This window comes from Bos taurus, chromosome 9 (genome assembly GCF_002263795.3).
Source record: "Bos taurus isolate L1 Dominette 01449 registration number 42190680 breed Hereford chromosome 9, ARS-UCD2.0, whole genome shotgun sequence".
Classification (NCBI taxonomy): Eukaryota; Metazoa; Chordata; class Mammalia; order Artiodactyla; family Bovidae; genus Bos; species Bos taurus.
In genome coordinates, this window is record NC_037336.1 from 64,204,778 (window position 1) to 64,276,866 (window position 72,089).

The window sequence follows — 72,089 nt, forward strand, 5'->3', positions numbered from 1 at the left end:
GGCATTGAAACATGTAAAATATCATGTATGAAACGAGATGCCAGTCCAGGTTCGATGCATGATATTGGACGCTTGCAGCTAGTGCACTGGGACGACCCAGAGGGATGGTATGGGGAGGGAGGAGAGAGGAGGGTTCAGGATGGGGAACACATGTATACCTGTGGTGGATTCATTTTGATATTTGGCAAAACTAATACAATTATGTAAAGTTTAAAAATTAAAATTTAAAAAAAAAAGCAAGAGAATTCCAGAAAAACATCTGTTTCTGCTTTATTAACTATACCAAAGCCTTTGACTGTGTGGGTCACAAAAAAACTGGAAAATTCTTAAAGAGATGGGACTATCAGACCACCTGACCTGCCTCCTGAGAAATCTGTGCAGGTCAAGAAGCAACAGTTAGAACTGAATATGAAACAACAGACTGGTTTCATTTCGGGAAAGGAATACGTCAAGGCTGTATATTGTCACCCTGCTTATTTAACCTATACGCAGACTGCATCATGAGAAATACTGGACTGAATGAAGCACAAGTTGGAATCAAGATTTCTGGGAGATATATCAATAACCTCGGATATGCAGATGACATCACCCTTATGGCCAAAAGCAAAAAGGAACTAAAAGCCTCTTGATGAAAGTGAAAGAGGAGAGTGAAAAAGTTGGCTTAAAACTCAACATTCAGAAAGCTAAGATCATGGCATCTGGTCCCATCACTTCATGGCACATAGATAGGGAAACAATGGAAACAGTGAGAGACTTTATTTTGGAGGGCTCCAAAATCACTGCAGATGGTGACTGCAGCCATGAAATTAAAAGACGCTTTCTCCTTGGAAGAAAACTTATGACCAACCTAGACAGCATGTTAAAAAGCAGAGATATTACTTTGCCAACAAAGGTCCGTCTAGTCAAGGCTCTGGCTTTTCCAGTAGTCATGTATGGATGGGAGAGTTGGACTATAAAGAAAGCTGAGTGCCAAAGAATTGATGCTTTTGAACTGTGGTGTTGAAGATTCTTGAGAATCCCTTGGACTGCAAGGAGATCCATCCAGTCCATACTAAAGGAGATCAGTCCTGAATATTCATTGGAAGGACTGATGTTGAAGCTGAAACTTCAATATTTTGGCCACCTGATGCGAAGAGCTGACTCATTGGAAAAGACCCTGATGCTGGGAAAGATTGAAGGCAGGAGGAGAAAGGGACGACAGAGGATGAGATGGTTGGATGGCATCACTGACTCAGTGGACATGAGTTTGAGTAAAGTCTGGGAGTTGGTGATGGACAGGGAGGCCTGGCGTGCAGCAGTCCATGGGGTCACAAAGAGTTGGACATGACTGAGGGACTAAACTGAACTGATAAAGGAGAAAAGGGAATAAAATAAAGGTGTTAGAGAAAGAAAGGAAGGATAGAGTGGTGGGAAGAGTGAGAAAGAAGACCAAAGAACAGATTGTGGGTCGGTTAGTAATCATACTTGCTGGCATTTTTTTTTTTTTCTTTTTGAGTTTCTTGTTATTGGTCACTAAGTTCATTTGATGTATTAACTTATTTTGTCTTCATCACAACACTTTGAGGTAGTTACCAGCATCACACTCATTTTATTCTTTTGGAATCAGAGGCAGAGACGTCTGAGGACCTGCCTAGGGCTTCAAGCCAGAGGTGAGATGCAAACCTAGATGTGCGGTCACCACAGTCCAAACTGCTCACCGTGAGTTTTGCTGCCACTGCCATTGGTGTTGGGCAGCTCAGTGGCTTCCTTGCCCTGCATTAATTCACTGTATACATGATAGCAATATTGATATCGTGCTCTCCTGGGGCTGGGGCTGGGCTTAAAAGTCAGGGCCTCTAAACTCTTTGAAACAAAATGTAGGGTGGTGGCTCCCAGGGAGAGGAGAGGGCAAAAGGAGTCTTAATGAGTGAAGAGTTTCAGTTTTGCACAATGAAGATGTTCTAGAGAGCTGTTGCACAAAATGTACAGTCAACACTATTATACTGTAGACTTAAAAAAATGCTTAAGATGGTGTATGTTTACCATAGTTAAAAGTCAGAGACTCTAGCAAATTTCTGTGGTTTGTATTTCAGTATGAATGTTCTTTTTAAAAACTGAGTACACTGAACTGAGTCATATTTATCTTGAGCCCCTTTTTAATAAAAAAAAAAACTTATTGTAGTATAGTTGATTTACAATGTTGTGTTAGTTTCAGGTGTACAGCACAGTGAATCAGTTATATATATACATATATTCAGTCTTTTTTAGATTATTTTCCAATCACAGAATATTGACTAGAGTTCCCAGTAGGTCCTCATTAGTTATCTATTTTATATATAGAAGTGTGTGTATGTCAATCCCAATCTCCCAGTTTATCCCTCCCCCCACTTAGCCCTGTGATCATAAGTTTACTGATCTTAAGGTCGCCTTGAACTCAAACTCTCAGACACATCTGACTGATTCTCTATCCAAAATTCTCTTTCTCTGTCTCTTCTCTCCTACCTTTCTTTCTGAGGAGTCTGTAGAAGTATCCCTTCTATAGACTTTTAAAATGAGTGCATTTTAATGGTGAGGAACTTGTCACCAGGTTCCTAACGTAAAGATTACTTAGCTGGATTTGTTCGTCTTTAAGAACTTTCCTTCATGGTGGGTCTGGAAAGATTTAGAATTTATCTCCAAGATGAGAAATATTATCCTGCATGGTCTTGCTCAAAGCTTGTCCTCAAAACCAGAGAATTGGCAAAGGCTTACATTTGGTTTCTGTGCAAAGAGAACTGGATTGATTGCCGCTTCTGTTCACAGTGTGTGTCTGAAGGAGGTCCTCCACATTGCTCTTTCAACACTTTGTTGGATCCCTGTGTTTACGTGCTGACTTGGGGGGAGGCAGAGCTGCTCTGTGAACATCAGAGCATCCACATCGAGTGGGGATGGGGGGCACTTCGAGGTGGGCTGAATTGAATGCTGTGAGCAGGAGCAGATGTCGGCTTCCTTCCCAGCAGCCTCCAGCCTACCCCTTTCCCTAAACTCTTTATTTATTTGCTGCCAGCGATATATCTCCATGGTGCATGTCTAAACAGAACACACAAGTGCCACTGAAGCTCCAGAAAGTCTTAGAAAAGAAAGAGAGACCACAGAAAAATGTGACTCAACATTCTTCTTCTGAACATTTAGAAAATTAAGAGCACTGCCTGCCAAAAAGAGAAAGAAAATAGAGACTCCGTAAAGGGACACATGCCCGTAGCAAAAGTGATCTTCATCGGGCTGCTTGTGCGGTTGGAATGTTGCCTTGTATCTTCATGGTGCTTCCCTCCTGGTGGACTCTTGCTTTCTGATCACTTCAGGGCAGAGGAGAGGGGCAGGACTTGGTGGGCATGTGGTTTTGTGCTGGTGAGTTGTGGGGTGGGTGGGCTGGGATGGATTCTCCAGCTGAAAACAATAAAATCCACCTCAGAAGAATTCTTCATGAAGTCAGATGATGGTTTGACAGTCCCAGAGTACTCACACAATCTCTGCAGCTGTGCAGTTCTTAAAAAAAAAAAAAAGCTTAATGGAAAAGAAAGGAGACAATGGTCCTGAATTCCTGTTCGTATACCCATGTCTATCTCTAGGCACACGATCATAAGAACTCACTTTGAATTGATGTCAATTCACTAATCATTGCAAACACCCCTGTTCAGACATTTCTAAAGCTGGTCACAACATTTCTTTATTCTTGGTAAAGTGTGATCAGTTTCAATTTTATTGATTTTGTCTGAGTGGAGAACCTAAAATGCCTGTTAGGTGTGTTTGGACACTGCTGGAAGCCTCAGGAGTTTTCCAGTTTGATATGTGGCTTAGAAAACATTCAGAGTTTCTGTTTTATTGGGTCTGGCTCATCTTTCAAGTTGCTTCCCTGGTGGCTCAAACGGTAAAGAATCTGCCTGCAATGCAGGAGATCTGGGTTCGATCCCTGGGTCAGGAAGATTCCCTGGAGAACAACCCACTTCAGTATTCTTGCCTAGAGAATTCCATGGTCAGAGGGGCCTGGTGGGCTACAGTCCATGGGGTCGCAAAGAGTTGAACATGACTGAGTGACTAACACAATCTTTCAAGTTAACACTTCTGCACACCTTGGAACCTGTAGAGGAATGGGTGCTGAAATGCTACCTTAAACATGTTTTCCCACTTCTTATGAGGGTTGCAAAAATAGGTGATTTCGCTTCTCAGATTCTTGTACGTGAATGTTTGTATTACCCAAAAGGTAAAAAAAAAAAAAAAAAGTACAACCCAAGTATCCATCAGTGGAGGAACAGATGAACAAAAGGCAATATTTATGTAAGATGAAATGTTATTCAGGCATACAAAGGATTAAAGATCTGAGACATAGTACCATTTAAATGAACCTCAAAAGCACTATGCCAAGTGAAAGGGGCCAGACACAAAAAGTCACATATTGGATTTTTATATGATAAATCCACACATTTTTATATGATAAATCCAGAATAGGCAGATCTATAGAGTCAGAGAGCAGATGGGGGAGGGGAGAATGGCTCGGGTGTTCTGGGGTAATGAAAACATTTTGAAAGTAGAAAGAGATGGTGGTTGCATCACATTGTGAATGTACTAAATGCCACAGAACTGTACATGTTATATGGTTGATTGTATGTTATGTGAATTTCACCTCAGTTAAAAGAAGGAGTATGTATAGCAAAGGAAACCACAAACAAAACAAAAAGACAACCTACGGAATGGGAGAAAATGTTTTTAAATGATGCAACTGATAAGGGCTTAATTTCCAAAATATACAAACAGTTCATACAACTCAACAATAACAAAACAAATACCCAATTGAAAAATGGGCAGAAGACCTAAATAGACCTTTATCCAGACAAGACATACAGATTTCAATAGGCATATGAAAAGATGCTCAATGTCACTGGTTATTAGAGAAATACGTATCAAAACCACAATGAAGTGCCACCTCAATCCCTTTGATGGCCATTATTAAAAACTCCACAAGTAACAAATGCTGGAGAAGGTGTGGAGAAAAGGGAACTCTCTTGCGCTGTCAATGGAAATGTAAATTAGTGCAACCACTATGGAAAATAGTATGAGGGTTCCTTAGAAAACTAAAAATAGAATTACGGTATGATCCAGCAACCCAACTCCTGGGAGTATATCTGGACAAAACTATAATGCAAAAAGATACAGGAGCCCCTTCATTCATAGCAGCACTATTTACAACAGCCAAGACATGGAAACAACCTAAATGTCCATCAATAGATGAATGGATGAAGATGTAGTGTGTGTATGTATATATATATATATATATATGTTTATGTATATGTATATGGAATGTGTGTGGTATGTGTATGTATATATACACACAATGGAATATTACTCAACCATACAATGAATGAAATAATGCCATTTATGGCAACGTGGATGGACTTAGAGATTATCATACTAAGTAAGTCAAAGACAAAGACAAATACGATATATCACTTATGTGTGGAATCTCAAATACAACAGAAATGGACATATCTATGGCTAAAACCAAAAATAGTTTTAGTTGAAACAGAAATAAACTCAGAGACCTAGATAGAGACTTGTGGTTGTCAATGGGGATGGGGGAGGGAAGGATTAGGAATTTGGGATTAATAGATGCAAACTTTTACATACAGAATGGATGGACAAGGTCCTACTTTATAGCAGAGGGAACTATATTCAATGACCTGGGATTAACCATAATGGAAAAGAGTATAAAAAAGACTATATGTTTATGTATAACTGAGTCACTTGGCTGTACAGCAGAAATTAACACAACATTGTAAATTAACTACACTTCAATTAAAAAAAGGAGTGCATAATATGTTTCACTTTTAGAGATGTAATATTTCTTTTTAATTAATTAATTTTTTAATTGAAGGATAATTGCTTTATAGTGTTGTGTTGGTTTCTTCCAAACATCAACATGAAGGAGCCAGCTGTCCCCTCCCTCTTAAACCTCCCTCTAGAGATGGGATATTTCTGTTCGGATGCTTGCCTCTTTTTCTATGGCATCCCAGAGACGCTCATTCTTCACATTCTAGCCAAAGTCCTCAGACTAGAGACAGTTACTATTTAACTCATCTTCTTATCTTTCTCCCAGAAATTTTTACATTCATAGTATCTCCCAATTTGCCTCATTTTCTTAGTGGCAAATGCATTCTTTTTAAGAACTCTTTTTAAGTGTCAGTGTGTCTGTGTTCAGGGTTATCCCTGATTGCAAGTGAAGGAAACTCTGGAAAATTGGTAGAATCTCTGAAACTGGCAACTTGAGATGGATAATATGTTAGCTTTTCAAACCCTTGTGGGTCAGAGTGCAAGTGCATGAAAACAAACAAACAAACTAAACCTCTCCTTTGCTTCTGTTCTTCTATTCAATTTCCTTGGCTGGTTTCCTCAGTGGAATATTTTAATAAAGGAAATAGTTTTCCTCCTGCCTAGTTCTCTATTGGAGTCTCAATGTCATGGGCGATGCTAAAGTGAGCCTGTTTGTAAAAGTAGAACCCTACAAATCCTGCTGTCGCTGGGCAATGGTAATTTATATTCTGGAATGAGAGTACTTCATTTGGAGGAGAACATGACTGGGAGGAGGCTGAAGAGGAGGATGGGGAGAATGAATAGAAGACAAGTAGAGGACTGAACTGGAACCCATTAGTAGCAGAGGAAAAGGAACACAAGTGAACTCTTAGAGTACTGTGGACTTTGAATGCATTGTGACACAAGACTTAGAATTACCCCCTTAACCACCTCCTGCCTTAATGCTACAAGAACTTCTGGATAGAATTATATCTCCGGTAGGTGGTCTTTTTCTTTCACATCTCTTAGTGGAGAATGCAATGGCACCCTACTCCAGTACTCTTGTCTGGAAAATCCCATGGACGGAAGAGCCTGGTAGGCTGCAGTCCATGGGGTCACTAAGAGTTGGACACGACTGAGCGACTTCACTTTCACTTTTCACTTTTATGCATTAGAGAAGGAAATCACAACCCACTCCATTGTTCTTGCCTGGAGAATCCCAGGGACGGAGGAGCTTGGTGGGCTGCTGTCTATGGGGTCGCACAGAGTCGGACACGACTGAAGCGATTTAGCAGCAGCTATAGAAGAGGGAGGCATTTTCCTCCTAAAACCAAGGGAAGTCATTTTATGTAGTCACTAAGTTTTATCTGACTCTTTTGTGACCACATGGACTGTAGCCTGCCAGGCTCCTCTGTCCATGGGATTTCCCAGGCAAGAATACTGGAGTGGGTTGTCATTTCCTTCTCTAGGGGATCTTCCTGATCCAGGAATAGAACCTGGGTCTCCTGCTTGGCAGGCAGATTCTTTATTGCTGAGCCACCAAGGAAGCCCCAAACCATGGGAAACCTAATGTGAATAAGCTTAGTGTTGAATCACTTGGAGGCCAGGTTGACCAACCACGTTCAAGCTGAGGCACTCTGGATTCAATTCTATGTTCAGTTCAGTTCAGTCGCTCAGTCCTGTCCTACTCTGCGACCCCATGAATCGCAGCACGCCAGGCCTCTCTGTCCATCACCAACTCCCAGAGTTCATCCAAACTCATGTCCATAGAGTCAGTGATGCCATCCAGCCATTTCACCCTTTGTCATCCCCTTCTCTTCCTGCCCCCAATCCCTCCCAGCATCAGAGTCTTTTCCAATGAGTCAACTCTTCGCATGAGGTGGCCAAAGTATTGGAGTTTCAGCTTCAGCATCAGTCCTTTCAATGAGCACCCAGGACTGATCTCCTTTAGGATGGACTGGTTGGATCTCCTTGCAGTCCAAGGGACTCTCAAGAGTCTTCTCCAACACCACAGTTCAATTCTATGTACCTAGGATGAAAGTCAGTCTCCTTGCTCATAGAGAATGAGTCCGTGGCAGCTTTTAAGAAAAACTGTCTGAACTTCAGATAACTTAGTCAACGTTTAGATGAGCTAAGTGAAATTTAATCAGAAACACATTGAAATTTATCTTGAAGCACATGGACCTTAAAATGACAGAGATTAATCAGCATAAAAGTTTGAGAAATTCCAGCAACATGCTTCTTATATTGAGTTTGTAGACATAGAATTTCTTAGATAAGAACTCAGATTATCCAGAAGATTCTGAAACCAGACCAGATTACTCATTGTTTGTAAGTATTTATTCTTGGCATTTCAGTAGGGGGTTCTTTCATATTTCAAAATGAAGTCAAGAGGGACAATTCTTAAAAGAATAAGATTTTCAATTAAGAACATTATTGTTGTGGAGTAAAATATAAAATTAAGGCAATGGAAGATCCATTTTTACCTACCTTGTATGAGAATTTCATCATTTCTCCCAAATACACTCTGAGAGTGTCAAAAAGGAGTACTGGTAACCACAACTGATTGGATCACGCATGGGCATGTGACTCAAGATGAACCAATCAGATTTTATCACCTGGAAGAATGTGGAACTGGTTCATGGAGACTGTGTCGGTTCACTCTGAGTATCTGGGGAGTCACGTTGAATTGGAGGATGAAGTTGCTATTGATTAGTGGATAATTACATTGATAAGCTGGCCAGAGGATAGAAGAGAATTAAATATATGTGCAGAGAGACACAGGAATAAGGAAATACTTGGTCTCAAAGAGTGGGAGGGGAAAGGTCCTGGTATCTTTCCAGTTTTCCTAACTCCCAGCTCTATATCTTTATTTGGCCTCCTTGAGTTTCCCTTGTACTCTCATGTTTCTTAGATGAGTTTTGGTTTCTCACAACCCCCCAAATGATCCCTGAATAATTCAAACCTTTGGCTGCTCCCCAGAGCCAGCCCTTCTAGGGCAAATAATGATTTTCTTCATTTAATAAAGCTTTTCAGAGATGGGGATTCCAACTCTCATAAAAGCCTACTGCAATATTTAGACGTCTTTAATTAAAATCTCCCTTATCCCACACCAAACTTTTACAGAAATGAGAGCTCATTTTTTTGCTGTTGTTCTTTGTTCAAAAATTTGTTCAATGGGACAGGTAACTTTTATTTCTTATTCAAAGTAGACTTCAGATCCTTCATTAGTATTTCCCAAACCTGCTTCATCATAAGAATCACCCAAGAGATGCATGTTAAAAATTCAAATTAGTGTGCTTCTCTGGATCTGATTCAAGAGGTCTAGGGTGGAGCTAGGAATCTGTATTTTAACAAGCATCCCTAGTGATTCCTATAATCAGAGAAGTTAAGAAACATTGTATTTAAAGATAGTTAGTAAGTTACCTCTTATGATTTATTGTGTTCAAAAAATTTCCTCACCTCTAATTGCCTCCCCACCTACCTCTGCAAGTTCAAACTCTTCATTGTCTTCAAGGCTTAGAACAAAACCCAGTGTCTTTGTAATACCACAGCTGGTGGAATCTCTTCCTTCATTTCAAGTGTAGGAAGACAATTCCTGAGCAGTGCTTGGTGAAGGACAATTTACCCTTAACGTTTATTTGTGGCTCCTTCATGGAATTAAATGACAATCCACTCCAGTACTTTGCCTAGAAAATTCCATGGATGAACCTGGTGGGCTACAGTCCATGGGGTCACAAAGAGTCAGACATGACTGAGCGACTTCACTTTATGGAATTGGTTCTATTTTACCATTAAGGTTGTTCAGCTACTTGTTGAATATCTCCTCTGAGACTGTATTCCCATTCACTCTGGTATTCTTTGCAGCACCCAGCAGAGGGCTCTGTAGGAAGTAGATTTCATATGCTTCCTTAATACCTCAGTTGGTAAAGAATCTGCCTGTAATGCAGGAGACCCTGGTTCGATTCCTGGGTTGGGAAGATCTGCTGGAGAAGGGATAGGCTACCCACCCCAGTATTCTTGGGCTTCCCTTATGGATCAGCTGGTAAAGAATCTGCCTGCAATGTGGGAGACCTGGGTTCAATCCCTGGGTTGGGAAGATCCCCTGGAGAAGGGAAAGGCTTCCCACTCCAATATTCTGGCTTAGAGAATTCCATGGACTATACAGTCCATTGGGTCACAAAGAGTCGGACACGGCTGAGCAACTTTCACTTTCACATGTGTAGGGATTGATGGAGGTCTTCTTCCCTGGAAGCCATCCAGCAGTAGCTCAGGGCTTACTGTGGAGCCCCTCCTTTGGAAATATTCACTAAATTCTATAAGTCCAACTCCCAAGAGGGCTCACTTCTGAACTGAGTTTCTTCCATCCTACCCCACTGAGAGAGGCTCAAGTTTCCAGTTATTTATCAAGAAAGAGTGTAAGCAGGGATTTCCCTGGAAGTCCAGTGGTTAAGACCCCATGCTTCCACTGCAGAGGACATGGGTTCAATTTCTGATCAGGGAACTAACATCCCACACATCACATGGCCAAAAAGGAATAAATAAATAGGGTCAAGATATTTTTAAAGATACTATTACAAAGAGAAAAAGTATAATCTGGTGAGTGGGAAAGGAGTCGATTTGGGGGAATACAGAATTTGCCACATGGTATCTTCCCCCTTTCTTTGCCTTGTGGAAGAGATAGCATTTGATTTGTTCCTTCAACTGCCTGTGAGACTGAGGTGCTCAGACTGTTCTTCTCTCCACACTGAGAAATGGGTGATAGTCTGTTCTCTGAACGTTGGTGGGCTCCTAAACCCCAAACCCTCAGAATGTGTGACATTGCTTGTGAGGAAATGGAGCAGGGGAGAGATGGCAGAAGTGTGGACGAGCGCTAGGTTGGGGTGGGGTCAGTGTGCCGTCTCATGGTTGAACTTGACAAGGAGATATGGCAGTTCCCTGGGGTCAAATGGAGACCTCAGGTGGAGCCTGGGCTGAAGTAGGCATCATCTTGGTAGGAGCCTCTATGAGTCTTTTTGGCTGAGGGTATTTAGGCCACAAAAGGATATGGACTAGGTCACCCAATTTGGTGGATGAGGGCAGGGAGCAAGAGACAGGGCCTCAGAGCCTCAGCAGATTTCTTCTCTGGGGGGGGCACTTGGCAGGGAGAGGTCACTGAGTGCCCTCTGAAGCTCAACAAGTGTGCCCCATGAGACAGTGGGCATTTGGGTGCCTGCCATGGGGACAGAAGCAGTGACAAAGAACAGGAAAAGAAACAGTGTACTACTGGCCATCTATGACTTATGGTCACTGAAACCAAGAATGTAAAGTCGCACCCAAATCCTCCAGCTTTTGTAGTGAGCACAGGCCAGAGGGGTGAAAACGGAGGAAAAAGGGAGGGGGGAGAAAAAAGTGGGTGAGCAAACCACTTCTCACCTCCTCAACCCAAGCAACAAGAACTGGAGAAAACAGAAAGTTTCACACAGGACATGAGATGGTTTTAATTGCCAAACATGAGGGTAAAATAATGGAATCGAAACTGACATCTTGTTAAGGAAGGTGGCTACTCAGCAGAAAGGGGATTTTAACAGGGTGAAACTAGTAGCCATTATTTAAAAAATTTAAATCATTCCATGCTTATGCTTCTTAGTCCAGCCAATTACATATACAGTGAATACATTTCCTCTTGCATTTCATTCTATCAGTTTTCAAATAAGAACCCCAGATCAACCTCTGTACTTGAATAAGGATATGACCAGTACAATGAAAAGATTATCTGCCAGCTCTTGCACTACAATACCATGTAGCTTTTCTGACATTAATCTTATAAAGATGATGTATAGATACACAGAGTTATCCATTATCATGACGGTTCTCTTCTTTCTTCATTGGAATTTTCTCCTTAACTTTTATTTTATGTGTGTGTGTTTATAGTTTTATTGGAGTATAACCAACATATAATAAATTTTGTATATCAAATATGTACAGTTTTATGTTTCAACACATGTATATCACAGTGAAACCGTCAAGACAATCAAGATAAGGAACCTATTCCTCACTCCTGGAAGTTTCCTTCTGCCCTTTTGTAATTCCTCCCTCCTGCTACTCTTGCCTATCTTCCTCATGCTCCATGGCTCCCATCTCTCAAATCCCCAGGCAGTCATTACCAAGCTGCCCTCTGTCCTTTTTAGATTAGCTTGCATTTTTTATAATTTTGTATAAATAGAATTATTCAATCTATATTTCTTTTTTGTTCCTTTCACTCTGAATTATTATTCATTCATGCGTGTTGTAATTCATCCATGCAGTTCATTCCATGTGTGTATTAACAGTTCATTCCTTTTTATTTCTGAGTAGTATTTCATTGTATGGATATGCCACAGGTTCTTTATCCTGGCAATGGACAGTTGGGTTGTTTCCAGTTTGGCCACTGCAAATAAAAGTGCTGGAAACATTAGTGTACCAATCTTTGTTTGGACGTATGCTTTTATTTTTCTTGGGTAAATACTTAGGGGCCAGAATGACTGGATCACATGGTAAATGTATGTTTAATTTTTAAAGATGTTGCCAAACTATCTTCCCAAATGGATACAGCATTTAGTATTCCACACCAGCAGTGTATGAGGGTCCCAGTTCACCCGTATCCTTGCTAACACCCATTATATTCAATCTTTTCAATTTTAGACATTCTACTAGGTGTACAGTGGCATCTCATTGTGGTTTAGTATCTGTTCATATCTTTTGTCCATTAAAAAAAAAACTGGCTTCTTTCCTTATTATTGAGTTCTTTTGAGAGTTCTTCATATATTCCAAACACAAATTTATATCAGATATATGGCTTATAGATGTTTTCTCTCAATCTATAGCTTATTTTTCATTCTCTTAATGGTCTTCAAAAATTTTTAAATTTTGATGAAATTTATTCAATTTAATTTTTAAAATTAAAAAACTGCAAACTGTGCCTTGGTGTTATATGTAAGAAATTTTTGCCTAACCCAGTTGTGTGTTTGCATTCCTAGAAAACATTATAGTAAGTTCCCTACATAAGGAAGAGCTACATTCTGAGAGTGCATTCTTAAGTCCAGTTTATGTGTAAGTCCAAAAAAGTTGGCATAGCTACCCAACTAACTGAATCAGCTATATAATAGTGTACTGTAATAGGTTTATAGTACTTTTCACATAAATAATAAGTACATAAAAACAAACACACAAAAAAAGAGAAAACATTTTAAATCTTACAGTACAGTATCTTGAAAAGTACAGTAGAACATTACAACAACTGACATACAGGGGCTGGCATGCTTGCTTGCATCTTTGAAAGTCTGCAGCTTGAAGGTTTGTATGTAAGTGACTTCCTATATTTAGTTTTAGCCTGATACATTGAGATAACCAAGTTTTCTTTTCTGTCCCCTTTATTTCAATTGGTTGTTAAGGATTCCAGTGACATTGTGCTGCATCCTGTCACTTAAGCTGTTGATAAAGCCATCAGTGAGTGCCAACTACTTCCCTCGATGGCATCCCTTAAATTGATGCTGAGTGTAACCAAATTTGGTGTTTAGCTCTCAGGTTGATTGTGTACTCACACATGAGAAATGTGATCTAGGCCACACATGCTTCATCTATTGATAAGAATGGCAGATTTGGGGAAATCATATTCTGTGGACTGTTGCTTATTTTTTTCATTTTTAGCATCAATCATTTATGAAGAAAAAATGAAATGGACCTGGCATAGTATAGTCCTCCATCTGAGTTGCCTGGACATTTTACATACACTTCTACTAGTCATCTATGTTAGGCACACCTAACCCAGAGACCAAACTACATTAACTACAGATAATCTGGTGTGAATGCCCATGTGTTCAGATATATGGCAGCTAGTGAATATCCTTTGAACATCTTCTAGATATTAGACTGATCTCAAATTTTTGTAGCATTTCTATCTTTTATTTTTAATTGAAGGAAGCACATCACTATTTTTTTTTTTTTTTCACTTAACCACTCACTCTTCAGGGTCATCTGCTGAATTCAGAGCTCTTCTGCCTCTTCTCTGAACTTCTCATGTGGTTTGTAGAACCTCACATTCCATCATGAAGGACTCACCTCCCCACCAGCTTTCCACTGTTCAGGTTGTCATAACCCCCTTATTTGTGGTTCATAGTCCACTCTTCATGAGTGTCTTGCTTCCAGCTCCACACACATTGTAGAACAAAAGTTACTCATACTATTTGCAACCACAATTCTATATGCTTCCCTTTGTTTTTTGCTCCCTGGCTCTTTTGCCTCAGATTTCCAGTTCTTATCTCTTCTTTCTTTCACATACTAACTCTGTCAGAGACTCAACCTTACTGACTTTTGTAGAACAATCAGAGTCATGAGTCTTCTATGCATCTGTCCACCATCTTGCTACAAAGAGGCTAATTGTCTTGACATGCTAATTTGTCAACATGAAATTGTAAAGTATTTTATGCAAATTTTCTCCCTGGCCCCTTTAGAAAATTTAGAGATTTGAAAGCATCTTTTTTTTTTCTGTTCAACTTCAATATGATCCTGACAGCCCTGGGAGACTCTACAAAATTGTGTACACACACACACACACACACACACACACACACATGCGCGTGCTTCCCCGGTGGCACTAGTGGTAAAGAACCCACCTCCAATGCAGGAGACAGAAGTGACACAGTTTCAATCCCTGGGTTGGGAAGATCCCCTGGAGGAGGGCATGGCAACCCACTCCAGAATTCTAGCCTGGGAAATCCCATGAACAGAGAAGCCTGGCAGACTACAGTCCATAGGGTCGCAAAGAGTCAGACATGACTGAGATGACTTACTTAGCATGCATGTGCAAACATATACAAACACATGTTCATCTCTAGTGGGTTCTCAGATGAAATGTCTGTAGCTGAGTCAGGACTATTCATTGCCTTTATTCAGTGATAAATGAACCTGGGGTTTGACAATTGTCAAGCCAGCATACTTTGGGTTCCATCTTCTTCTCCATACTTTCCCTGTGTTACTGTTTTAGTGTTACCTTAGCTCTGGAGAGAGGGTTTTGGATTGATATGAAGTAACATGTGAAAATGTGGTCGTGGGTTCCTTTCAGTCTCCAGTGGAAATCTGTCCACATCAGAGAACCTCTGCGTGAGGTGGCATGAATGGTTTTATGTGTTCCAGGGAGGCCTAGTCTTTGACAAGCTGGGAATGTTTTGGATTAAAATGCAAGCATGTTGGCAGAATGATGTGGGGAAGCTTGCATAATGTATAAGTCCTGTCAGCACCCTGCCCCGATCGAGCTGGTGCTTACGAGTCCCTCAGTTTAATGAGTCCAATATACACCTATGAGTTTTTATAAGCTAACACCAAAGCAAGTTAGAAAGACTTGAAACACATATGTTTTTTGACCAACTGTGATATTTTCAGGAACTCACCCATGAGACTTTAAAATGTCTATAAAATTTTCTGTTGGAAGCAGTTTCTGGAAGCAATAGTGTGCTTGGGGTTTAAATTTACACAGCCCGGTGAAGGTGCATCCCTTTCATCATCTGAAGATCTGACTCGTAGCAAATCCTTCTTCCCCACTCTTCTGTGGTCTTGCATTCATTTATTTTGGCCAGGAACAAAAACCTTATGCTTAATTTAATACCCCTTTATTTGAATAAATGCCCCGTGAGTAAATAATCCTCCTGCAATGCAGGAGACTCAGGCGGACATGAGCTTGGTCCCCAGGTTGGGAAGATCCCTTGGAGGAGGGCATGGCAGTCCACTCCAGCACTCATGCATGGAGAATCCCCATGGACAGAGAAGCCTGATGGGCTACAGCCCATGGGGTCACAAAGAGTTGGATACAACTGAAGTGACTGAGCACACGCTCAGCTGGTTATTCAAATAAAAAAATGTCCTAGAATTACCGAAAGAGTTAGGGAAGTTAGGTAAGAGGGTGGGGCTTATAATGGAATTATCTGGTTAACTAAGGCCTGACAATGTATGCATTTTTCTTTCCTTCCTGTTGATGAAAATCCTTTTGAACATTTTCCTAACCTTGCTATGCTATGCTAAGTCACTTCAGTCGTGTCCGACTCTGTGCGACCCCTGAGACGGCAGCCCACCAGGCTCCCCCGTCCCTGGGATTCTCCAGGCAAGAACACTGCAGTGGGTTGCCATTTCCTTCTCCAATGCATGAAAGTGAAAAGTGAAAGTGAAGTCGCTCAGTCGTGTCCGACTCTTAGCGACCCCATGGATTGCAGCCTAACAGGCTCCTCCGTCCATGGGATTTTCCAAGCAAGAGTACTGGAGTGGGGTGCCATTGCCTTCTCCATTCCTAACCTTACTAAGTTCTATATAGAAAACATGAGATAAACTTTCTCTGATGATTGAAAATATTATTGTGCTTGAGGTTCACATCTCTGAACATTGACTCTCATTGGGAACAGTCCTTAGCCTACAGTAAGTGCTTGGTGAATATTTGATGAAACAAAGTGATTTTAGCACACAGTACTGCCATTACAAAGATGTGAGAGAAGACTTAAGTCTGCACTGACACCAGGTCACTTGTTGCCTATTTTCCTATAAACAATGGTCTTCTATTCTCTCTATATATATTTTTTTCTAAAAGTGAGATACAGAAAAGACCATCCGGTTAAACTGTGTGAAGCTGAGATGGGTTTTGGTTTCTAAAAAATGATATTTTTCTCCCTTTCTCCTTTGTAGAGAAAACATTCAAAAAGACTGACAGTATTAGTAAGAAACAGGTTTGCTCAGATGTAGCTTGAGACATTGTAAAACTGTCTTGAGCATTCAAAAATGTAGTGGGTTTTGCATGTGCCAAAACCCTTTAGCTTATACCATCCCAACTCCAAGATCAGAAAGTTCAACGATCTGCAGAGTCAAATGGAACACAGCTCAAGCCAAAAAGAGTGACAGGATACACAGTATATATTGTCTATTTCCCTCTTTTAAGAGATGCATTTTCAAAGAAGACATGAAATGAGAATTCCCTAGCCAAGCTCTCTACTGTCATCATTACGGCATAATTGGCACAATGGTTTCCCAGACATCTGTACCAAAGATGTTGCTGATTGCTGAATACATGATACTGGCGATGGTCGTCAGCTGTTCTGGGTTAGTATAGCTGATGTAATCACCAAAGTTTCATTCATAACAAGCGCTCATCTTATATGGCCCCTTAACCACTTGAATATGGATTTGTGCTGTACAGGTCAAAGTTCAAGCGTGTATGCAGCATGAAGCAGTCCAGAATGTTCTGGTAGGTATTTTATTTGCCAACAATGTTTCTTTCAGTTCTGTCCAATAAAAATAGTTTGAGTGAATGGATGGTGTGGAGAGACAAGGTTCTTATACCTATAGGTCTCTCTGATCTTTCATCTTTCCCCCTGAGATCTCTACTACAGTTTTCATCAAAAGCACCAGAAACACGCTTCTTCAGAATTGATTCTCTTGCCCATTTCATAGCGATTGATGATGTGTGCTTTCCTTGCGGAGCCATGTGGATGGTGTAACTGATCTTCCTTGGTCAGCAGTTAATAAGCACTTTTCTTTGCCTGGCAGACTCTTACTTCTCTTTTAAGACTTGGCTCAGGCATCCTCTCTGTAAAGGTCATTCCTCGACACCTCCCGCCCCCAACACCTCTGTTTCTACTCTCATAACATCATGTGTTTATGTCTGTCAAAGCACTCACAACACTGTATTGAAATTTTGTGGTATATATCTGTCATCCTCTCTTGAGTGTAAGCTTTTCAAGGTCAGTGGCTGCCTGGGATTTCAGCTCCAGTTTTTCTGATTTCAGTCCCCTTGCAAACTCTTCATACTTTATCACACATGGGTTACAAAGTGAAGTTTTGGGTGCCTGAGTTCTAGAAATTTGGAAACATCATACATTTAAACATATACACAATGCATCCATGACTGCATACAATCAAATGCTTCTTTGAAAAAGACAGATCAGTACTTTGGGGCTCTAGTAAACCATATGTGTGCATGCTTATGCAGTTGCTCAGTCATGTCCAACTGTTTGTGACCACATGGACTGTAGCCCACCAGGCTCCTCTGTCCATGGGGTTTTCCAGGCAAGAATACTGGAGGGGGTGCCATGCCTTCCTTCAAGGGATCTTCCCAACCCAGAGATTTTGAAACTGCATCTCCTGTGTCTCCTGCATTGGCAGGCAGATTCTTTACCACTGAGCCACGTGGTAAGCCCAGGAAACCATATACCAGAGGTCAAAATCATGGAAGAGTTGATGGTTCATTGTCTGCAGTTTCATGTTGTGAACTTGATCGTGGACGAACCTATTCCTACAGTCTACTCAAGGGTGCAATCAAAGTTTTGTCTTCATATTATTGTTCAATTCAGTTCAGTCACTCAGTCATGTCCGACTCTTTGCGACCCTATGAATCGCAGCACACCAGGCCTCCCTGTCCATCACCAACTCCCGGAGTTCACTCAGACTCACGTCCATCGAGTCAGTGATGCCATCCAGCCATCTCATCCTCTGTCGTCCCCTTCTCCTCCTGCCCCCAATGCCTTCCAATGAGTCAACTCTTCACGTGAGGTGGCCAAAGTACTGGAGTTTCAGCTTTAGCATCATTCCTTCCAAAGAACACCCAGGGCTGATCTCCTTTAGAATGGACTGGTTGGATCTCCTTGCAGTCCAAGGGAATCTCAACAGTCTTCTCCAACACATATTATTGTTAACTGTGATCAATTAGATATAGAAGATAAGGAAAAAATTTTATATTCTTAAATTTTGTATTTATATGAGATGTTGGATGTTCACCAAACTTATTGTGATAATCATTCCATGATGTATGTAAGTCAATTATACTTTAAACCTTAAATTTATATAGTAGGTCAGTTATATCTCAATAAAACTGGAAGAAAAAATCAAATATGAAAGAGATAATTTCTGATTTAAATTCTTTAGCAGAAATTGAATTTCAACATAACTTTAATTTTGCATATTTTTGTTGGTCCTTTTGAGATGAGGGTACTTTTTTGGGTGGTGGGGTTAGTGCTTTATAGCTAATGAAATTCAGGATAAAAACTGTAACATTGTAAATGTTTAGTAGTTGCTCTGAACTCTGTCTGAAATCCCCTTAGACCACTGGGGCACCCAGAGGCCCTGAAGCCAGACTGCCTGATTCTGTATCCTAGAGTTTCTCTTAATGAGCCACTCCAGGACCCATCTCTGCCTTAACATCCTCTTTTGAGAGATGGCAGCAGTAACCTTACCTTGGAGGGTTTTTGTGGGGATAAAATGAGTTGACATATATGGAGAATTGGGCTGGGGAGTGGAACCTTAATCATTAAACCTTGCCTTCTATGCAAATCCAAACACACATTTTTTTTGTTTGTTTGTTTTTCACAAAGATGATGTCCAAGCAGCATCATAGTCATAAGATTGACTGACTGCTCGCAGACAGAGCACAGGAGAAAGGACATGTTTCAGAATATTCTTGTCAGTAGATGTTGTCCGGTTACATCACCGAGCAATTACTGGCCAACTGCCATGTATGAAATGTGGTGCTGGGATGGACAGCAGGAATATGAAGTGGCCGAAAACATGGTCTGCCTCTGAGGAACTTAGAAACATAGCAATAAAATGGGCCCATAAAAGATATTTTTTCAGAACAAGAGAGTTGATGCAAAGAGTCCATTGAAATCACTGTTGTTCAGGGTGAGTCTCACTTGTGCCAACGTGGGATGAATGCCCAGGACTCTGGGTGCAGTGCTTCTTCAGGAAGGTCTCCCTGACCCTATTGCCAGTCTCCTCTGGGAAAAGAATAGGAAAGGCACTCGATGTGGGAAGAGCAGCACAGACAAAGCTCCGGGGAGCAAGGAGAGTCTCCGTGGATGTGGTTCTGTGGATATGGAATGTGTATCATGTGAAATGATGCGAATGTTGTTGGACCCAGAGGATGATGGCTCCTCCTCAGAAACTTGAAGGCAAAAGGTTGATGCAGTCAGGCTTTGCATGTTAGGAAACAATCAGATGGCGGACTCGGAAGATGGCATTTTGGAGTGGGTCTGGAGGCAGGAAACCCACAAAGAGGCTATGATACTAGTCCAGGGGATGATTGTTCCTGGTCACCACAGGCTGAGTAGTCACAGGTTTAGAGAGTGGGGGATATATTCATGAGCTACTTGGGAGGAAAAACCTGCTCTAATTAGTGGCTGGAGGTCAAGGGTGATACGAATGATTTGGCTCACGATAAGGTGTCCTTTCCTGACCTGGGGAGCACAGGAGGAGGGGCAGAATCCAGCTGAGAATCCTGAGTGTGAGAAACCACTGAGACATCCAGATGGAGACATCTCATTGAGGTGGGAAGTGAGTGGAAGCTGGAGGGAGCAGGCTGGACTGAGGAATTCGGAGTAATTGGCATGTGTGAATGAACTGGGCCTGGGAGGTGGGGAGAGTGGGGGGACAGGATGGGCCCTGGGGCACTCATTTTTAAAGGTGGGAGGAGAAAAAGGAGACATGAAGGAGCCTGAGAAAAAATGAAAATAGTGGCAGGGACCAGAGCACAGGGAGGGGAGTTAATGGGAGGAAAACCAGTGTGGTTGATCTTTGTGAAGTTTGGCTGGTAAGATTTGGGGAGAGAAATGGTGGTTAGAAGGGAATAGGCAGAAAGTGGGTGAGCAAAGGGAGCTTTGAACATAAGGCCATGAAGGTCCTGCTGGGATGATCCAGGTATGTGGCTGTGATTACATGAACCAGAGTGATAACAGGGAATAGAAAGGAAGCAAAAAGCAGCAAGGACATTAGGAAGGAGGGCTCTCCAAGGGTGGGAGACTTGGCACATGATGATGCTGTTGTCAGGAAGAAGATCATCTCCAGTTGGACTGTTTCCAGAGATATGTGCTTCTAGGTTGACTGAGGCATGGAAATAACAAAATAGAATAGGACGTGATGGTGTTATTATTTAAAATCACATCCTATTTGTTTAGTTGAGTTCAGTCGCTCAGTCGTGTCTGACTCTTTGCCACCCCATGAATCGCAGCACACCAGGCCTCCCTGTCCATCACCAACTCCCAGAGTTCATCCAAACTCATGTGCATTGAGTCAGTGATGCCATCCAGCCATCTCATCCTCTGTCGTCCCCTTCTCCTTCTGCCCTCAATCTCTCCTAGCATCAGGGTCTTTTCCAATGAGTCAACTCTTCCCATCAGGTGGCCACAGTATTGGAGTTTCAGCCTCAGCATCAGTCCTTCCAATGGACACCCAGGACTGGTCTCCTTTAGGATGGACTGGTTGGATCTCCTTGCAGTCCATGGGACTCTCAAGAGTCTTCTCCAACACCACAGTTCAAAAGCATCAATCCTTTGACGCTCAGCTTTCTTCACAGTCCAACTCTCACATCCATACATGACCACTGGAAAAATGTAGGTACTAGAAAAAGAATTAGAATGATATTTTTCAGATACTAACTTTTTATTTTTAAAATTGATTTACCATGTCTGTTAATTACTGCTGTACAGAAAAGTGATTCAGTTATCCATATATATATATATTTATATTCTTTTTCATTGTGATTTATCATAGGGTACTGAATATAGTTCTCTGTGCACTACAGAAGGACCTTGTTGTTTATCCATTCTGTATATAAAAGCTTACATCTGCTAACCTTAACCTCTCACTCCATCTCTCCATTCACTTTTTTTTTTTTTTTATGTGCTGAAACTGTGTTTTAAAGTGAATTCAAGATAATACAAGTTTGCATTTCTTGATTGGAGGGCAGGCAAGATAACATAATGTTTAAGCTCCCAAACTACTCATTTTCACTTATTAAAAAATGGGCCAGTAGAAGCCTGGATGGGAAGATGGCTTTAGGGGAGAATGGATACATGTACATGTATGGCTGAATCCCTTTGATTTTTACCTGAAACTACCAAAGCATTGTTAATCGGCTATACACCAGTACAAAATAAAAAGTTTAACATTTGGAAAAAAATAAAAATGGAGCAGTAGAATACCTTCTTGAAAAGCTTTTTTTTTTTTTAATTGAAGTGTAGTTGATGTACAATATCATATAAGTAACAGGTGTACAATATAGTGGTTTACAGTTTTTAAAGGTTATCCTCATGGATAGTTATTATAAACTATTGTCTATATTCCCCATGTTGTACAATATATCCTTGTAGCTTATTTTATACCTGATAATTTGTACCTCCTGCTCCTCTACACTTTATTGCCCCTTCCTCCTTTCCTGTCCCCACTGGTAACCATTAGCTTAGTCTCTATATCTGTGAGTCTGCTTCTTTTTTGTTACATTCACTAAGTTGTTGTATTTTTCAGATTTAAAATATTAGTGATATCATACAATATTTGCCTTTCTCTGTCTAACTTATTTCACTAAGGATCAGTTCAGTTTAATTCAGTTCAGTCACTCAGTCGTGTCCGACTCTTTGTGACCCCATGAATCGCAGCACACTAGGCCTCCCTGTCCATCACCAACTCCTGGAGTTCACTCAGACTCATGTCCATAGAGTCGGTGATGCCATCCAGCCATCTCATCCTCTGTTGTCCCCTCTTCCTCCTGCCCCCAATCCCTCCCAGCATCAGAGTCTTTTCCAATGAGTTAATTCTTCGCATGAGGTGGCCAAAGTACTGGAGTTTCAGCTTTAGCATCATTCCTTCCAAAGAACACCCAGGACTGACCTCCTTTAGAATGGACTGGTTGGATCTCCTTGTAGTCTAAGGCACTAAGCATAATACCCTCCAAATCCATCCATGTTGCTGCATATGGCATTATTTCATTCTTTTTTATGGCTGAGTAGTATTCCATTATATATATAATATATGCATATATTATATATATAAATATGCTTGCATGCATGCTAAATTGCTTCAGGTGGGTCAGATTCTGTGAGACCCTATAGACTGCAGCCCGCCAGGCTCTTCTGTCCATGGGATTTCCAGGCAAGAATACTAGAGTATGTTGCCATGTCCTCCTCCAGGGGATCTTCCTGACCCAAGAATCAGACCCACATATGAATGTATATAAAACAGCTTCTTTATCTGTGCATTTGCTTCCATGTTGTGGCAATTGTAAATAATGTTGCTATGAACTTTGGGATGTATGTATCTTTTTGAATTAATACTTTTTTTTTGTATATATATACCTAGGAGTAGAATTGCTGGGTCATATGGTAATTATATTTTTAGTTTTTTGAGAAGAAGTTCCATACTGTTGAAAAGATTGTTTTAATGATTAAATGAGATCAGCATACACATAAGCATAGTAGCTGACATATAAGTTCAGAAAAAAAAAGTTAATTATTACTTTTATTCTAGTTTTAGTAGTTACCCTTACATGTAATCTTTATGAAAATGACAACTTATTGAACAGGGCTTCAGTAATTTAAATTTTATGATAATTATAATAAGTTTATATTTACTTCTGAGCTGTAAGAAAAAGCAAAATAAAATTTACAGGTATCTTTAAAAGAAAATATGTACCCACTTAAGAAAGCTACCTTTTTACCATTTTAGGAAACTTTTTAACCTACACATGATTGAATTCCATGTAAACTAAAGCAAACAGGAAGATAATTAGGGCACATTTAAATCTGTTGTTGAAGTGCAGAATGTCTACTAACTAACATTTAACCCAATGTGGCTAGCCACAAGACATTTAGCCTTAAAATTGTATTTGTTTATATGTATAATCTATAGCAGAAAAATTGTACTTAATTCAGAAAATTATTTTGAGTTGTACTGCTGAAAATTATTTCATGCAGTTATTGGAACATTTTTTGTATTTAATTTAGTCATCTACTGTCAGGATATCTCACTGTAATTAATGGTTTCATTTTCTTCTGGAACATATATCTACAGATTATTTCCCTTTCTTTCCCAGAGAATAGACTAATTTATTATGCACAGTGTTCTAGGAAACCTGATGCTTAGCATCAGACTGTGGTTCTTATATTTATGAGGGGCACGAGTCAGGTTTCTCTTCTCATGGAGGATTTGGGTTTCCTATTAAGGAATATTCATTTATCAATCTCATTTCCTCCACAAAACTCTGTGAGATATGATATGTTTTGAGGTCAATCTGAAATACACTAAGATTTGTAAGCATCTTGAAAGAAAATGGATTTCTAAAAAGGTTTTTCAATTCACTGTGGATTTCCCTTTTCACAACTGTGGTGTTGGCTTTCGTTAACAGAATGAAAAAGAGAGACAACTGTAGGCTTCCTGTGTGAGGTTACCAATCAGAAGCTCACTTGTAAGAAAGAAAATGCCAGACCCGTTCACAGTTCAGAGTGAATTTCAGGCCTGTTTGAGTTAAATCAAAGGAGAACATTCTCATATAATCTTTTAGTTCCATTCTAGGTGATATTGCTCAGTGATCTTGATCAAGCCCCTGCCCCCCCTTTATATATATATAATTAGGAAGTTTCCTAAAATGGTAAAATAGGAAACTATTTCTGTTTCCTTTCTTTGGAGAAAAGGAATACTTTTTTTGGAAACAAATCTGAAATGATTCCAGCATGGTCAGTGTGGTTTAATTTGGGATGAATCACAAGCTGGAATCAAGATTGCAGGGAGAAATATCAATAACCTCAGATATGCAGATGATAACACCTTAATGGCAGAAAGCAAAGAGGAACTGAAAAGAGGTGAAAGAGGAGAGTGAAAAATCTGGCTTAAAATTCAACATTCAAAAAAAACTAAGATCATGGTATCCAGTCCCATCATTTCATGGCAAATAGATGGGGAAAAAAAATGGAAACAGTGCCAGACTTTATTTTCTTGGGTTGAAGCAACTGAGCATACACACACACACACAAAATCACAGCAGACTGTGATTGCAGCCATGAAATTAAAAGATGCTTGCTCCTTGGAAGAAAAACAATGACAAACCTAGACAGTATATTGAAAAGCAGACACATCACTTTGCTGACAAATGTCCATATAGTCAAAGCTATGGTTTTTCCAGTAGTCATGTACGGATGTGAGAGTGGACCATAAAGAATGTTGAGCACTGAGAAATTGATGCTTTTGAACTGGGGTGTTGGAGAAGACTCTTGAGAGTCCCTTGGACAGCTAGGAGATCAAACCAATCAATCCTAAAGGAAATCAACCCTGAATATTCATTGGAAGCACTGATGCTGAAGCTGAAGCTCCAATACTTTGGCCACCTGATGCTAAGAGCTGGCTCATTAGAAAAGACCCTGATGCTGGAAAAGATTGAAGGCAGGAGGAGAAGGGGATGACAGAGGACGAGATGGTTAGATGGTATCACTGACTCAATGGACATGAATTTGAGCAAGCTCTGGGAGATAGTGAAGGACAGGGAAGCCTGGCGTGCTATAGTCCATGGGGTTGCAGAGTCAGACATGACTGAGTGAATGAACAACAAAAACAGAGGGTTCATGTTTGAGAGAAATTGTCAGCCCTGGAGAAAGAGATCTCCAAGATTTCAAGAGTTCCATCTGGACAACATTTTTGAGACTTTCTTCTTTAAGATCTTCTCTAAAATATGAATTTCAATGAACTGTACTACATTTATAAGATTATTTACAGCACTTCATTAAGCCTGGAAGCTTATGTGTGTCTGTAAATTTATCTTCAGTTATTAGTGAAATGACCTAAACCTCAGTGGTGAAACTGGATAGGTCCAAGTCTTCTCAATTACTGCTTCAGTTTCTCCATTTAAAAATATGCACTGATAATTGGTCAATACTTACCAAAAGCAAAGCAAATAAGCAAACCCCCCCTTTTAGAACCTGATGCTTTATGTGATTTGACAGAAGAAAGAAATCCTACAATAGAAAGGAGCCACTCATGCTAGCATTTATAAACAGTGTGCAATTAAAAATACTCTTGGCAAATCCTTTCTTCTTAAGCGTATTGTACATTCCCCAGTCTCTCCTTCTTTCACAACTATTTCACGTTTGATAAGTTCAAATCCCCTTAATAAAAAGATAAGGCTTTTTTTCCTGAATTATAGCTCAGATTTCAAATGCAGAGAGCGTATAGGGGTCAAGTATTTAAAATTCAAACTGAAATGTAAATGGCTAACACTAGAATCTTTCCACAAAGCAAGATCCTTTTGCTTCTCATCTGGAGGGCCTGAAAGTGGTCTGTTCTAGGAGCAGGCATAGTGCAAATTGGATATGTTGTTCACCATTTCTTCTCTTTCTGTGTGACTGTTTATGTCTTGAATCAACCGATTGACTCTATATATCATTGATAACACATTAATCATTTCTCCATGTTATCTCTTGGCTTTTGAATGGTGTGTGGAGTGGAATAATTATAACTCAGGCTGTTTTGTTATAGATTAGAAACATATGATTTGAAACAAATATACCTTTAAGAAAAGACAACATTTGGAACTTGTTATCTTTGTAAGCATAGTTTTTTGTTTTTTGAAAAGACAGTCGTATGGGATTCAAATGCTCTAACTGACCCAAGAAAGAACGGTAAGGACTTAATGCTTTGCTTTCTTCATAGGGCTTTCCTGGCCAGAACTTGCAATTTGAATGATTGGCAAGCTCCATAACTGAGTTCTCAGGAAAACAAATGACCTTCATCAATTGGAGTGGCTCCATGTTAGGAAGGGCAAGAGTTATGAAATGCAGTCACAGCAAGGAAAGAAGTCTGTTTGCATTTGGATGGGGACGTTTTGTTTCTAAGGTGTTATAGGGTGGGTCAGGCTAATAAATGCCTTTAGTGTGGTCCTAGGGAGAAATTCTGGTTTCTCTTCCTCACTCTCCTCCTGTTTAATTCTTTTTTTTTTTTAATCTGGGTTTTTGGCAGCACCCCTGAGTCATGTGATATGCTTGAGGCTACCAGGTGAGACTGCCTTTTGGCCTGTAATTGATTCTAGGAAGCAGAGCTTCCTGGTTCCGGGCTGTTTTAGAACATTCTTCCCTGTACCCCCCTCAGTGGTTTGTAGCCATTTGTCTATGTTGAAGTGATATATATTGTTTCCGATATTGTTACAGGAATTCAACAAGAGTTTAACTAGTACATGTTTTACACCTTCTCATATATTTAGGAGGCGAAAGTGTGGAGACCCTGCCCTACGGACCCAGGCTAGCAAGGAGCAGTCTCAGAAGGCTCCAGTCACCAGCAGATCTGGTCAGTCAAGACAGAGTCACCTCTCTTTTCTACCCTTGTCTGGGTCAGTTCAGTTCAGTTCAGTCACTCAGTTGTGTCCGACCCTTTGTGACCCCATGGACTTCCCTGTCATTCACTATCTCCTGGAGTTTGCTTAAACTCATGTCCATTGTGTTGATGATGCCATCCAACCATCTCATCCTATACTATTGCTGCCTTCTCCTCCTTTCCTCAATCTTTCCTGGTATCAGGGTCATTTCCAGTGAGTTGGCTCTTTGTATCAGGTGGCCAAAGTATTGGAGCTTCACCTTCAGCATCAGCCCTTCTAATGAATATTCAGGTTTCCTTTAGGATTGATTAGTTTGGTCTCCTTGCAGTCCAAGGGACACTCAAGAGTCTTCTCCAGCACCATAGTTTGAAAGCATCAATTCTTTGGTGCTCAGCCTTCTTTATGGTCCAACTCTCAGCTTTGACTATATAGACCTTTGTTGGCAAAGTGATGTCTCCGCTTTTTATTCAGCTTTTATTTGCCCCTTGTCTGCTGACCTGGACCTTTGGGTTCAGAAGATTGTTAACCCAGAAGACTCTTCTTCCTCCAGTTTTCTGGTTTCCATCTCCAAGCTTATCCTGAAATTTTCCCTTTTAAATAGACTTTATTTTTTAGAGCAATTTCACAGCAAAATTGAGCAGAAGGTACAGAAATTTCCTCTACATCCCCCCTCCACCTCCCTAACTGTAAACATCTCCCACCAGATCAGTGCTTTTGTTGCAGTTGAGGACATACCCTGACTCATCATTATCACTCAGAGTCGATAATGTACATTGAGGTTTACTCTTGGTATTATACATCCTGTGAGTTTGGCAAATGTACAGTGATATATCTGAAACCACACACCCCAGGTTGGGACTCGAACCCATGACTTGATACTCAAATCCAGCCCAAACTCAGATTGAAACTTAAACCCAGATTGAGACTTGCCAGGACTTGAACCTGGCCATAACCCGATTGGGACTTGAACCTTCATCTTTTAATTGAGGTCACATAATGAAGGACTAGTCTCAGGACTTAATGAAGCTCAGGTTCTTCATGTCTTGTGGCAGAAAGGATTCAGGGAGAGACAAAGTGATAGGTAACAAGTGGATTTATCTAGAGAGAATCACATTCCAGAGAAAGATACACATTCCATAGTCAGAATGTGATCCGTCTCCAAAGGTGAGAATGGCCTTGGGAGAAACACACTCCACAGAGTATAGGCCATCTCAGAAGGTGAGAGGCCCTGGAAATATGGTGTGGTTAGTTTTCATAGACTGGGTAATTTCATGGGCTAATGAGTGTGAGGGTTATTCCAACTATTTTGGGAAAGGAGTGGAGATTTCCAGGAATTGGGTCACTGCTCACTTTTTGATTTTTGATGGTTAGTCTCAGAACTGTCAGGGTGCCCGTGAGTATGTTATTTAGCTAATGTGTTAAAAGAGTGTGTAATGAGGGTCAACGTCTACTGGAAGTCGAGTTTTCCACCATCTTAGACCTAGTTGTTTCTAACCAGTTTTTGTTATGCGTTATGCCTGGAAAACCCCATGGGCAGAGGAGCCCGGTAGGCTGCAGTCCATGGGGTCCCTAAGAGTTGGACACGACTGAGCGACTTCACTTTCACTTTTCACTTTCATGCATTGGAGAAGGAAATGGAACCCCACTCCAGTGTTCTTGCCTGGAGAATCCCAGGGACAGAGGAGCCTGGTGGGCTGCCGTCTGCGGGGTCGCACAGAGTCGGACACGACTGAGGTGACTTAGCAGCAGTAGCAGTAAGGCTATATTATTCTTTTAAAGGTTGTGCCCTGCCCACTTCCTTCCTGTTTCATATCCACTCTTATGGTATCGTAGATTAGTTTCAGTGTCCTAAAAATTCTGCCTCTTCATCCTTCATTCCCTCCTACTCCCCAGCAGCCATTGATCCTTTTAAGGTCCCGTAGTTTTGCCTTCTCCAGGAGGTTATACATTCATAATCATCAGTATGTAGCCTTTTCAGCTTGGCTTCTTCCACTCAGTAACAGGCATTTAAATGTCCTCCATATCTTTTCATAACTTGATAGTTCATTTCTTTTTAGCACTGTATAAACCCTCTATTGCCTGGATGTACCACAGTTTATTTATCTATATGGACATCTTGGATGATTTCAAGTTTTGGCATTTATGAAGAAAGCTACTATAAATATCCTTGTGTACTTTGTGTGGACATAAATGTTTAACTCCTTTGCATAGATTTCCAGTTTGTATAGGAAGAATATACTTAGCCAAACTGTTTTCCCAAGTGGCTGAACCATTTTGGCATTCCTACTAAGAATGAATGAGTGTTTTCATGTTCCATGTGCCTGTCAGCATTTGTTGTTGTCAGAGTTCTGGATTTTGGCCATTCTGTTAGGTGTGTAGTGGTATCTCATTATTGTTTTAGTTTGCATTTCCCTAATGACATTTGATGTGAAGCATCTTTTCATATGCTTGTTTTCCATCTGTATATCTGGTTTCCCCTGGAAGAGGGTATGGCAACCCACTCCAGTATTCTTGCCAGGAGAATCCCATGGACTGGAGTCTGGCAGACTGCAGTCCAAAGAGTTGCAAAGAGTTGGACATAACTTAGCGACTAAGCACATGTCTTCTTTGGCAAGGTGTCCTATGCCAAAGCCTTTGACTCTGTGGATCACAATAAACTGGAAAATTCTGAAAGAGATGGGAATACCAGACCACCTGACCTGCCTCTTGAGAAATCTGTATGCAAGTCAGGAAGCAACAGTTAGAACTGAACATGGAACAGACTTGTTCCAAATAGGAAAAAGAGTATGTGTCAAGGCTGTATATTGTCACCTTGCTTATTTAACTTATATGCAGAGTACATCATGAGAAATGCTGGGCTGGAAGAAGCACAAGCTGGAATCAAGATTTCCAGGAGAAATATTAGTAACCTCAGATACGTAGATGACACCACACTTATGGAAGAAAGTGAAGAAGAACTAAAGAGCCTCTCGATGAAAGTGAAAGAGGAGAGTGAAAAAGATGGCTTAAAACTCAACATTCAGAAAATTAAGATCATGGCATCTGGTCCCATCACTTCATGGCAATAGATGGGGTAACAGTGGAAACAGTGACAGACTTTATTTTTGGGGGCTCCAAAATCACTGCAGATGGTGATTTCAGCCATAAAATTAAAAGATGTTTACTCCTTGGAAGGAAAGTTATGACCAACCTAGATGGCATATTAAAAAGCAGAGACATTACTTTGCCAAAAAAGGTCTGTCTAGTCAAGGCTATGGTATTTCCAGTAGTCATGTATGGATGTGAGAGTTGGAATATAAAGAAAGCTGAGCACCGAAGAATTGGTGCTTTTGAACTGTGGTGTTGGAGAAGACTCTTGAGAGTCCCATGGACTGCAAGGAGATCCAAACAGTCCATTATAAAGGAGATCAGTCCTGGGTGTTCATTGGTAGGACTGATGTTGAAGCTGAAACTCCAATACTTTGGCCACCTCATGCGAAGAGTTGACTCATTTGAAAAGACCCTGACGCTGGGAAAGATTGAGGGCAGGAGGAGAAGGGGATGACAGAGGATGAGATGGCTGGATGGCATCACCAACTCAATGCACATGAGTTTGGATGAACTCTGAGAGTTGGTGATGGACAGGGAGGCCTGGTGTTCTGCGATTCATGGGGTTGCAAAGAGTCAGACATGACTGAGCTAAACTGAACTGTTTGCCCATTTCTATTAATTTATTTATTTTACCCTTTTAGAAAAATCACATCATTTATTGTTTGGTTGAGTTTTAGAATTCTTTGTATATTTTGGATAATAGTCCTTTATCAGCTTGTCTTTTTTTGCAATCATTTTCCCCAGCTTATTTTCTCATTATCTTGACAGTGGTTTTTGCAAAGCAAAAATTCTTAATTTTAATTAAGTCAAGTTTATCAGTTTTTTCTCTCATGGATCATGAGTTTGGTGTGTTTCATAAAATCATCATCTTATACAAAGTAATCTAGATTTCCTTCTATGTTATTTTCTAGGAGTTTTATAGTTTTGTGTTACATTTGAGTTTGTGATCCATTTTGAATTAATTTTGTGAAGGGTGTGAAGTTTCTATCTAGATTAATTTTTTTTTTTTTTTGCATTTGGAAGCCCTGTTGTTCCAGCACCATGTGTTGAAAAGACTATCTTTTTTCCATTGTTTTGCCTTCGCTCTTTAGTCAAGAATCAGTTGACTCTATTTATGTGGGTCTATTTCTGGGCTCTCACTTCTGCTCTGTGATCTATGTGTCTATTCTTTTGATGATACCACACTGTCTTGAATACTGTAGCTTTAGAATAAGTCTTGAAGTTGGGTAACACCAGTCCTCCAACTTTATTCTTCTCTTTCAATATAGTGTTTAGTATTTTGGGTCTTTTCTCTCTCCATATAAATTTTACAACCAATTTGTTGATATCCAAAAAATAACTTGTTGGGATTTTGACTGAACCTATAAATCTGTGGAATCTATTGGTCAAGTCAGGAAGAACTGACGTTTTGACAGTATTGATCCTGTTTATATTTTACATTTGTGTACATTCAGCCAGGTATGGGCTCATTTACAACTCATAATAACCCTGTGAGGCAAGCAAACAGCAAACTGAGATTCAGAGAAGCTGGGTAATTAGTTCATGGTCACCAGGTGGGAGATGGTAGAGACAGGATTTGAGTGCAGATCTGCCAGGTTCAGAGTCCTTGCTCTGAGCCAGCTTCCTAGGCAGTATCATAGAGTGCTTCAGGACACAAGCCCTGGTGTCAAACCAGCAGGGTTTAAACCTTGGCTCTGGCATATGCTGTACTTGTGACCTGGCATGTCAGATAACTTCTCTCACTTCAGTTTTCTCATCTATAAAACAGTAACTGCTTCATAGAATTGTTTTGAAGATTAATGGGGTTGGTTATACATAGTTATGTAAATATGCCTGGGACATAGCAAAACCTTGATGAGTTTTATTTACTGCTAGTGTGGCCAATCCCTGTTGGCCACAGTGCTCTTTGGAACCTGGGCTTTGGCATTTTGTATAATCTAGTTTAAATATTTACAGAAAAGGCACATATGGAATAATGCCTGCTCCTTTGTACAAAGACCTCTCTGTACCAAGTAGGGGTGAATGCGTGTGATGGATCAATACCTTTGATTCCATAGTATGATAAAACACTTAAACTGCAAATATGTCTGTAAAATACAGATCTTGCCTTAACATTTTTCTAAGGTATATACAACTTATATGGCAAATATTTTCCTCAGTACAAAAAAATTGTGTACCAAAACCTGGAACCAAGGACAGAGCAGAAAAGGGAAACAATGTTAAAACTGTGAACTTGAGACACTAAAGACAATCTTCATAACTAAATATGTAAGAGAAACATCATTAACAAAACTGAATCTGATGCTCTTTTTAGGTAGAGACTACAGTCTCTCGACCTTTTTTAATTGTCACCTGTTTAAGGAGAAAACGAAATTAAATTTAAATTAATTAAATTAAAATTAAAAATTAATTTCTTTCTAAGGAGAAAAATAAAAAATAAAATACTAAAATATTGTATTTTGTCACAAACATTATTGTCATAAATAGTATTATAAACCATTTTAATATATAAACTAGACTATATTTGCCTCATCTCTCCTGTGAATTATTGTGATGGGCTTATCACCGGGCTTGATACCTTTAAAGATTTTAAATTGATTTACAGACCAAAGGACTTTGGATGGAGGCTTAGTTTTGGTTTCAGTCTTGTGGGATAGGATGAATTTCGGGATCTTCCCTGACATTTCCTTGTCATTTTATTCCTGGTTGGCCTTATATGTGGATTGAGTATGACAGTCATGAGTGTGTCACAGAGTTGTGCCTACATTCCTTAGCATCTCATTTTAGGCCTATGTCAAGGGGCTGCCTGGTGCCTAATTCCTTTGGGCTCTCAGGACTCATCTGTATTAGCTGATCCTGTCACTTCACTTTCCTCCACATCTATACATATCATCTTTCTCTTCTTGAGTCTTCTTTTTCTAATTTATTTTTTTGTTTTATATTGGAGTACAGTTGATTTACAAAGTTGTTAGTTTCAGGTGTACAGCAAAGTGATTCAGTTATATATACACATATGTATTAATACATACCTTTTCAGATTCCTTTCCCATATAGCTTATGACAGAGTACCGAGTAGAGTTCCCTGTGCTATACAATAGGTCCTTGTTGATTATCTATTTTATGTATAGTAGTGTGTATATGTTAATCCCAAACTCCTAATTTGGGATATAATTCCAAACTCCTAAATAACATAAACACACTACTACACATAAAATTGGCTTCCCAAGTGCCTCAGTTGGTAAAGAATCCTCTTACCAATTCAGGAGACACAAGAGACACAGATTCTATCCTTGGGTTGGGAAGATCCCCTGGAATAAGAAGTGTCAACCCACTTTAGCATTCTTTCCTGGAGAATCCCATGGACCGAGGAGCCTGGTGGTCTACAGTCCATGGGTTGCAAAGAGTCAGACACAACTGAGCGACTGGGCATGCATGTATGCATAAAATAGATGACCATGTCCACAGAAGATGGGCAGGAAATACTTCTAGTCTTGAAAACTCTGGTTTCCATGATCAGTCATCGAGGCGATCTCATCATCTGCTATTGCTATATTTTAACTGCAAGTTTCAGGAGGGAGACTGAATTAGCTCCTAGAATTTGGATTCCATGGACCAGGAGAATCTCAGTAACATCTTTTTGGCCATAGGAAAGAATAGTTGACTTTTAAATTTTGCCAATTGTGAGAATATACAATGGAAAAAAGACAATCTCTTTAACAAGTGGTGCTGGGAAAACTGGTCAACCACTTGTAAAAGAATGAAACTAGAACACTTTCTAACACCATACACAAAAATAAACTCAAAATGGATTAAAGATCTAAACGTAAGACCAGAAACTATAAAGCCCCTAGAGAAGAACATAGGCAAAACACTCTCCGACATGAATCACAGCAGGATCCTCTATGACCCACCTCTCAGAATATTGGAAATAAAAGCAAAAATAAACAAATTACACCTAATTAAAATTAAAAGCTTCTGCACAACAAAAGAAACTATTAGCAAGGTGAAAAGGCAGCCTTCAGAATGGGAGAAAATAATAGCAAATGAAGCGACTGACAAACAACTAATCTCAAAAATATACAAGCAACTCCTGCAGCTCAATTCCAGAAAAATAAACGACCCAATCAAAAAATGGGCCAAAGAACTAAACAGACATTTCTCCAAAGAAGACATACAGATGGCTAACAAACACATGAAAAGATGCTCAACATCACTCATTATCAGAGAAATGCAAATCAAAACCACAATGAGGTACCATTTCATGCCAGTCAGAATGGCTGTGATCCAAAAGTCTACAAGCAATAAATGCTGGAGAGGGTGTGGAGAAAAGGGAACCCTCTTACACTGTTGGTGGGAATGCAAACGAGTACAGCCACTATGGAGAACAGTGTGGAGATTCCTTAAAAATCTGGAAATAGAACTGCCTTATGACCCAGAAATCCCACTGAGGGGCATATACACTGAGGAAACCAGAATTGAAAGAGACACGTGTACCCCAATGTTCATCGCAGCACTGTTTATAATAGCCAGGACATGGAAGCAACCTAGATGTCCATCAGCAGATGAATGGATAAGAAAGCTGTGGTACATATACACAATGGAGTATTACTCAGCCATTAAAAAGAATACATTTGAATCAGTTCTAATGAGGTGGAAGAAACTGGAGCCTATTATACAGAGTGAAGTAAGCCAGAAAGAAAAACACCAATACAGTATACTAACACATATATATGGAATTTAGAAAGATGGTAACAATAACCCTGTATGCGAGACAGCAAAAGAGACACAGATGTATAGAACAGTCTTTTGGACTCTGTGGGAGAGGGAGAGGGTGGGATGATTTGGGAGAATGGCATTGAAGCATGTATAATATCATATATGAAATGAATAGCCAGTCCAGATTCAATGCATGATACTGGTGCACCAGTGCACCAGGATGCCTGGGGCTGGTGCACTGGGATGACCCAGAGGGATGGTATGGGGAGGAAAGTGGGAGGGGGGTTCAGGATGGGGAACATGTGTACACCCGTGGCAGATTCATGTTGATGTGTGGCAAAACCAATAAAATATTGTAAAGTATTCAATTTAAACTCCAATTAAAATAAATAAATTTGTATTTAAAAAAAATAAATTTTGCCAATTTTGGACAAAAAGTTATCAGCTATCTCATCTATTAGTCATATTATTTTCTGAAAAATGACATTGACACATCAAAAGAATGGAAATGACATAATTTTATAATTATACAGTCCTTTAAACTGAATACATTAAACCTTATGAAAAACTTACCATATTTTTCTTATTGTTTCTAATTTTCTCACCTGTAAGTTGGCATACAGTTAGTAGTTTTCCAAGGGTGAACTGATCAGTTCCATCCTTCTCTTATTCAGTTCAGTTCAGTTCAGTTCAGTCGCTCAGTCGTGTCCGACTCTTTGCAACCCCATGAAATGCAGCACGCCAGGCCTCCCTGTCCATCACCAACTCCCGGAGTTCACTCAGACTCACGCCCATCGAGTCAGTGATGCCATCCAGACATCTCATCCTCTATCATCCCCTTCTCCTCCTGCCCCCAGTCCCTCCCAGCATCAGAGTTTTTTCCAATGAGTCAACTCTTCGCATGAGGTGGCCAAAGTACCGGAGTTTCAGCTTCAGCATCATTCCTTCCAAAGAAATCCCAGGGCTGATCTCCTTCAGAATGGACTGGTTGGATCTCCTTGCAGTCCAAGGGACTCTCAAGAGTCTTCTCCAACACCACAGTTCAAAAGCATCAATTCTTCGGCACTCAGCCTTCTTCACAGTCCAACTCTCACATCCATAAATGACCACAGGAAAAACCATAGCCTTGACTAGACAGACCTTTGTTGGCAAAATAATGTCTCTGCTTTTGAATATGCTATCTAGGTTGGACATAACTTTCCTTCCAAGGAGTGAGCGTCTTTTAATTTCATGGCTGCAGTTACCATCTGCAGTGATTTTGGAGCCCCAAAAAATAAAGTCTGACACTGTTTCCACTGTTTAGGTCCATTCTAATACCTCTTCCTTATGTATTCTGAAGTGGCCCAATAGTCCCAAATGATACTTAAAAATCCATTAAAATGGCAAATAAAATGATTTTAAATTTAGAAGCCAGTGTCCTGGCCATGTCCTATTCCTGTAATTACATATAGTTGAGAGTCAAGGGGAGAATGTCTTCTAGCGCTATGATCACACTAACTTCTGTATCACCTGTACCACAACTCTATCCCTAGCTTATTTTGGCCTTCTTTTGTTGTTACCTAAAGACTTTTATAAAAAAATGATATAGTGAATATCAATATTTGTAGCAGTTGGCATCGGTTCAAAAATTTAATTTATGAAAACAGTACACCCAGTGTCATTCAGAAGATTTAGATGGGAGCAGCTGTTTGTGTTTTTGCTTCATTAGTATTGGGATTCTAGAACAGCCAGTGTCCTTGAGAACATTACCAGAATCTGGGGTAAGCACTTGCCCAAATGACAGACCATCAGCTTGGACGTCCTCAAAGGAAAGAGGATGCTTACACAGTCACCACATGGATTTAATGTATTGATTTTGGTTAGCAAGGTACACAAAGCAGGAGTTGGAAACTGTGGTTGACTTGTCTTCCCACTTTGCTTTATGGAGCCAGCTGTGGCCTCTGGGATTTTAAATTGCACTTGATTTTTGAAATGCATGACTCTCCTCTGTGTGTGTGTGTGTGTGTGTGAAGTTTCTATCCTATGCATGTGAGATGTTTCAGGGACAAGAAGTGTATTTCCCTTCTAGGTGGATTGGGTGTGATCAAACCATTGGCAATAATACTCCCTTTGTATGGGGCTATTTTAAAGTTCTTTGCACTTTGGCAGTACTCCTGAGGTCATTCCCCAGCTCAGAGGCCTCTCTGCCCTGGGGAGTTTTACTGATTACATGAATTAACCCTCAGGAAACAGTGTCAGACTTTATTTTTTTGGGCTCCAAAGTCACTGCAGATGGTGACTGCAGCCATGAAATTAAAAGATGCTTACTCCTTGGAAGGAAAGTTATGACCAACCTAGATAGCATATTCAAAAGCAGAGACATTACTTTGCCAACAAAGGTCTGTCTAGTCAAGGCTATGGTTTTTCCTGTGGTCATTTATGGATGTGAGAGTTGGACTGTGAAGAAGGCTGAGTGCCGAAGAATTGATGCTTTTGAACTGTGGTGTTGGAGAAGACTCTTGAGAGTCCCTTGGACTGCAAGGAGATCCAACCAGTCCATTCTGAAGGAGATCAGCCCTGGGATTTCTTTGGAAGGAATGATGTTAAAGCTGAAACTCCAGTCCTTTGGCCACCTCATGCGAAGAGTTGACTCATTGGAAAAGACTCTGATGCTGGGAGGGATTGGGGGCAGGAGGAGAAGGGGACGACAGGATGAGATGGCTGGATGGCATCACTGACTCGATGGGCGTGAGTCTGAGTGAACTCCGGGAGTTGGTGATGGACAGGGAGGCCTGGCGTGCTGTGATTCATGGGGTCGCAAAGAGTCGGACACGACTGTGCGACTGAACTGAACTGAACTGGACATCTCAGATAGAACATTCTGATTTGTAAATCATGCCTGTCACCTTTGATACTACTGTAAATTATGGAAATATTTGAGCATTACTATATGTAACCTTTCAATGAATTCTGTAGGTATTACTTTCCCACCTCTGAACACTTTAATGGGGACATTTTAATAGCAAGATAGCAAAGTGTTCAGCAGTTTTCTTGCTGACCTTCTACAAGATTTGTGTAATCAGACTTTTTTGTTTTAAATGAAGAAAAGGCTCCTGCATGCTCAAACTCTCTTAGGCTGTTTAAGTCTATTACTGAACAGGCAGCATGTTGTTATTTGAGAGGTGGACAAAATAGCTAGTATCAGATAGAAAGCTATGGTAGGTGTGGGATAGACTTTCTAAGGGGGTCAGTCCCATGATGATGTGCACCCACAGGGGTGGTCGCAGCTATGAGAGGTAAAGGAGGAGGTGAAACACGAACCCCATGAATGGCACATGGGGAGAGATCATTGATTTTATTCCAGGTTGTGGGAATGGTCACCTGGAAGAGGTTAGAGGTCCATGATTCAGAAGCTTCTTTAAGCATTTGGAGCAAGAAATGTGTTGAGATAGAAATGTGTTCCAGTTCAGATTCCTTGCACTTCTTTATCTACGATTAACTTCTCTGTGACTGTTTTCTCACCTGTAAAAATGGAATAATTTTAATAGTACTTGTATTGTCTGGGCTGGTGGGAAACCTTTGCTGTCATGCAGGGGTACAGCCTGACGGGGGCGCTGCTATCACAAGCACAAGGCCTTCTAGCCCAAGGTGGTTGTCCCAACTCAGTTAGCCAGAAGGGGAGGAGTATAGAAAAGAGACGCAGAAATGGCTCATCCATTTTACAGGGGGATTCAGTTGGCTAGAACTCATCACTATGAGGAGGGCTGCAAAATGGGGATTAGCTGTGTGTTCAGGAACAGGAAGAAGGAAACGGCACGGATTTTTAGTAAAGATCGAGCAGTCTCTTGTTAACAGGTATGCTAGCACTTAAGAGACTTTTTGTTATAACTGCTCAGCTTTTAAAGTACTCTGTATACTCAGAAGAATATTCTTATATTCACTTGTTTGTTAATGCCACATGTATTTGTTAAGACTACTTACTGTGTGCCATTCATTATGCTACATTCTGGTAGCTAAAATGGAGATGACTTTGAATTTTTTTTAGTAGCAAAAGAGAAAAACTCCAAAATTTCAGAACTTATATGTGTTAGGTTGCTTCATAACCTGTAATTGAAAGCAGAAGTCATGCAAAACCCTCATTTCTTTTGCATTGGCCTTATGCATCTTCCAGATCTCCTTTCTGACTTAGCACAGTTCTGACTGAACACATAGGAAACCTTCAAATATATCTGTTGATTAACCATGTATTTATTTGATCAAGGAACAAGTGTGCCTGAAACCCATTAATAAATATGAGTCACTCTCTCCAATATGTTTCCTAAAAGGATTTGAAGTCCAAGAGAATATATTTTTTTATTAGGGATCTTGGCTAAATTCATTGACCACTTCATTTAGTGCTGTGTAGACAGGACCTTTAGTTCTTGGCATAATAGATCTTATGGGACCAATTAGGTTTTATCCAGGAAAGCAAATTTCCCTCCTCTGGATGAGATCTGATTTTCATTAGATAGGTTTGCTGCAAGATGATTTCATGAAATGAATGTCCAGAAGCTTCTGACAATTCAGATTTAGCTTCTCCTCCTCCACCTGCATCCCTATGGTGCCTGGGTTGGAAAGGAGGCTGGGGTTCCATCTGGGAAGCTACCATTAAGCAATTTGGGCTGAAAGCTTAGCTTTGAATGGAAAATGAATGAAAGGATGGTGGAGCATGATTTTTCTCAGAAGAATAAATTAGGGGTTAATATTGCATTTCAGCTAGAATTGGCCAATGGTTATTCTTTGCACTATGGTTTCTTAAATAACGTAATCCTTGGGTGCATCACAGAAATAAAGAAAGGAAAGAAGTAGACCAGCTAAGGGGGGAAAATTGCATGGGAAAATATGCTGAACTACCTAAAGCATATTTTAATTAGCCACCGTGAAGCACATGCTAAATTAACTACATTTTGGATTCAAGACACCTTGAAGCAGCTAGAGGGATTTAGCGGGATGAATAGCTTTAATTTTGTCCAAAGAAAACCATTATACACACATCTGCTGGTGGTTAACAGATCTTCATGTCTAAAAGACTGAAAATATTGTATATTTAAGGACTATAGCTTTGATTCAGAGGTAGGAAGGAAAACCTGTTAGAAATGGGTCTTCCTGACTTACTTATGAGAACTTTTAGAGCTATTTCACGAAAAAAATTCCATCAACCTTCACAACACCTGTAGGAAACCCAGCAATATAAGAACATTTGAGTAGCCCCATTAGCCTTGGCAGTATGCCAGCATAAGAGTATGCTTGTAATCATTGTGCAGGCAAAGTTGTTGAGCTCCGATGACTCTCAATTCTGCACCATGCACTTTCTCTTCTTGTCTGGGTCATCATCTTCTTAGCAGGGCCCTGGAGCCAGTTGAAACTTGTGTATGGACTGGGAGTGGGAATGTGTGCCAACTCGGGATGTCTTCTCTGGGAAGGCTGGTTGTTAGAGCAAAGAAGAATTTGTAATCAGTTTTCATAATGGCTAAACAGTTACCTCCAAGTTACTTTGTAAGCCATCTTGGTTTTGCTCTTTGCCCAGTTAGGGGTTTTGGACATTGGAGGTGCCTTGAGGAGAGGCAGTGGTTCTCAATGCTGGCTCATGCTCAAATCTCCTGAAGAGCCTCTTAAAAATGAAGATGCTGCAACTCACTCAGAATTCAACTGATTTGAGTTGGGGCTGACCCATGTGCATTTTAAGATGGTGACTGTTGTGCTGTCCACATTGAAAACCACAGAGACCAAGACCACAGGGGACAGTGACATAGTTGACAAGTTGCTTTCTCGTATAGTCACTTGCAATTGGCCTTTTTCAAAACCCAGTTCAATTTTTCTGCCCTTATCACTGACTTCCCTATTAGGACACATTTTTGGAATAGGCATAGCATTATTGTTTTATTAGTTTCCATTTTTCATTTGATCTGCATCCCTTGTGAAGTGCCACTTCTGCTGCCGCAATTAGCTGGACTGAGCCACTCTGGCTGCTGATTTGGGTCAGGTTAACTTCTCTCTGATGCTGTGAATTACATTCTGGCTTCGTTGATTTACAGTCAGTGATATGTGAAATAAAATTTGGTACGTATTGTTCATAATGTATGAAGGTAAAGTCTGGCTTGTGGAGTTGAGCGATTCTATGGTGAAAAGATCCAAACCATATCTTTACCTAAACCTTTCCCTGTCTGCACTCCTATTTCTTCGGCTGAATACATATGCCCTTTTATAGGATACAGTTTATGCAAACCATATTTTGTGAATGAAGTTGAAACGATAAGTTAGCTGACTGAACTAATCTTGTATGAGGTTAGCTTACAATATCATAGTCTTTATTCCCTACAGGCTAAATTGCTTTAGTTCCCTATATGGTAGGGCCACTTCTTTGGTAGATCTGAAGTTGTGAAAATATTCTTAGAAAAGTCAGTTGTAAACATTAACAGTCAGCAACAAGTTGGATAGATTGTGAGCCTATTATCTACTTTGTTAAAGGGATTATCACAGGCTTTCTTTAGGGATCCATTTTACTTAGGTATTTAAGGTGAGACCCACATTCTCAGAGGATTATGCTAGCTTATTGGTTGGCTTCTACAAGGGGTACTCATGTGGCATTCCATGAGAAACTTCACTGCAGTTTTACATAAAACAAAAATGGTTCATATGGATATGTATCTTGATTAGTAGGTGAAATGCTTGGCTAGTTCTGAAGGCGACAGACCTGGAGGGTTGGGGAGGACAGAAGGAAAACCTGGAGGGAGTAGGGTATCTCAGAGGCAGCCCTCACCTGGGAACTGGGGAGACAGCCTGGAATGGGTCTTTCACTGGCTCCATCTGTGAAGTGACCTGACTGAGCAAGGCTATGCTTCACTTTATTTCCAGGCCTAACAGTCTTGGTTTTGGCTCACTACCATTTTTGACATCTTTGTTTTTGTGCATCAGATCAGGGCATCATGCTTACAACCAGCATTTATATGATCTTAAGTCCTGATGGCCTCATGATGGTCATCTTAAGACACTGATGGTCTTTAAAGGATTGTTATTATTAATTGTTTCTTTTTAATAAAAGCGAGCTTCTTGCAGTCTTGGGCACTGTGGGTCAGGGGAATTTTAAAGGGAGGAAGGAGTGAGTGAAAAATTAAGGGGGTGGGGAGTGCAAAGACTGTGGAAACGTGTAGAAGAAGGGAGAAGTGGGTGAGGTTTTATTTAAAGACTTCTTTTCTTGACTCCATTTGCACTTGAAATCCACACAGATGCAAAATCTGTGTTATTATTTTTAAGGAAAAACTCATGAATCATGGTTTGTACTTTTTAAAACCTTTTTATTTTGTACTGGATTATAGTCAGTTAACAATGTTGTGACAGTTTCAGGTGGACAACAAAAGGACTCGGCCATACATATACATGTATCCGTTCTCTCCCCAATTCCCCTCCCGTCCAAGCTGCCACATAACATTGAGCAGAGTGCCCTATAATATACAGTAGGTTCTTGTTTGTTATCCATTTTAAATACAGCACTGTGTACACGTCGGCTGTTACTTTGAAGCTTTTCCCAACCATTTGAAAAGAAAGATTCCTGAGAACAAATCTCCTCGAAGTTAATCCACCTGCGTCCCAGTGCCAACTTGTGCCAACTGTCCAGGCTGTAACTCTGGGCTGATGTTAGGTTGGAGATCAGAGAGAGAACAAAGATTTCTCTTTTCCCTAATCCCTTACTGGCCCTTCTGGGCCCCTCCAGAGCCAAATTTAGGGAGGTTTTAAGGGATGTGGCTTCAGAGCTGGCCTGAATGAAGAGCCCTTTGAAGTTTTGGTGTGATTTTTCTATTGTTTCTACTCACTGGAGGCCCAGAGTGAGACCTCAGCTCCTCATAAAGCAGCAGGTAAGAAAAGAGGTCAGCTGGATACATGGACAGGACTAGTGACCCTATAACTGAGAAACAGATCTGGGGACAGGTGGTATTAATGTTGAATTAATAATTTTCACAAATGTGGAATATATTGAGTTTCAGTGAAAAGAGTCTGCCCTTTGGGTTTCTCTTTTAAAACACTTTAAACATATACTTTATTCATTCATCTGTTGATGGACGTTTAGGTTGCTTCGATATCCTAGCTATTGTGGATAGTGCTGCAGTAAACATTGGGATGCATGTCTCTTTTGGAATTACAGTTTTCTCTGCGTATATGCCCAGGAGTGGGATTGCTGGGTCATGGGGTAATTCTATTTTTAGCTTTTTAAGTTCTCCACAATAGTGGTCCCTGAAGAAGGAAATGACAACCCACTCTAGTATCTTGCCTGGGAAATCTCATGGACAGAGGAGCCTGGTGGGCTACAGTCCAGGGGTTCACAAAAGAGTCAGATATGACTTAGTGACTAAACAACAAAGTAGTGGTTATACCAATATACATTCCCACCAGCAGGGTAGGAAGGCTGCCTTTTCTCCACACCCTCTCCAATATGTGTTGTCTGTAGATTTTTTGACGATGGCCATTCTAACCAGTGTGGGGTGATACTTCATTGTAGTTTTGTTTTGCATTTTGCTGATAATTAGTGATGTTGACGGAGAAGGCAATGGCACCCTACTCCAGTACTCTTGCCTGGAAAATCCCATGGACGGAGGAGCCTGGTAGGCTACAGTCCATGGGGCTGCGAAGAGTTGGACACGACTGAGAGACTTCACTTTCACTTTCATGCAATGAAGAAGGAAATGGCAACCCACTCCAGTGTTCTTGCCTGGAGAATCCCAGGGATGGCGGACCCTGGTGGGCTGCCATCTGTGGGGTCGCACAGAGTCAGACACAACTGAAGCGACTTAGTAGTAGTAGTAGTAGTAGTAGTGATGTTGAGCATCTTTTCCTGTGCCTTTTGGCCATCTACATATCTTCTTTGAAGAAATGTTTATCTGGGTCTTCTGCCCATCTTTTTGATTGGGTTGTTTGTTTTTTCATATTGAACTGCATGAGCTGTTTGTATATATTTTTTGAGATTAATCCCTACTTTATACATGATTCTTTTGACCAATTTGTTTCACTTTAGTAAAACATTAAAACCACTGGATGTGTTTACACCTTGGGGGAGTTGAGACTAACTCAAGGAACATTTTTTTGTCTTCCACCTTTTCCCTCTCCTTTAGTTCCCTGACTGTTTCCTTGGGCTGGACATCCTTCTCCCAGGTGTCTGGTGACACCTCCTGACTTTCAGGGACCCTTCCCTGTGCCTCCCTACCTGGGTGGTGTGTCCTGCACAGAGTGCTTTGATTTTCTCCTTCAATTTACCTCCTGCTTCCTTATTAAACTGTTAGGATAAGCTCCTCAGAGTTTGTTAGGACAAGGGCCAATCCAGTAAATTAATTCAGAATAAAGAGTTCATGGACCATAGTGGTCCAAGGAAGGCTGTGAACATTTTCTTTAATGGGCTTGATACTAAATGCTTTAGGCTTTGCAGGCCTGGTTGACTTTGCTGTTGTCATGAGAAAGTAGCTTTAGACAATATTTAAAGAACATGCCGAACTGTGTTCCAATAAACCATTATTCATGGAACACTGAAACATGAATTTCATATAATTTGCATTTGATCTAGATATTTCTTTTGAGTTTTTCCAACTATTTACAAATTCTCAGCTCACAGACTGCATAAAATAGGCAACAAGCTTGATTGGCCCTGGGGCCATAGTTTGCTGACTCCAGGTCTGAAGGATAAGTCCTTTCAGGTCATTTTTCCATATATACTGGGAAATAAAATTTCTTTAACCAGAGAGGTAGTGAATAATGATCAGTCATTGTGTGTGTGAGGGGTCGTGGGGCAGCTTTCACCAGCTCTCACAGCCCAGAGACCCCTGTCTCTTTCTCTCTCTTTTATTTTGTATTGGAGAATAGGTGATTTACAGTATTGCAGGTTTTTTTCTTTTCTTTTTTAGGCGTACAACAACATAGACATATCTGTGTTCTTTTTTGGGTTCTCTCCCCGTAAAGGTTATTACAGAGTGTTGAGTAGAGTTCCTTGTGCTATACCCTGGATCCTTGTTGATTATTTTATAAATAGTAGTATGTATATGTTAGTCTCAACCGGCTCATTTCTCCCCACCCACCACCTTTCCCTTTTGCTTCCTGAAGACCAGCTGTGGAAAAAGCCTTGTCTTTTCAAGTGCATCTGGTCAGCCGCATATAAATAAGCTCCACAATTCAGTAGATTTCCCTGAATAAATAACCCATGCTTCTCATAGGTTTTAGAACACAGAAAGCTCTAATTCACAGTGTGAGTCAATCATAGAGTCCTACTGATTTAGCTTTATAAATATCTGATGCTCTGCTGTAATGCTTGTCCAGAGTGGCATATATCTTCCTTTTGTCCTTCTTTTTTAGGGTATGCGAACTGTATGGAGTAGGTAGCAACCTTAACAATCCCAGTGGCTTAATAAGCACAGGTTTGTTGGAGTCTAGTGCAGATTAATGGCTACAGGTTGGTGGGATGCAGGTTAGGGGAGAAAAACTGCCCCATTCAGCTTCTTAGGGACCCAGGCTTTTCATCTAGAGGTTTCATTCCCCAACACTTTATAGCATCCTACTGCCCCTCTGTGTCAGAACAGCAGACAGTAGCATATGTGGAGGACCATGTGAGGGGTGCTTTGGGGGCTTGGCTAGAAGCTCAGCTGGAGGTATTGGCAGGAGCCCTGACTCCTCTCCATGTGGATCTCTCTGAGGGGCTGCTTGGACTTGGCTGCTTGGACTTCCTCACAGTATGGCAACTGGATTCCACAAGCCAGTGCAACAAAAAGCATGCTTGAGAAACCACCAGCCTGGAAACCAGCATATTATCCCTTGCGTTATATTCTATTGGTCAGGCAATCACAGAGACAGTATTTTTAAAAATTAATTAATTTTAATTGGAGGCTAATTACTTTACAATATTGTGGTGGTTTTTGCCACACATTGACATGAATCAGCCATGGGTGTACATGTGTCCCAGCATCCTGAACCCCCCTCCCACCTCCCTCCCCAACCCATCCCTCTGGGTTGTTCCAGAGCACCAGCTTCGAGTTCCCTGTTTCATCCATCAAATTTGCACTGGTCATCTATTTTACATGTGGTAATATACATGTTTCAATGCTTTCTCTCAAATCATCCCAGCCTTGCCTTCTCCCACATAGTCCAAAAGTCTGTTCTTTACATCTCTGTACAGAGACAGTATTTTAAAAAAATTTTTAAATTAATTTTTATTGGAAATAGTTACTTTACATTGTTAATTAGTTTCTACTGTGCAGCAAAATGAATCAGCTATATGTATGTGTATATATATGTGTGTGTATATATATATATTCACACACACATCCCCTCTTTTTTCAATTTCCTGCCCATTTAGATCACCACAGAACATTGAGTACAGTTCCCTGTGCTACACAGTAAGTTCTCAATAGTTATCTATTTTATACATAGTATCAGTACTATATATATGTCAATCCCAATCTCAATTCTTTCCATCCCCGCTTTCCCACTTTGTGTCCATATGTTGATCTCTATGTCTGTGTCTCTATATCTACTTTGCAGATAGTATCCTGTATACCATTTTTCTTGATTCCACATATATGCAGTAATATATATGCTTTTCTCTTTCTGACTTACTTCACTCTGTAAGATGGTCTCTAGGTCCATCTATATCTCCACAAATGACCTAATTTCATTCCTTTTTATGGCCGAGTAATACTCCACTGTATACAAGAGAGACAGTTCTGATTCAAGAGGAGAGAGTAAAGATCTTACCCCTTCTATCAGAAGAGTTGAAGAGAATTTGCAGTCACCCTGAGTCTCCTAGAGTGTTATGTGGAGAGTGGACATGAGTGTGAGCTTGACACTAACACAGCAGTTTGTCTGTATTCACATCCACTGTGAACTGTGGATTAGCCTTCCTAGGGGCATGTAGAAGGTACAAGTTGACTGTCTAACACAAGACTCAGAAAGCTACAGTTAGCAACTCATATTTGTCCATGTAAATAAAGGTTTACTGAAACATGGCTGTGATCAATCATTTATATATAATTTGTAGCTGCTTTCAGGCTACAGCAGCAGAGTTCAATAATTGTGATAAAAGCGATGTGGTCTGTAAAACCTAAAATATTTACTCTCTAACCTTTACAAAAAGTTTGCTGATGCCTATTTTTAAGAGACTCAGAAAATGGCTATCCTTAGGCCTAAGTGCTGTCAGCTTGAAAAATCAGGATCTGCCTTTGTAATTGACATGAGGACAGACACATTACTGACAGTCAGGGGTTTCTCTGAGAACAAAGCCCTTCAAAAATGTGGAAGTTGTGCATATCTTGCCATCAAATCACCCAAGTCTGCGGCAGGATGGAATTTTCTGGTAATTGTTCTTGGCAACCCCTGCCTGGCAGCAGGCTGTACATTCCCTGTTACCTTCTTCCTCGGCATTCTTCAGCTCCATTGCTGCAGTCATGGTTCCAGTTGGCAGGACTTGGGGTGTATTTTTCTAGCCTGGATAATTTGGACGATGTTGCTTTAGGGGGCTCTGGAGCTGAGTTGGTCTAGACTTTTCTGTGGGTCTTTTCAGATGTCATTTTTGTATTTTTTATGGAGATGGATATGGTTGATGGAGAAAGGTCTGTCACTTGACACTTTTTTCTAAAGCAAAGTTCCAAGCATTGGTCTTATGTTTTCTTTTTGTAAAAAAAAAAAAAAAATCAGTTCTAGATTATTTGTATTGGTGGCATGTGTGTGTACATGCTGTAAGGATAAATTAAAAATGAAGAATAATCTAATCACTCATTTGAAATTGACATTTGGAATTTCCTCATTTATTCCTCTGTAAGGCCCCACTTTAATCAAGGAAGCATTCACAGAAAACTCTCATTGAAAATTCACATATAAAAAGCCTGACTGTAGGGAGCCTACGAGTCACTTGTCAGCCGCCTCTTCTCTCCTTGGAGCGAGAAGGGTTGCTGCTAAATGGCTTATGGTCCCACTAATGGCTTAGACAACTGAAAAGGAGGCCTTAGATTACATGTACTGTGTTCTACTTACATAGTGGGTCCCTTGATTGACATTTTGTCTACAGACATGTGGAAGAGGATCTTTGCTTAATCTGTGCTTTATCAACTCATCATTCTTTATCAAGGAGTAAACAGAAACCTATGGATTTCACCCCCCAAGGAAACCAGAGACTTGAAAGACATCCAGTCCAGGACTGAAGCTATCTACTTTCTTTAGACTCTGTGTCAACTTGAAATTGTGTATTCTCCTTTACTTTATTATTATTTTGCAAATTCTAAGTTGTTTTTTTATTTTGTTCCTTTGATTCATGTTAATCTGAAACAGGCTATTAATCCCAAATAGCGAAAACAGTCACTGATTTGGTTCTTTAACATTTTGTTAATGTTTAGCAGAAGCCAGGATCACAGAGGTGATAATGAAATGACAGTGTTAGGTAGCCCCCTCCATCAAGTCAAGCCAGGTCAACATTAGCACATGGTGTAACTATGCTATGACCCTTATGCTCACTGACTTCTGTTAACCATGCTGGAAATGGTATAGAGGCTTTATTAGAAAAGGGAAGTGGCAGGGGAGATGGATATTGGACTTAACAATTTGGGTACATGGATTTTGGGAAACACCTTCTCTCTTCCAAGATAAATGTGTATATTCTGTCTTTAGCAGATGCTGGAAGGTTCTTATAAGGAGACAGAACTATTCATATGCTCACAATCGGGGAACTGCCCTCCTCTCCCTTCAGAGGTTTCCATCTTTCCTTCCCATGTGAAGCCAACTTGATCAGCTGAATAAGTTTGGACCATCAGTGGATTGACAATTGACAGAGACAAATTGCCCTGACATTCACTCTGGTGTTCTATTTGGTACATTAGTTCAGGTGACTAAGTAGTGCCCTAGTGTAGTAAAAAAAAAAAGCTGATGTTCCTTTCCAAATACCAAACACATAACATAAAATCTCTGTTTTGGAGAGTTATTTGGTTTGTTTCATCCTTGGTATCTTCATCAAGGAAGTAAGAATGAGGACCCAGTCAGTCTTGAGTATAACATTTTGCAGATAAGGAAACAGGGCAGAGAGGTGGCCAAAGTCTTTGTTGAGTTCTCTGAACACATCTTTAGCTAACTGAGTCACAGAGTTCCTTTCTACCTTTCTCTTTCCCAGGTTTTGGCTACATTTGCTCCACTGAATTCCTATTACACTCTGGGCCAGTGTCTGTGACAGATGCATGGCTTTCAACTCTGGCTGCTAAAGCTTCTGATTTTTCCTCCTTCCTCACACAAGGTCTCCTCTGCTGAATTCTTCCAGGTGTGTGCTTAGGAGATACTTGTTCTTCTAGAAATTGTCAATAGTCATTTCTCTTGGGCAGGGGCACACTCTTTCAAGGCCATGGTGTTGGCTGACGTCAAGTCTTGAGAGAAGAGAGTGATGCTACTCTGTGTGAGGCAGAAAGAGAAATCTGTGGATGGCTGGGAAATGGTGGAGGAAGGAGAGGAAAGGGCCATGGGATCGGGGACGCCTTACAGTACATGATGGGACACCCCTAGTGTCAGTGACACTAATTCAGACTTCATTTGTCAAGAACAGATTTTTTCTTCTGTGTTAAATTAGAGAGAAGAGGGTTAGTTTCTGACTTTGTGTGGAGTAAAAGAGAGGCAGTTTGTTCAGCACTGAAGGCTGAGTTAAAAGAGACCTCATGGAAATAAGCCTAAGGAACATTTGGAACCCGTGGGAGGGTTTGAACTGTCATAGACTATGAAAGTGTGTATAGGTCAAGTCAAGTTGTATAGGTTCTTGTGGGTTGAGATAGCCTTAGATGACATCTGGGGTGCACAGGTCAATCTGTTCAAAGCAAAGAAGCTTTGGTCACTGTGGAATGAATACATGGAACCCATTATTCCTTCAATAGGGAGGCTTGAACTTGACAAGGAGAGGGACCAGAAGTTCTCAACCATTTCTTTCTGGATCTTAAGTTAAGGCATGTTTGAATAAAGTCAGCAGAGAAGGACGTCTCTAACCACTGTGTCCTAGGGGTGGGGTGCAGGGCGCAAGGTCAGAGCAGCTGTTGGACCTTTGGATCCCTGGGCTGTAGCTTTCTGTGTGCCTGTCTTTGCGTCTTTGCCTCTTGTTTTCTCCCTCTCACAAGAAGACAGTTCAACATGGAAGAAGAAGGCTGGGTTGTGACATCATCGGGGCTGGCATTGTTCTCTAGGCAATGGAGGTGCCTGTCTTTTTTTCTGATCCCTCCTCTAAGGCTAAAATGCTTTGACCTAGCATTCAAAATTTCTCTTCATCAACTGGAAATAAAGAAATTAGCAGTCTTGAACGAGGTTTCACTTTTATTTAAAATTTTATGGATCAGTGTCCAGTGTCAGGATGGGGTTGGGGGGGTGGGGGTAGGGGGAGGTACAAAGTGGGGAGGAAGCAGAGCCTGAGAAGGCTGAAACACAGGAGAGTGGTAAAACTTACAGAATATTGTCAGTTTTATACTCTAGTACATTTTAATCCTTGCAGCAACTCCCTTGAAGATGGCATGACTTCCTTTAGTTTACAAATGGAAAGAACAAGTTTTTTTTTGTACAAATAGGGAAACAAAGGCACAGAAAGATATGAGAACCCTTAGATACTCAGCAGTTGTGAGCTGAGGGCAGAAACGGTGCAGAAAAGGGAACATGATGTGTTGAAGAACAAACTTGCCAACTTCAGGATTTGCTTAGATTGGCTCTGATGGCTGTCTGGGTTGAGGGGAGGAAAAGGGAAAAGACTGAGTGAATCAGAAAAGAGAACAATCAGATCAGGGGGACGAGAGGAGAGAGAAAAGTTGCAAAGAAAGGGAAGTGAAGAGAAATGAGGAAAGAGCTCGTCTTTGCAGCAATAGATATTCACAGGTGATTTCTCTTTGTGTTCTTGCGGAACAGAATAAATGCAATAGGATGTTATAATTGAAAGTCAACCGAAATACCATGCACAGTCTGGAATTGGTTTTAAAAATCAAAACAGTCTAGGAGAGATTCTTTATTTTTCTGACTTTAAAAACGTTGCAGATAAATGTGCTTCTGATCAGAGGGGAAGCAAGGGGAGGGCACTGGGCCAAACATATGTAGGCAGGTGCTGTACAACTTCTCCACACGGCTCTGCCAGAACACCCTGCCGGTGACCTCGGCAGTTAATGGAAAATGTGTGTTTTTCTGTGAACACATGGGGAGAAGGATGAGACCTCCCAGCTGATCTGGATTGGATATCAAGATGATATTTGAGTGCATCACTCCAGAGGTGTCAGAATGGGCCATATCTTCTCTACATCTTGTCCTGCCCCATGCCTCTACCCAAAACCCACTCCAGCATTCTGATTGTAGTTTATCCAGCACTGAAGGATGGAAGGCTTTTTATCTCCTAGGATAACAAGGCTGCTGAACATCAATGTTGGCGGATTTTGAAAAAATAGCAGAAAATAAGTCTGTCTCCTGGCCTCCTCCCCGATCCTTAGAGTGAGCAAGATTTTCTGTTTTGCCTTGTAACTTTCTGTGGCTAGCAAATATAAGGTCAGGGAAATGAAGCACAATGAGATGAAGTGCATTTATACCGTCTCAGAACAGCTGAAATGGGCGGATTATTTTATTTTATTTTTGGATTTGCTGGGTCTTTGTTGCTGTGCACAGGGCTTTCTCTAGCTGTGGCCAGTGGGGGCTCCTCTTCATTATTGAGGGTGGGTTTCTCCTTGAAGTGGCTTCTCTTCTTGTGGAGCATGGACTCTAGAGCGCAGGTTCTGTAGTTGTGGTGCACAGGCTTAGTTGTTCCCCAGCACGTGGGATCTTCCTGTGTCAGGGATCGAACCCATGTCCCCTGCATTGGTAGGCACATTCTTATCCACCGAGCCACCCAGGGAAGTTCCTGGATTAGCTTCCTAAGGCTGCTGTAACAAATTATCATATATTTGGTGACTTAAAAAAACCCATAAACTTAATGTTTCACAATTCTGGAAGCAAGAAGTTAGAAATCAAGGTGTTGGCAGCTACACTCCCTCTGAGACTCTGGGACTCCTTCCTTGCCTCGTCCTAGCTCCTGGTGCTGGCCAGCTGTCCCTGACATCCCATGGCTTGTAGCTGCATCTCGCCAGTCTCTGCCTCTGCTGTCACATGGTGTTGTCCCTGAGTGTCTGTCTCCACATGGTGTTTTCATCTTCTTGTAAGGACATCAGCCATATTGGACTAGAGCCCACCCTAATGACCTCATCTTAACAGGGTTACACCTGCCAGGGCTCTATTTCCAAGTAAAGTCACAGGCACCATGGGTTAGGGCTTCAGTGTATATATGTTTTTTGGTGACAACTCAACTTATGATAGTAGGTGTTTATGTCTGGTCTGCTGGTAGGGCAGGAGCTTGGGCAGGGGGTAACAGACGGTGGGGGAAGAACAGAGTTGGTTGAAATCTATTATGTCCCCTGATTCACTCCAAGGAGGCAAGTGTGTGGCCCACACAGAAGGGCTGTGGGCTCAATGGTCAGGGAACTCTGCGGGGCTCAGGTCACAGACAGTTGTTGCTCTGGGGCCCAAGAGATACAGCATGTGGAGAGGACGAGGAGAGAGATTTCCTTCACCCTTAAAAAATATTTATTTATATATTTCACTGTGCCAGATCTTAGTTGCAGCATGTGAGATCTTTAGCAGTGGCATGTGGGGTCTAGTTCCCTGACTAGGGATTGAACCCGGGACTCCTGCATTGGGAGTGTGGAGTTTTAGCCACTGGATCATCAGGGAAGTCCCCCTTCACCTTTTCAAGGAATGCAGTGTGACTGGCATCTGGAGGATCCCAGGGACACAGCCCTACTGGGCACCTCAGGGGCTGGCAGTCTCCAAGGTGCTGGGAGACAGTAGAATATTGATGGGGACAAATAGCAGAATTAGAATGAAGCCCTCTCAAGATGTTTAGGGATAAGAAGTAAAGGAGCAAGGGAAAGAGAAAAGCCTGGAGGACTCAAAATTGTTGACTATTTAGCAGAATGGCCATATAGACAATTGTGTGAACTGGAAGAATATGAGAGCCCACAGGGTATCTCTTTAATTAATAAACAATTACCTCTGGACAGCTGGGACTTGTCAGGCAAAGCAGGCACACGGTGCCCTGCTCTTCAGAGACCTGTGTCATGTGAGCAGGACAACCTCGTTCTTTGCTGACCCTAATCACAGGCACAGTAAGCCTGTAGGGCTGTGATCTTTAATGAAATAGAAATGGTTTAGAGGTGGGCCACAGGAGACAATAACGTTTATTGTTTTGATTTCAGATTTCTTTTAAAAAGTGCCCTTTGGGGTAATTGAAATGATCTAGCCTTTTGCTGCAGAGAAGGCAATGGCAACCCACTCCAGTACCCTTGCCTAGAAAATCCCATGGACAGAGGAGCCTGGTAGGCTGCAGTCCATGGGGTCGCTAAGAGTTGGACATGACTGAGCGACTTCACTTTCACTTTTCACTTTCATGCATTGGAGAAGGAAATGGCAACCCACTCCAGTGTTCTTGCCTGGAGAATCCCAGGGACGGGGGAGCCTGATGGGCTGCTGTCTGTGGGGTTGTACAGAGTCAGACACAACTGAAGTGACGCAGCAGCAGCAGCAGCAGCAGCAGCAGCCTTTTGCTGTCGTGTCTGACTCTTTGCAACCCATGGACTGCAGCATGCCAGGCTTCCCTGTCCTTCACCATTTTTCCTGGAGCTTGCTCAAACTCATGTTCATTGAGTCAGTGATGCCATCCAACCTTTTCATCCTCTGTTGTCTCATTCTCCTCCTGCCCTCAATCTTTCCCAGCATCAGTATCTTTTCTAATGAGTCAGCTCTTTGCATCAGGTGGCCAAAGTATTGGAGCTTCAAACCAGCCAATCCTAAGGAAATCAACCCTGAATATTCATTGGAAAGGGTGATGCTGAAGCTGAAGCTCCATGAAAGATGTTGGGTTCCAAATATGACATTAACAACAGAGATGCCATTCTGATGTACCATTCTCGGGGCTCCCTACCTGCTGCTCTGGAAGAATGGAAAGAGTTTTGCTCCCAGAGGGTTTTCATGAGGCTCAGAGAAATTCACACCAATGGTCCCAGGCAGGCACCCAAAGGGCTGACTCTGGCCCAATAGCTTTTATTGTAAGCTCACACTACCATTGGGATGCTGGTAAATTGAACATGTGTAGATAAAGATCATTCTTTGTAAGTGTCTCTGTCTTCAGTGAGCTGTTACTTGCAAGAGACTATTAGCTGAGTGACAGTCCATTCTATTTAGTGACTCATGATTTTTTTTCTCAGCCCTACTTTAGTCATATTCTGTCATGCATGGCCTTTGGATCTTCAATATTAAAACGCTGTGACATTTTCTCTAAACATGCATTTCTTATGAACTTCTTTGATGGTGACCTCTGTGACTTCATATTTTCCAAGTTCATAAACTTTATGAGCTGTTTGATGGCATTTACTCTTTCTAATTTTATCTTTCATTGTCCCCTTCTTAAATCCTGTAGCTATTTAGTAAGTTTAAGCTGGTCCAGTGGAAAACATGTTATTGGGTCCAGATTAAGTCTCTTTTGAGTGGTAATAATATGAAAATTATTAATTCATTTTTTTCTCTTTTAACTTGAAGAGAACACAGGCTTTACTCTAGTTGGCTTAAGGCATCTCTTTGCTTCAGGGGGAGGAGGGCTTGTTGGCTTTATGTGATGAGCAAAGATATTCAGCTTCTTCTATGGCAGCCAGGGTCACTCAGGGAAGCAGAGTCACTATGAGGATAATAGGAAGAAGGGACTTAGTGTAGGAATTGTTGTTGTTAGTGGCTCAGTAGTATTCAACTCTTTGTGACCCCATGGACTGTAGCCCACCAGGCTCCTCTGTCCATGGGGATTTCCCAGGAAAGAATACCAGAGTGGGTTGCCATTTCCTTTTCCAGAGTTAGACACAAATGTGGGAGCAGCTGAGGAAGTGGTGGTCTGGAAGGAAGGTCGGGGAAGATCAGAGCGAACCCCTCCAGAGGCACTGGTGCTGGTCAACTAGTTGGAGCCTGAAGGGAAACCCAAGAATTGAAGCACATTTGGCCATGGAGTTGAGACCATGAGGGGAGCTCATGGAGAGCTCTGTGGGAAGTTGTTGACCTTGGTAGCAGCTGCCTCTTGGGTCTGTGGCCAAGTGTCTGGGGGTGCTGCTCATTGGAGTCTGGAAGACAAACTTGTCAATATTTTCTTACTCCTCATTTGGACAAAAATATAGTCTGTCAGAGTTTCTTCTTGATTATTCAAAGGTCGAACAAGGGGTAAACCCAAATCCGCCTGCCGATCAGGTATTGCTATAGACGCAGTCTATCTATTTAGGGAACAGTGCGATTGGGAAGGCAGGTGTGAGGTGAATGGTGATATAGGTGAATGAACTGGGGAATGGCTCTTGCAGCCCCCGCTTTGTCAGGGGGTTTGTTTGAAGTGGTCTGGTTTTATAGTAGTGGTTGAAAGATTCCCAGTTCATTTTTCCAGATATGTAAGTTCTCCATAGCACAAAATGAAAATGTCATCACCCAAATCAACATTGTATCAAATGTGCAAACTTCAAATCTGATACCTGTCTGAATATCATCTCTGCTAAGTAAATTAAAACAAGCAAACAAAATAACAGAAGAAACTTTCTTTCTGTCTCTTTTTAAGAGTCTGAGTTATTTACTGTTTGTCTGCTTTCAAGGTTCCTGCCATTTCTACATGGTTAATTTAATTTCCTTCTCCTTATGAGCCCTCCATTTTATATTCATGTTGTTGCTTTGTTGTTTGGTAACATTTTTGGACAAATTCTGTGGAATCTGTTTTCCCTACATTGTGTGACCTCTGAAGTCTCTGCTAAAAAAAAAATCACTTATTTCAACAAATTCTTAATTTTATTTTTTAGCCTGTCTTTATAGGGGTTGACCTGGGCCAGCATAGCTTATTGGTCAGTGCTGGCCTTAAATAAATAGACTGCCAGATATTTCTTTGGTAGAGATGAGTTTATTCTGGATTGGCAGAGAATTGCAATTCATGATAGGCAACCATGACAAGCCATGTGCAAGTTCCCTTACAGCAAGGGAAGAACACTTTCATAGAGGAGAAAAGGAAGCTGGAAGTGCCGTTGTCACAAACAGTCCATGACTTTCCACTGAATGAATCCTTGCCAGGAAAGAAGAGGAGTCTTTCTCCTTCCTATTCATCTCTTTTATCACCATAGGACATGAAAGTTCCCCCTTAATGAGGTGTCTCTTTATTAATTAAGGTTTCTCGTTGTTAATTTTTTTACAATCATCAACTGATTAGTCAAAAGATTTCCTTAAATGACTTGACCCAGCCATTTTCACTAGGAAGAATGTGTATGTGTGCCTGTGTGTTGGGGTCATACCTTCAATACTCAGCCGTTTGTAAGTCTGTCTTAGCCTCTGTTGTTGTTCAGTCAGTAAGTCATGTCCAACTCTTTGCAACTCTGTGGACTGCAGCATGCCAGGCTTCCCTGACCTTCACTATCTCCCAAAGTTTGCTCAAATTCATGTCCATTGAGTCGGTGATGCCATCCAACCACTTCATCCTCTGTTGTCCCCTTCTCCTCCTGCTCTCAATCTTTACCAGCATCAGGGTCTTTTCCAACAAATTGGCTCTTCTCATTTACTTATCTTAGCCTTTATTTCCTGCTTTTTAAATTTTTTTTTATTTTTATTTTTTTTAATTAAATTTATTATTTTAATTAGAGGCTAATTACAATATTGTATTGGTTTTGCCATACATCAACATGAACCTGCCACGGGTGTACACGTGTTCCCCATCCTGAAACCCCCTCCCACCTCCCTCCCCATACCATCCCTCTGGGTCATCCCAGTGCACCAGCCCCAAGCTTCCTGTATCCTGCATCGAACCTGGACTGGCGATTCGTTTCACATATGATAATTTACATGTTTCAATGCCATTCTCCCATATCATCCTTCCCTCGCCCTCTCCCACAGAGTCCAAAAGACTGTTCTATACATCTGTGTCTCTTTTGCTGTCTTCCATACAGGGTTATCGTTACCATCTTTCTAAATTCCATATATATGCATTAGTATACTGTATTGGTGTTTTTCTTTCTGGCTTACTTCACTCTGTATAATCAGCTCCAGTTTCTTCCACCTCATTAGAACTGATTCAAATGTATTCTTTTTAATGGCTGAGTATATGTACCACAGCTTTCTTATCCATTCATCTGCTGATGGACATCTAGGTTGTTTCCATGTCCTGGCTATTATAAACAGTGCTGCGATGAACAGTGGGGTACACGTGTCTCTTTCAATTCTGGTTTCCTCAGTGTGTATGCCCAGCAGTGGGATTGCTGGGTCGTATGGCAGTTCTATTTCCAATTTTTTAAGGAATCTCCACACTGTTCTCCATAGTGGCTGTACTAGTTTGCATTCCCACCAACAGTGTAAGAGGGTTCCCTTTTCTCCACACCCTCTCCAGCATTTATTGCTTGTAGACTTTTGGATCACAGCCATTCTGACTGGCATGAAATGGTACCTCATAGTGGTTTTGATTTGCATTTCTCTAATAATGAGTGATGTTGAGCATCTTTTCATGTGTTTGTTAGCCATCTGTATGTCTTCTTTGGAGAAATGTCTATTTAGTTCTTTGGCCCATCTTTTGATTGGGTCATTTATTTTTCTGGAATTGAGCTGCAGGAGTTGCTTGTATATTTTTAGATTAGTTGTTTGTCAGTCGCTTCATTTACTTTTACTTTCTCCCATTCTGAAGGCTGTCTTTTCACCTTGCTTATAGTTTCTTTTGTTGTGCAGAAGCTTTTAAGTTTAATTAGGTCCCACTTGTTTATTTTTGCTTTTATTTCCAATATTCTGGGAGGTGGGTCATAGAGGATCCTGTAGGGCTTCAGGGCCAGCTATAAGAGAGTAATCAGTGCCCTCTCTGGTTCTCCTCAGTCATGAGAACAGCCCTCCACAAGTGTACCGATTTTTGGAGCCCTGGTGATAGGTCAGAACTTTTCAAGGCACTTTATGCAAGCCTCATTCCTCCAGACTTTCCTTTTATGTATTTTTGCCAGCCTTTTGTGTGCCCCAATTAGGATTGCATTGTTAGTTAAACAGAATGTTAAATAACGGAAGCTGATTGTTTCCATCAGTGCCTTAGAGACAAGGCCTTTCCTGTGATGCTGAGCTCGGAGTGAGTCAAATACACAACACCCTGTGAATGTGGCTCTTTCAGGGAGCTGTGAGTCAGGTCAGTCACTGACTGTGGTTTGAGCAGAGGGTTTTGGGAGGAGTTCCAGAGCCCATCTGTCCCTCTGGTGGCTGAAAGGCTGGTAGCTTTCCAGGCTAATGCCGGCAGTTGGTGAAGGAGGTGAAGTAAAGTGAAGTGAAGTCGCTCAGTCGTGTCTGACTCTTTGCGACCCCATGGACTGTAGCCTACCAGGCTCCTCTGTCCATGGGATTTTCCAGGCAATAGTACTGGAGTGGATTGCCGTTTCCTTCTCCAGGGGATATTCCCAACCCAGGGATAGAACGCGGGTCTCCCGCATTGCGGGCAGAGACTTTACCGTCTGAGCCACCAGGGAAGTCAGTAGAAGGGGAAGGAGGTAGATAGAATTAACTCGAGTTAAAATGTCTCAGTCCCTGGTCTTCTTAGCAAGGTTTACTAACTTTTCTTTTTTGGGGATAAACTCTTCAGATGGTTGCAAGCCTTTGGCTAATTTGCAAAGCTCTCAAAAAGTTGATTTTGATAATTTTGCCAGTATTTTTATGGCTTTGTTGGAGGCTTGGGTTGATGCAGGTTCTGACTCAGCTATTCTAGAATCCTGCCTCCCTCCCAGTAGTTCCATTTTATTTTGTATTTTGGTTGTTTCGCTGTTCATGGGCAAATGACCAGAAGGCACCATTTCTCAATCCTATAAATTAAAATCAGAATTTCTGTGTAACATCTGGCCAAATACTTTGTTAATTGGCACTAAAATGATTATAATTCCATGGAAGAAAAGAATTGATACCATAGTATATGTCCTTGGACTCAGAGGCCTTTTGTTTTCTGTGTCTAAGGATATAGGAGTGGTGTAAACATTCCAAAGATTCTGGATCCTATCCAGCAATATCCAGTTAAACAGAGAGGATTTGGAACAAATACTGGTGGGAGAGAACCTAACATTTATTGAGAACTTAGTACATGCCATTTTATTAGAAAAATATTATTTTAGTTATCCAACGCATCGTATAAGCAGTGAATTCTTCTGTTGGATTCTTTTACTAGAGGTAAGGGAGAATTACTGGCCAGAAAGTATTTAAAGTTCAGTTTAAGACACCACCTCCCACCTCAGAATAGTTTTTGCTTATTTCTATGTTTAACTGAAAATGCAGTGTGTGTACCCTTGGCAAAGAATAAACCTTGAATGGATATGTTAATGCACATATGTATTTATGTTTTGCTCACTTTTTAAAAGATTTTTTTTTTGATGTGGACCATTTTTAAAGTCTCTGTTGAATTTGTTACAATATTGCTTCTGTGTTTATATTTTGTTTTTCAGGCCATGAGGCACGTGAGATCTTAATTCCCTGACCAGGGATCAAACCTGCACTCCCTGCATTGGAAGATGAAGTCTTAACCACTGGACCACCAGGGAAGCCCCCATTTTGCTCACTTTTGCTCTTCCAGATGTTGGTAGATTTTCTTTTGTTCCCTTTTCTCAATCAGATCCTAAGTTATTGGCCTATTTCTTTTTATTTCATACATATTGCTCCGTGCGCAGCACATGCTCAGAAAGTTGATGACTGATTGATCGTCCACTTCTAAACCTAATCTGAGGCTGAGGAATGTCGTGGCTATTCCCTTGAAAGAATTCCACCCTAGTTCACAAAAAGTGAAATTTCTGTAATTCTTGTCGACTGAAAGTGGTTTTACATTGTATGCTGAGGTATTAGTGCCAGAAATATGGCAAAAATGAAGCAGATTTTTGTTTTTTGCTTTTCATAATAACCAGAATTATATGTAAAAGCTCAAGGGTGTGTAGTTACCTAGAGGGATGAAGAATTAGTGTGGATCAAATGCTGTCTTCCATCTCTTTCTCTTGTCCCCTTGACTGCGCTTTCATCTCACTTTACCCTAGTGTGTTGAAGTTACACATCACACTGAGGAAGTTCAGCCAGGAAGGAGAGTGGGAAATCAACGAGGGCTGGGAACACAGCACCTAATGGCAGACTGGTGCCTGAATGAAGCAGAGAGGCACACAATTCCGGATTACATACTTCCCCAAATATTCCAAAAGTATCTGACAGTATTTACTATCTATCTTAGTAATGCAAGGGAACCTTGAAGAAAGTGCAGAGCGAAGTTACTTTTATTTTTAAAATTTTTTATTTTTTATGGAAATGTTAATTTATAATGTTGTGTTAGTTTCAAGTATATAGCAAAGTGACTCAGTTATATGTATATATACATACATATATAATTTCTCAGATTCTTTTCCATTATAGATTATTGCAAGACATTGAATATAGTTCCCCGTCCTGTAGAGTAGATCCTTGTTGTTTATCTATGTTATACAAATTAAAAGACACTTGCTCCTTGGAAGGAAAGCTATTACAAACCTACAGGCAGTGTATTAGAGACATCACTTTGCTGACAAAGGTCTGTATAGTCAAAGCTACAGTTTTTCCAGTAGTCATGTACAGATATGAGAGTTGGACCATTAAGAAGACTGAGCGCCGAAGAATTGATGCTTTCGAATTGTGGTGCTGGAGAAGACTCTTGAGAGTCCCTTGAACTGCAAAGAGATCAAACCAGTCAATCCTAAAGGAAATCAACCCTGAGTATTCATTGGAAGGACTGATGGTGAAGCTGAAACTCCAATACTTTGGCCATCTGATGCGAAGAGCCGACTCATTGGAAAAGACTCTGATTATGGGAAAGATTGAAGGCAAAAGGAGAAGAGGGTGGCATAGGATAAGATGATTAGATAGCATCACTGACTCAATGAAAATGAATTTGAGCAAACTCTGGGAGATAGTGAAGGACAGGGAAGCCTGATGTGCTGCAGTCCATGGGGTCATAAAGAGTTGGACACCTCCAGCCCTGAGATGGTGAATATGACCAAGGTCATCCAAAGAGGCTCCAAAGGGGAGTCTCCAAAGAGGAGCATCCGAAGAGGCGCAGACTTAGTTACTGAACAATAGTGTGTACCCATTAATCACAAATTCTTCCTTCCCTTCTTTTCCCCCTTTGGTAACCATAAGTTTGTTTGCTGTGTCTATGAGTCTGTTTCTGTTTTGTAAATAAAATTCATTTGTATCATTCTTTTTAGATTCCACATATAAGTGATGTCATATGGTATTTGTCTGAATTACTTCGCTTAGTATGATAATCTCCAGGTCCATCCATGGTGCTGCAGATGGCATTATTTCATTCTTTTTTATCATCAAGTAACACTCCATTGTATGTAGGTGTATGTATACCATACCAAGAAATCACTTTTATATCAAGTTCTTGGGTATGCTGTTTCTGCCCTTACCATCACCTCTCAGAGTAACTTATGGATGGCAGCAAGGTCTTACCTCTCTGCATGTGAATATTTGTCTGGTTGATTGCTGCTGAGTAACCTAAAGGTGAATATCATATTCAACACCCTGGGATCTATGCGCATGAACCTCATGTTCTAGAAGGCTTTGGAAGCTCTTTGGATGGCCTTAGTCATAATCACCATAACTGGGCTGGAGGTTGGAAGACACACTTAACTTGGAACCATTGCATATCTGGTCTGGTTCTGTGCTCGAACCCATTGTAGAATCTAATTCTGGCAGTCCTTGGAGATCCTTTGTCAGCATACGTGATAGGAAGTATATATTATAACATAACTTATTAAGTCAAATTAAAAGCCTACCTGGACATTTGCACTTAATGTTTTAACTTGTAAAATTAGAAACCAAGGATTAAAATGTCCTTTCAGAATCTTTGGGTGTCAACTTGTCCCTCATGAATATAGAGATAAATATTAGTCTAAACATAAGACTGCTAGATCTTTCAAAACTGTTTTTAGGAGTAATAGGTGTTAGAATCCAGGTTGCTTTTGAATTTGTCCTTGTTGCATCTCCTCTCTCCTTGCTGAATTATGTGGAAAATGAGTGAGATATGAAGGCATAGATGAACAGCTTAAGGACACACTGAAATCTTAAGGCTAAAGTAAACTCATAAGATTGACTTTATAATTTAGGCTTCTGACATCCTTAGTTCTAGTACTCCCCCCACCTCCAACCATCTTGACCTCTGCTGCTGCTAAGTCACTTCAGACGTTTCCAACTCTGTGCGACCCCATAGATGGCAGCCCACCAGGCTCCCCTGTCCCTGGGATTTTCCAGGCAAGAGTACTGGAGTGGGGTGCCATCACCTTCTCCAATCCTGATCTCAGGGCCTTTGAATTCTGCAAACTCAACGTTTTCCATCATACAAGCTAAGTGTGGGTGAAAGAAGTAACTCTGGGAGGCTAAGACTTCTTGCTTCAGGAATATGTGTTTGCTCTTCTAAGTTTATCCTTGTCTTCCTGCAGTTAACAATAGTTCCCTGATTCTTTTTATGTTTGCTTGGACTTCTCTTTGTGATGGTGTGCTGTGGTGAGGTGGGGAGTATAGCTGGCTGGGATTTGCTGACCATGGATAGAGATAAAAATTCCTTTGACACCTTATGTGAGGCTCTGCTCCAGAACTTCTATATCTATGCAGGTTTTCTCAAGATGGGGCGTCTAAGTCTGGGCATTGGGGAAAGCAGTGGAGACTGATTCTTTATTGCACTGAGACCTCCCCTCTCCTAGTCCTGCTGTGACAATATTGGGAGCCCCTTATCCATGGGGTACATGATGCTGTTTAGTCTGTTGTGATGGGGACCCATGAGAATCTTTGTGAAGCTCCTACCATTTCTTGGAGAGCTGGTTGGTACCTTCTCTGGGTAACTTAAAAAATTTATTTATTTTATAAATTTATAATAATTTATAACATTATTTATTTATTTTACTTTTGGCTGCACTGGGTCTTCGTCTGTATGCCTGGGCTTTCTCTGGTTGCGGTGAGTGGTGGCAGCCTTTTAGCTGCAGTGCGTGGGCTTCTCGTTTCAGTGACTTCTCTTATTGTGGAGCACAGGCTCTAGGCATGTGGGCTTCGGTAGTTGCAGGTGGTGTACAGGCTTAGGAGCTCCATGGCACGTGAAATCTTCCTGAATCAGGGAGCAAACCCATGTCCCCTGTATTGGCAGGCAGATTCCTCTCCACTGGGCCGCTGGAAAGGTCCTGGGTAATTTAAAAAATAATGTTATTTTGTGACTGCACTGGGTCTTAGTTGTGGCATGAAGGCTCTAGTTTCTTGACCAGGGATCAAACTCGGGTCTCCTGCATTGGGAGTGTGGAGTCTTAGCCACTGGACCAGTAGGGAAGTCTCTTCTCTGGGTAAGTATTCAGCTTACAGGAGCACTTCAGGGACATGTGGGTTTTGGCCATGAGGAGATCACTATGCCATGGAGTGTCTTTGGGAGACCCCAGGGAGGAGACCAAGCTTGGCTTTTCCAAGCTCTTTGCAATGGCAGCTTGAAGATGTTGAAGGAAACATGTTCTCCATCTTAACAAACAAGATAAGCAAACCTCTGATCACATGAAGGACATATAAACAAAGGTTTATATATTCCCTTAGCAGAGGGAATAAACATTTGGGTTTGCCTGACTTCACTGGTGCACCAAGTCAAGTGGAGAACTGAGTTAGGAACTAGACTTCTTTGTTTTTGTTTTTATTAATTGCCCCATGTTTCCCATTACATCTCCCAGATAATCTTTTGAGGCCAGCAAGAAAATGTACACACATTGCTGTTCATTATTTACTAAACTCTGCGTTTGTGATTTGTGAAGGAAACTTAATGAGAGTTGGTGTTTTATAAAATAAAGCTTCTAAGTCTAATGGATTGAGACAAGTAGGCTAGAGTTTATATTAAAACTTTTCTTGTGTGTATGTTCAGTATTTTCCAGGTTAATTTTGTTTCAGAGTTTCAATGGAAGAATTGGCAATTCAATGCTTTGGCAAAAAGGCAAGTTTTACCTTATACATGACTCAAAAGACCTCAGACAGAGTGGAAGAACGAATTTGCATCACTTGAAGTCCAAGGAAGCTGAGCTTATACTTAAGATCTAGCTTTCTGTTCATATGGAAAATGTGAGAAACATGAAAATGAAAGTGAGCTGAAAACTTACTGTTAAACTTTTGTCTTGAAAAAAAATCGGGTTTGACTATTTGTAATTTGGTCTCATGACCTCTGCTAATCCCTGTCAGTGGATTAGTTTTTTCTCTCTGCTCCATTAGCAACTTTTACTCTGTCTGTGATATCGCTTCCCACACTTTGGGCAGCTTATCACCTGCACATGTTGCTCTCCCCTACACTTTTAGCCTCCCCAAAGCAGGGCCTAGGACTGGGCTAGCCCTTAACACAGAGCCAGGCCTAAGGAAGTGCTCGATAAATGCTCAGTGACTCGCATTGAGTAGGGCTACTCACATATAAATACATCCTCTTGCCTTCTCTCTCTTTTGGTTTTATAGTCTTCAGCCCTCTTGTGGTCTTGCTGCCAGCCTGCCCCATGGTCCCTACTGTTTTTTTCTTTTTTTAATTTTTATTTTAAATTGGAGGATAATTGTGTTACAGTATTGTGTTGGTTTCTGCCATACAGCAATGTAAATCAGCCATATGAATCATCCCCTCACTCTTGAGCCCCCCTCTTGAGCCCCCCTCTCACCTCCCCATCTTATTCCTCTAGGTAATCGCAATGCAGCAGGCTGAGCTCCTTGAGTTATACAGCAGCTTCCTACTAGCTCTCTCTTTTAAACTTGGTAGTGTATATATGTCAATGCTGTTCTCCCTGTTATTTTGATTATTCCATTAAAATAACTGTTTACAATCACCACAGTTCTTGCTGATCTTCTCATACAGTTTTAATTCCCATTGAAGTATCAAAGTTAGAGCTGGAGAGGACTTATAACTTTCTAGATCTTTCTTCTTTAGCATTATCACTGATTAGAATCTTCTCCCTTGAACTTCCAGTGTTTATCAGAACCATATTCCCATTTCTGTCCAATTAGAACCAAGCATAGCTTGGGATGAAACCCTACCTTCATAATCCCCTAGGAAAAAGTATGTGGATTTCAGTGCCTTTTTATAGATGCCATAATGCAAGTGGCTACTGTAGGCTATGAAACCAATTACTAGCAAAGCCAACAAGACCAGTGGACTTTCTAATTTTCAGGTTACTGTGTTATCTGAGACTTTGCTACTGCTGCTGCTGCTGCTAAGTTGCTTCAGTTGTGTCTGACTGTGTGACCCCAGAGATGGCAGCCCACCAGGCTCCCCCGTCCCTGGGATTCTCCAGGCAAGAACACCGGAGTGGGTTGCCATTTCCTTCTCCAATGCATGAAAGTGAAAAGTGAAAGTGAAGTCGCTCAGTCATGCCCGACTCCTAGTGACCCATGGACTGCAGCCTACCAGGCTCCTCCATCCATGGGATTTTCCAGGCAAGAGTACTGGAGTGGGGTGCCATTGCCTTCTCTGATCTGAGACTCTAAACCCCCCTAATTATCCTTAGAAGACTAAGGATATTCCTAGAAAGAAAGAATGAGAGGAAGGAAGGAAAAAGGAAGGAAGGAAGGAAGGCAGGAAGAAGGAAATCAAGCCAGACCTGTATTCACTACCTAGGTTTTCCAAAGTAAAGTCAGTTTCATCCTCTTGTAAGATGTGCAGAGGGAAAAATCTAATTATGGTTCTTCTTGAGACTGGAAAATCTGGATGCTTCATTTTTGCAGAGACCTGGAAATTTTGCTTCCAGAATCTTATGCTCCTTCCCATCATGGTTTATAATTATGTTTTTCTGTAAACATTAAGTTAAAGAGTACAATGTTATATTCTATCTTTTGTAGTTGACTTAGAAAAAATTGCTACTAGTTGACTGCCAGCTTCTTACTTTTCATTCTTAAGAGAAGTCTTGGCTGTAATTTCTTTTTTTGATGCTAATTGGATGAAATATCTTAATAGCCAACTTCCCATTTAAATACCTTTCTTTTTCCAAAAGTGAATTTTGGAATTCAAAATTTTGGAATTCACTGGCTCTCTATAGGTAAACTACACATTATAATAAAATAGCTTTCTCTACATTTAGAAAAAAAAAGTGTCAGTGTTGACTGCATAGATCTTTAACCATCAGATCGTTTGGGAATTTGCACTGTCACATACATTTCAGCAAGGCGTTCAAACAGTCTCTCAGGATTTTAAACACTCCTGGTTATGAAAACAAATTTTCATCTTTATTTTTCCAAGCTGTCTCCTTACATATAGCACTTCAGAAAATTCACCATTACTGGTTTTACTGCCTGATTGCTCAAGAGTTAATTGGTTCAGCACCTGGGCAGGAAGCTATTTTGGCAGAAACTCTGTTTTCTTCAAGTTGTAGCCATAAAATTCTGGATAGTGAATTGTAATCAAGCACTCCTTTTTTTTTTCCTTCTACAGAGCACACAAGAACACTAATGTGTTAGCTGAAGGAATTGCAGAGCCTCATTTGGAATATAGAAGTAGTTTCTCAGCCATAAGCTGGCACTAAAGGAACACGTTTCTTACTGGGTTTTGGGTCTAAATTTTTTATACTCTTTTTACACAAAGTTAATGTTACATACTTTCTTCTTACCACACATTTTTCTTGAATATATGATTCCATACCATAAGAAAGGGACCTGATGCCCTAAACTTTGTGTCTAGGTTGTTAAATTAGAGAAAGGAGGATGAGAAAACGGACTGGTATATTTTAAATAAGGCCACCCCTGTTAAGTTTCATTCCTGTGTTTCTCAGCACCTTCAATGCTGTTATCACGTCTTCTATACAATCTTGGTCTTAATTTATGGTGGTCAGAATTTGTAAGATGGTAGTGTTCACAGCACACTTCTCCATACTTCCAATCCAACAAAAAGAAGTCCAATTGTCAGCCCAATAGTTGGTGTGGGAGGAACTGCAGGGGTGTGGGTATGGGACAGGAGAGGTGTGGAGATTTAGTAAGTGTTACTGAGGATTATGAATTGGGACCTCATTATAGATTTCTAGAAATATAGCAAAGAGTGGAATTCCTTTTAAATTAGTTTTGGCTACTGAACTGTGTTTTTTGAATGTATTACAGCTCCAAGACTGAACCACTCGGGGCCAGGTTTCATTAGGGTTACATGTTTGTTATAACAAAAGACAACTTCCTACATGTACTTAGCTTTTTCATAATCCTTTGTCCACCCAAGCCTTTCTACTCTTGTTCTTTAAGGAGAACAGAGTATTGGTAGGTTGTTCTGTAAGCCTTCAGCAGAGCTCTATGTGCTAATCTCAGCCCCTCCAAAGAGCATTATTATTATTTTACCCAGTTTTATGTAAAAAAATGTGCTTCCCAGGTGGCTCAGTGGTAAAGAATCTGTCTGCCAATGTAGGAGACACAGGAGACCCGGGTTTGATTCCCTCTCAATTGGGAAGATCCCCTGGAGAAGGAAATGGCAACCCACTACAGTATTCTTGCCTGGGAAATCCCATGGACAGAGGAGCCTGGTGGGCTACAGTCCATGGGGTCGCAAGAGTCGGACATGACTTAGAGACTAAACCACCACCACCACCAAGTAAAAGAGTATTATTCTCACCTTTGAAATTCTCTGCATGCCCTTGCGGAGAAGGCAATGGCAACCCACTCCAGTACTCTTGCCTGGAAAATCCCATGGACGGAGGAGCCTGGTAGGCTACAGTCCATGGGGTCGCTGAGTCGGACACGACTAAGCAACTTCACTTTCACTTTTCACTTTCATGCACTGGAGAAGGAAATGGCAACCCACTCCAGTGTTCTTGCCTAGAGAATCCCAGGGACGGGGGAGCCTGGTGGGCTGCCGTCTATGGGGTCGCACAGAGTCGGACACAACTGAAGCGACTCAGCAGCAGCAGCATGCCCTTGGCTGCCCTTCCCTTTCATGGGTGAGCCTGATTCTAAACTGTGTTTTTCAGTTTCTGCCTATCTACATGCATTCACTACATTTTGTGTGGTGGGCTCTTGAAATTTCAAAATTGAAGCCTTTTAGTTTGTGGAAACTTTTTTGAGTGATTTCTTCAGTGATTCCTTCCTGTTTTCTCCTCCTGAAATTCCTATTTGAATGTAGGATGTCCTGGGACAGACTTCCAATTACTTGATCTTTTCTTTGCTGTTTTCCATTTTTTAATATTTTTTATATACTTTCTGTGAGATTTTTCTCAAATTTTCCTACCAGGTCCTTTACTGAGTTTATCATTTATACTACTACATTGTTAATTTCCAAGAACTCTTTTCCTATTTTCTGAATATTTCTTTATTATTATTTATTGATTTTACTTTACAATGTTGTATTGGTTTTGCCATACATTGACTTGAATCTGCCATGGGTGTACATGTGTTCCCCATCCTGAACCCCCTCCTACCTCCCTCCCCATCCCATCCCTCTAGCTCATCCCAGTGCACCAGCCCCGAGCACCCTGTATCCTGCATCGAACCTGGACTGGCAATTCGTTTCACATATGATAATTTACATGTTTCAATGCCATTCTCCCATATCATCCTGCCCTCGCCCTCTCCCACAGAATCCAAAAGACTGTTCTATACATCTGTGTCTCTTTTGCTGTCTTGCATACAGGGTTACGTTACCATCTTTCTAAATTCCATATATATGCGATAGTATACTGTATTGGTGTTTTTCTTTCTGGCTTACTTCAATCTGTATAATAGGCTCCAGTTTCATCCACCTCGTTAGAACTGATTCAAATGTATTCTTTTTAATGGGTGAGTAATATTCCATTATGTATATGTACCACAGCTTTCTTATCCATTCGTCTGCTGATAGACATCTAGGTTGCTTCCATGTCCTGGCTATTATAAACAGTGCTGCGATGAACATTGGGGTACACGTGTCTCTTTCAATTCTGGTTTCCTCGGTGTGAATATTTCTTTAAAATAATTTAAAAATAGTGCCCTAAGGAAGCCAAGGGCAGAGTTAAGGTAGAGGTTTGTTTATTCATATTCCATGTGTTACTATTAAAAGTGGAAAAATAGATAAAATATGTAAATAAAATATTAAAAAATAGGGCCCTGTTCTTGTTTTATAGTGTAATATTGTTTCCTATCTTTTTTGATGACAATTACAATAATATTTTCCCTTCTCTCTCCGTCGTCTTTCTTTCCTTCAGTTACTCTTGTTCTGTTTGTTTTGAACCCTTTAAAGCTAGAGGCCTTTCCTGTTTGCTGGCTATTCTGTGTCTGCCTAGTCAGATGTAAGAGTGGGGCCGTGAAAGACTGATTGGAAACTTTGTGCTGATTGATGGGTGGATCTCCATGACAGACTTCACTGCAGAATGACTGTGTAATTTCCTTGGGGAACCCTGATGTTTGCATCTTTCCATTTTTTCTCTTGAGATGGCTAGATTTCCCAGGGAAGGCTATTCCAGTCTCCAGCCTGGAGCCTATTTACCTGGTTACCAGAAGCCCGGGAGGCAAGTGGAGAAAGAGTAGGAGGTTTCAGTATTGAGTGTGTAAAGTTTTTTTAATCTCTTTGTCTTCATTCGGTATTACATGCTCTTAATTGTGCCTTCTGTTTCTCAGTCCAGATATGTGTTTTATCTTCTCCAATGATGCAGTTCTAGTCTACTGCTGACATGAGGGAGGAGATGGGAGGTAATCACTTTTCAATTGGCCATTCATTCAAAATTCCAGGTTTTGCCCCTCATCCCACATCACTTTCCAGAAATACCTGGTGACCCCAATTCTTCAGCTTTTGGGTATTCTACAGTGTAAACTGGGATTTTACAGTCATGGATTTTCCACCTGGCTTAGCCCTTTCCCAGGTTAGTTACCTATCATACATCTGTTTTCTAACTTCCAGATTTTTGTTGGTGTTATGTCCTCTTGCCTTCTGTCCTCTTCCTCCTTCTCCACCCCCCGTATCCCACTCCTTTTCCTCATTCTCTTTTCTCCTCCTCCTTCTTCTTTCAGATTTAATGAAGAAAGAATCATTAAAGAAAAGGTTTCATGGAGAGAAGGAGAGGAGTATGAGACACAGAGTCCCATATTACTTTGGAGGTCTGCATTTAAAGGGTCAAATGATGGGATTTCCCTGGTGGTGCAGTGACTAAGTGGAGAAGGCAATGGCACCCCACTCCAGTACTCTTGCCTGGAAAATTCCATGGATGGAGGAGCCTGGTAGGCTGCCCTCTGTGGGGTCGCACAGAGTCAGACACGACTGAAGCGACTTAGCAGCAGCAGCAGCAGCAGCAGCAGTGACTGACTCTGCTCTCCCAATGCAGGGGGCCTGGGTCCATCCCTGGTCAGGAAACTAGATCCCATATGTCACAACCAAGAGTTTGCATGCCACTACTAAGAGTTGTAATGCCATAGCCAAATAAATAAATATTAAAAGAAGATAAAAAATAAAGGGTCAAATTATGATACTTAATAAGGTAATTGGTGATTGTTTCTTTTACTTTCAAGTATACTGATTAGAAAAGGCATGAGAGAGGGGAGGAAAAGGAAAACTTATAGGTAACCTGAATCCTATAAATATGCAAAATCCAAAATAGATTATGCTATGCAATCTTTTTTTTTTTTTTTTTTTTACACATTAAAACAAATGAAACAAAGAACCCATCTTAGACACTGAGCATTAAGAGTGGTATCCATTTTCAGTTTTCAAAATTTGAAGGAGGAATTTTAAAGGAGGAAAGAGTCAAAGGAATGAAACCTGAAGAATTTCAGTTGAAGGGCGAGATGAGGGCAAAAAGAGAGTAAGCTGTATAGTTGAAAACCAGTTTGGGATAAAAGAAAAAGAAAATTCTCTAGGGATCAAATCAGCTGTTGGCCAAATTTTAATCTCCCTTTTCCAAGTTGAGACGTTCCCTGTTACACATGTGCCTTGGATGTTAGAACTGAAACCCTTTCTTTGTCTGCCAAATCGCTGCCTGCCTGATTTTAACAATCAGGCTGAAGAGAAGCTCCAGTTATGATTTTAAAAGAAAAGATGGAAAATCAGTAAGTGGTTTGCAAAGCAAAGAGGGAATCAGGAAGGGAAAGTTATTTTAACCCAATAGTCTATAGAAAATACACCATGTACCTTGTTTTTTTTTGGCTAGTTTACAGCTGGTGACAGGATATGGAATATTATTGAGACAATGGGAGGTGAATGTGCTGGGAAACCTGTGAAGTAAGTGAGGTGCTGAAGGACTTGGGGTCTTTGTCATGAATATGTTTGTCTCTGTTTCTTGTCAGGCGTGGAGACATGGCTTTCATTACTAGTTCACCCAGGTGTCTGCCACGTTGGCAAACTAGGTGATGGTACTGCCTCTTGAGTACCCCAGACTGTCCAAATATGATCCAAGGATGGAAAGAACCCAGCAGTTCAGAGGTAAATACCTCCTTGGGAAAGTGGGTTCAGAATCTCTTGAACTGGTGCCTTGTACTGTGGCGCTGGTGGTAAAGAACCCATCTGCCAAGGCAGGAGATGTAAGAGATGCAGGTTACCTCCCGTCTCCTCCCTCAGGTCAGCAGTAGACTAGAACTGTGTTATCTGGAGAAGATAAAATACATATCTGGACTGAGGAACAGTAGGCACAGTTAAGATGCAGATTTAATACCACTCCAGTATTCTTGCCTGGAGAATCCCATGGACAGAGGAGCCTGACAGGCTGTGGTCCATAGGGTTGCAAAGAGTTGGACACGACTGAAGTGGCTTAGCATGCACACATGTACCGTCCCCTAACTGCATAACTTCCCATGTGTTTTATCCATACTTCCCTATGGAGATCATCAGATGCTTGAGGCACAAAAGTCACATTCATTGTTCATTCACTCAACAGTTGTTTATTGAGCATCTCTGATTATTGTAGTCCCTGCTAGTGTAGAAGAATTTGAAGATTCCATATATAAGTGATATAAGATACTATCTTTCTTTGGCTTACTTCACTTAGTATGACAATCTCTAGGTCCATCCATGTTGCTGCAAATGGTATTGTTTCATGCTTTTTTATGACTGAGTAATATTCCATTGTCTACATGTGGAATGATACAAATGAACTTATTTACAAAACAGAAGTGGACTCGAAGACTTTGAAGACAAACTATGGTTACCAAAAGGGGTAAATTAGGAGTTTGGGATTAACACATATACATTCAATCAGTTCAGTTCAGTTCACTTGCTCAGTCATGTCTGACTCTTTGCGACCCCATGGATCAAAGCACGCCAGGCCTCCCTGTCTATCACCAACTCCTGGAGTTCACTCAGACTCATGTCCATCGAGTCAGTGATGCCATCCAGCCATCTCATCCTCTGTTG